Source organism: Oncorhynchus tshawytscha, unplaced genomic scaffold (genome assembly GCF_018296145.1).
Source record: "Oncorhynchus tshawytscha isolate Ot180627B unplaced genomic scaffold, Otsh_v2.0 Un_contig_6723_pilon_pilon, whole genome shotgun sequence".
Taxonomy (NCBI): Eukaryota; Metazoa; Chordata; class Actinopteri; order Salmoniformes; family Salmonidae; genus Oncorhynchus; species Oncorhynchus tshawytscha.
This window is the reverse complement of record NW_024608816.1, coordinates 1-72,089: the sequence shown is the minus strand read 5'-3', so window position 1 is coordinate 72,089 and position 72,089 is coordinate 1. Positions and strand designations below refer to the sequence as shown.

At 49.0% G+C, this 72,089-nt stretch overlaps 1 protein-coding gene and 1 pseudogene across 1 annotated transcript; one reads left to right on the top strand and one right to left on the bottom strand.

The window, feature by feature from the left end:
* Nucleotides 1–29,775, top strand: part of LOC121843858 — a 38,367-nt pseudogene extending 8,592 nt beyond the window's left edge.
* Nucleotides 29,776–41,013: 11,238 nt separating this feature from the next.
* Nucleotides 41,014–71,356, bottom strand: LOC121843857 (LARGE xylosyl- and glucuronyltransferase 1; the record flags this gene model as incomplete). Its single annotated transcript, XM_042313726.1, is given in 6 exon segments — nt 41,014–41,441; nt 44,300–44,495; nt 47,743–47,889; nt 52,650–52,928; nt 62,356–62,519; nt 71,201–71,356. Coding segments are annotated over 6 exon segments (1,140 nt in total), but the record flags the coding sequence as incomplete, so codon positions are not given.
* Nucleotides 71,357–72,089: the final 733 nt, after the last annotated feature.

The window sequence follows — 72,089 nt, the reverse complement described above, 5'->3', positions numbered from 1 at the left end:
CAGGGGTTTGATCCAGGAACCTTTCAGTTACTGGCCCAACGCTCTAACCACTAGGCTACCTGCCACCCCATACTAACCACTAGGCTACCTGCCTCTAACCACTAGGCTACCTACTAACCACTGCCACCTGCCACCCCATAATAACCACTAGGCTACCTGCCTCTAACCACTAGGCTACCTGCCACCCCATAATAACCACTAGGCTACCTGCCACCCCATAATAACCACTAGGCTACCTGCCACCCCATAATAACCACTAGGCTACCTGCTACCACTAGGCTACCTGCCTCTAACCACTAGGCTACCTGCCTCTAACCACTAGGCTACCTGCCTCTAACCACTAGGCTACCTGCCACCCCATAATAACCACTAGGCTACCTGCCTCTAACCACTAGGCTACCTGCCACCCCATAATAACCACTAGGCTACCTGCCTCTAACCACTAGGCTACCTGCCTCTAACCACTAGGCTACCTGCCTCCCCATAATAACCACTAGGCTACCTGCCTCTAACCACTAGGCTACCTGCCACCCCATAATAACCACTAGACTACCTGCCTCTAACCACTAGGCTACCTGCCTCTAACCACTAGGCTACCTGCCACCCCATAATAACCACTAGGCTACCTGCCTCTAACCACTAGGCTACCTGCCACCCCATAATAACCACTAGACTACCTGCCTCTAACCACTAGGCTACCTGCCACCCCATAATAACCACTAGGCTACCTGCCACCCCATAATAACCACTAGACTACCTGCCTCTAACCACTAGGCTACCTGCCACCCCATAATAACCACTAGGCTACCTGCCTCCCCATAATAACCACTAGGCTACCTGCCTCTAACCACTGGGCTACCTGCCACCCCATAATAACCACTAGACTACCTGCCTCTAACCACTAGGCTACCTGCCACCCCATAATAACCACTAGGCTACCTGCCACCCCATAATAACCACTAGACAACCTGCCTCTAACCACTAGGCTACCTGCCACCCCATAATAACCACTAGGCTACCTGCCTCTAACCACTAGGCTACCTGCCACCCCATAATAACCACTAGACTACCTGCCTCTAACCACTAGGCTACCTGCCACCCCATAATAACCACTAGGCTACCTGCCTCTAACCACTAGGCTACCTGCCACCCCATAATAACCACCAGGCTACCTGCCTCTAAGCACTAGGCTACCTGCCACCCCATAATAACCACTAGACTACCTGCCTCTAACCACTAGGCTACCTGCCACCCCATAATAACCACTAGGCTACCTGCCTCTAACCACTAGGCTACCTGCCACCCCATAATAACCACTAGACTACCTGCCACCCCATAATAACCACTAGACTACCTGCCTCTAACCACTAGGCTACCTGCCACCCCATAATAACCACTAGGCTACCTGCCTCCCCATAATAACCACTAGGCTACCTGCCTCTAACCACTGGGCTACCTGCCACCCCATAATAACCACTAGACTACCTGCCTCTAACCACTAGGCTACCTGCCACCCCATAATAACCACTAGGCTACCTGCCACCCCATAATAACCACTAGACAACCTGCCTCTAACCACTAGGCTACCTGCCACCCCATAATAACCACTAGGCTACCTGCCTCTAACCACTAGGCTACCTGCCACCCCATAATAACCACTAGACTACCTGCCTCTAACCACTAGGCTACCTGCCACCCCATAATAACCACTAGGCTACCTGCCTCTAACCACTAGGCTACCTGCCACCCCATAATAACCACTAGACTACCTGCCTCTAACCACTAGGCTACCTGCCACCCCATAATAACCACTAGACTACCTGCCTCTAACCACTAGGCTACCTGCCACCCCATAATAACCACTAGGCTACCTGCCACCCCATAATAACCACTAGGCTACCTGCCTCTAACCACTAGGCTACCTGCCACCCCATAATAACCACTAGGCTACCTGCCTCTAACCTCTAGGCTACCTGCCTCTAACCACTAGGCTACCTGCCTCTAACCACTAGGCTACCTGCCTCTAACCACTAGGCTACCTGCCTCTAACCACTAGGCTACCTGCCTCTAACCACTAGGCTACCTGCCTCTAACCACTAGGCTACCTGCCTCTAACCACTAGGCTACCTGCCTCTAACCACTAGGCTACCTGCCACCCCATAATAACCACTAGACTACCTGCCTCTAACCACTAGGCTACCTGCCACCCCATAATAACCACTAGACTACCTGCCTCTAACCACTAGGCTACCTGCCACCCCATGATAACCACTAGGCTACCTGCCTCTAACCACTAGGCTACCTGCCACCCCATAATAACCACTAGACTACCTGCCTCTAACCACTAGGCTACCTGCCACCCCATAATAACCACTAGGCTACCTGCCACCCCATAATAACCACTAGGCTACCTGCCTCTAACCACTAGGCTACCTGCCACCCCATGATAACCACTAGGCTACCTGCCTCTAACCACTAGGCTACCTGCCACCCCATAATAACCACTAGACTACCTGCCTCTAACCACTAGGCTACCTGCCACCCCATAATAACCACTAGACTACCTGCCTCTAACCACTAGGCTACCTGCCACCCCATAATAACCACTAGGCTACCTGCCTCTAACCACTAGGCTACCTGCCACCCCATAATAACCACTAGACTACCTGCCTCTAACCACTAGGCTACCTGCCTCTAACCACTAGGCTACCTGCCACCCCATAATAACCACTAGGCTACCTGCCTCTAACCACTAGGCTACCTGCCACCCCATAATAACCACTAGACTACCTGCCTCTAACCACTAGGCTACCTGCCACCCCATAATAACCACTAGGCTACCTGCCACCCCATAATAACCACTAGACTACCTGCCTCTAACCACTAGGCTACCTGCCACCCCATAATAACCACTAGGCTACCTGCCTCCCCATAATAACCACTAGGCTACCTGCCTCTAACCACTGGGCTACCTGCCACCCCATAATAACCACTAGACTACCTGCCTCTAACCACTAGGCTACCTGCCACCCCATAATAACCACTAGGCTACCTGCCACCCCATAATAACCACTAGACAACCTGCCTCTAACCACTAGGCTACCTGCCACCCCATAATAACCACTAGGCTACCTGCCTCTAACCACTAGGCTACCTGCCACCCCATAATAACCACTAGACTACCTGCCTCTAACCACTAGGCTACCTGCCACCCCATAATAACCACTAGGCTACCTGCCTCTAACCACTAGGCTACCTGCCACCCCATAATAACCACCAGGCTACCTGCCTCTAAGCACTAGGCTACCTGCCACCCCATAATAACCACTAGACTACCTGCCTCTAACCACTAGGCTACCTGCCACCCCATAATAACCACTAGACTACCTGCCTCTAACCACTAGGCTACCTGCCACCCCATAATAACCACTAGGCTACCTGCCACCCCATAATAACCACTAGGCTACCTGCCTCTAACCACTAGGCTACCTGCCACCCCATAATAACCACTAGGCTACCTGCCTCTAACCACTAGGCTACCTGCCACCCCATAATAACCACTAGACTACCTGCCTCTAACCACTAGGCTACCTGCCACCCCATAATAACCACTAGACTACCTGCCTCTAACCACTAGGCTACCTGCCACCCCATGATAACCACTAGGCTACCTGCCTCTAACCACTAGGCTACCTGCCACCCCATAATAACCACTAGACTACCTGCCTCTAACCACTAGGCTACCTGCCACCCCATAATAACCACTAGGCTACCTGCCTCCCCATAATAACCACTAGGCTACCTGCCTCTAACCACTAGGCTACCTGCCACCCCATAATAACCACTAGGCTACCTGCCTCTAACCACTAGGCTACCTGCCACCCCATAATAACCACTAGACTACCTGCCTCTAACCACTAGGCTACCTGCCACCCCATAATAACCACTAGGCTACCTGCCTCTAACCACTAGGCTACCTGCCACCCCATAATAACCACTAGACTACCTGCCTCTAACCACTAGGCTACCTGCCACCCCATAATAACCACTAGACTACCTGCCTCTAACCACTAGGCTACCTGCCACCCCATAATAACCACTAGGCTACCTGCCACCCCATAATAACCACTAGGCTACCTGCCTCTAACCACTAGGCTACCTGCCACCCCATAATAACCACTAGGCTACCTGCCTCTAACCACTAGGCTACCTGCCTCTAACCACTAGGCTACCTGCCTCTAACCACTAGGCTACCTGCCTCTAACCACTAGGCTACCTGCCTCTAACCACTAGGCTACCTGCCTCTAACCACTAGGCTACCTGCCTCTAACCACTAGGCTACCTGCCTCTAACCACTAGGCTACCTGCCTCTAACCACTAGGCTACCTGCCTCTAACCACTAGGCTACCTGCCACCCCATAATAACCACTAGACTACCTGCCTCTAACCACTAGGCTACCTGCCACCCCATAATAACCACTAGACTACCTGCCTCTAACCACTAGGCTACCTGCCACCCCATGATAACCACTAGGCTACCTGCCTCTAACCACTAGGCTACCTGCCACCCCATAATAACCACTAGACTACCTGCCTCTAACCACTAGGCTACCTGCCACCCCATAATAACCACTAGGCTACCTGCCACCCCATAATAACCACTAGGCTACCTGCCTCTAACCACTAGGCTACCTGCCACCCCATGATAACCACTAGGCTACCTGCCTCTAACCACTAGGCTACCTGCCACCCCATAATAACCACTAGACTACCTGCCTCTAACCACTAGGCTACCTGCCACCACCACATAATAACCACTAGACTACCTGCCTCTAACCACTAGGCTACCTGCCACCCCATAATAACCACTAGGCTACCTGCCTCTAACCACTAGGCTACCTGCCACCCCATAATAACCACTAGACTACCTGCCTCTAACCACTAGGCTACCTGCAGTTAACAGCTCCCAGGGCCCCGATGACGTGGGTTAAGGCAGCCCACTGCCCCTCTCTGAGTCAGAGGGGTTTGTGGGTAAAAAGCTGAAGACACATTTCAGTGACGAGGTGTCCCCTTTCCTAAGTACAGCGTGCCACCTGCAGTTAGTAGAGATTACCACTGGGGGCAGCATCTACCCATGTTATTGATCAACTACAGTTGGTTATACACATCTACCCATGTTATTGATCATCTACCCATGTTATTGATCAACTATAGTTGTTTATACACATCTTCCCATGTTATTGATCATCTACCCATGTTATTGATCATCTACCCATGTTATTGATCATCTACCCATGTTATTGATCCTCTACAGTTGTTTATACACATCTTCCCATGTTATTGATAATCTACCCATGTTATTGATCATCTACCCATGTTATTGATCAACAACAGTTGTTTACACACATCTACCCATGTTATTGATCCTCTACAGTTGTTTATATACATCTACCCATGTTATTGATCATCTACCCATGTTATTGATCATCTACCCATGTTATTGATCCTCTACAGTTGTTTATACACATCTTCCCATGTTATTGATAATCTACCCATGTTATTGATCATCTACCCATGTTATTGATCAACAACAGTTGTTTATATACACTACATCTACCCATGTTATTGATCCTCTACAGTTGTTTATATACATCTACCCATGTTATTGATCATCTACCCATGTTATTGATCATCTACCCATGTTATTGATCATCTACCCATGTTATTGATCATCTACCCATGTTATTGATCATCTACCCATGTTATTGATCCTCTACCCATGTTATTGATCAAGTACAGTTGTTTATACACAACACTTATATGTAAAATCAATTTCTATTGTTATTGTAGTTGTCAATTAGCTTCTTTTTTTCAGTCTTACACTAAAAACGTGTTCCCTCCCTCCCCTCCCCTCCCCTCCTCCTCCTCCTCCTCCCCTCCCCTCAGCTCCCTGCGCTCCAGAAGACCTGGTGGCCACAGACGTCATGGCGGGGCTGACGGAGAGGACCTGACTGAGACCAGTGAGGAAGACTCTGAGGAGGAGACTCTGGAGGACTCCGCCCCTCTCAGACCTCCATCAACTCTCTAACCAACATCCTGGAGTTTGAAGGGTGGGGGCTCGTGCCAGGGTTAACGAGTAGCGAACAGCAACATCGCTAGCCTATGTCAATCTACTATAGGAGAAAAGTTTAGGCCACCTATTCTATTGGTCAGCTTGTCGAGAAAGAAATTGCCTGTTACAAACAGACTCTGGGACAGTTTTGGGACGATAGATCCCAGATTCATACAAACCAATAGGCCTAAGAGATATATATATACAGTTGAAATCTGAAGTTTACATACACCTTAGCAAAAATACATTTAAACTCAGTCTTTCACTAATCCTGACATTTAATCCGAGTAACAATTCCCTGATTTATGTCAGTTAGGATCACCACTTTATTTTAAGAATGTGAAATGTCAGAATTATAGTAGAGAGAATGATTTATTTCAGCTTTTATTTCTTTCATCACATTCCCAGTGGGTCAGAAGTTTACATACACTCAATTAGTATTTGGTAGCATTGCCTTTAAATAGTTTAACTTGGGTCAAACATTTTGGGTAGCCTTCCACAAGCTTCCCACAATAATTTGGGTGAATTTTGGCCCATTCCTCCTGACAGAGCTGGAGTAACTGAGTCAGGTTTGAAGGCCTCCCTGCTCGCACACGCTTTTTCAGTTCTGCCCACAAATGTTCTATGGGATTGAGATCAGGGCTTTGTGATGGCCACTCCAATACCTTGACTTTGTTGTCCTTAAGGCATTTTGCCACAACTTATGCTTGGGGTCGTTGTCCATTTGGAAGACTCATTTGCGACCAAGCTTTAACTTCTGTCAACTGGTATTTCCATCAGTGTCGAGGCTATACAGTCAACTGGTATTTCCATCAGTGTAGAGGCTATACAGCTGACCAGTCAACTGGTATTTCCATCAGTGTCGAGGCTATACAGCCGACCAGTCAACTGGTATTTCCATCAGTGTAGAGGCTATACAGCTGACCAGTCAACTGGTATTTCCATCAGTGTAGAGGCTATACAGTCAACTGGTATTTCCATCAGTGTAGAGGCTATACAGTCAACTGGTATTTCCATCAGTGTAGAGGCTATACAGTCAACTGGTATTTCCATCAGTGTAGAGGCTATACAGTCAACTGGTATTTCCATCAGTGTAGAGGCTATACAGTCAACTGGTATTTCCATCAGTGTAGAGGCTATAAAACATATAGACCAACCTATAGACAGTCAGATCCAACGTATGGACAGTCTTTATAGACAGTGTAGAGGTCTGATTATAGACCAACCAGGACAGTCTGATTTCCATCAGTGTTATAGACTATGGACAGTCAGATTATAGACCAATTTACTGACAGTCTGTTATAGACCAACCTATGGACAGTCAGATTATAGACCAACCTATAGACAGTCAGATTATAGACCAACGTATGGACAGTCAGATTATAGACCAACGTATGGACAGTCAGATTATAGACCAACGTATGGACAGTCAGATTATAGACCAATTTATTGACAGTCTGATTATAGACCAACCTATGGACAGTCAGATTATAGACCAACCTATGGACAGTCTGATTATAGACCAATTTACTGACAGTCTGATTATAGACCAACCTATGGACAGTCAGATTATAGACCAACCTATAGACAGTCAGATTATAGACCAACGTATGGACAGTCAGATTATAGACCAATTTACTGACAGTCTGATTATAGACCAACCTATGGACAGTCAGATTATAGACCAACCTATAGACAGTCAGATTATAGACCAACGTATGGACAGTCAGATTATAGACCAACGTATGGACAGTCAGATTATAGACCAATTTACTGACAGTCTGATTATAGACCAACCTATGGACAGTCAGATTATAGACCAACCTATGGACAGTCAGATTATAGACCAACCTACAGTCTGATTATAGACCAATTTACTGACAGTCTGATTATAGACCAACCTATGGACAGTCAGATTATAGACCAACCTATAGACAGTCAGATTATAGACCAATGTATGGACAGTCAGATTATAGACCAATTTACTGACAGTCTGATTATAGACCAACCTATGGACAGTCAGATTATAGACCAACCTATGACAGTCAGATTATAGACCAACGTATGGACAGTCAGATTATAGACCAATTTACTGACAGTCAGATTATAGAACAACAGGACAGTCAGATTATAGACCAACCTATGGACAATCTGATTATAGACCAATTTACTGACAATCTGATTATAGACCAATTTACTGACAGAATGAGTGACAACAGAAGATACTTCTCAAGGGACAATTCTGTCCCCGCCTTAAGTCTCAGTTGAAGCTACTCCCCAAAATCCAAATGAAACTGAAGTCATATTTTTGAATGAACAATCTGTCAGAATTTCAGCCTTGGCTGGTTGCTTCGATTAGATGTCCCGTCTCCGTTGAGATGTTTTAACTGTCCGTAGTGCGTTGAGTTAGTGTTCTCCTGGCCTGTGACTGGGGATCAAGGATTCAGCACGAGGGGATTTATAGCTGGGGGCACTGAGGTGCACCTCTGACCATGGAGAGGGGTTTAAAAAAGGGACTCATTTCAACAAATTAATGTATAACCTCCAAAAACAGCAATGATCTCTTTCTCTCTCCCCATAACCCTCTCTCTCTCTCCCCCTATCTCTCTCGCCCCCTCCCTCTCCCCATCCCTCTCTCTCCCCCTTCACCCTCTCTCTCCCATCCCTCTCTCTCCATCCCTCTCTCTCTCCCCCCATCATCACTCTCTCTCCCCCACTCTCTCCCCCCATCTCTCCCTCATCCTCTCTCCCCTTCATCCTTCACCCTCTCTCTCATCCCTCTCTCTCCCCCTTCACCCTCATCCCTCTCTCTCTCTCCCCATCCCCATCTCTCTCTCCCATCCATCCTCTCTCTCCCCATCATCCTCTCGCTCCCCTTCACCCTCTCTCTCCCCCTTCCCCTATCTCTCCCCCCTCTTCTCCATCCCTCTCTCTCTCCCCATCCCTCTCTCTCTCCCATCCCCTTCACCCTCTCTCTCCCATCCCTCTCTCTCCCCCTTCACCCTCTCTCTCCCATCCCTCTCTCCCATCATCTCTCTCTCTCTCTCTCCCATCTCTCTCTCTCTCCCATCCATATCTCTCTCTCCCCATCATCCTCTCGCTCCCCTTCACCCTCTCTCTCTCCCCATCCCTATCTCTCCCCCTTCACCCTCTCTCTCCCATCCCTCTCTCTCCATCCCTCTCTCTCTCCCATCCCTCTCTCTCCCCATCCCTCTCTCCCATCCCTATCTCTCTCCCCATCCCTATCTCTCTCTCCCAATCACCTTCTCTCCCCCATCCCTCTCTCTCCCAATCACCCTCTCTCCCCCCATCCCTCTCTCTCCCCATCCCTCTCTCTCAACCCATCACCCTCTCTCTCCCATCCCTATCTATCTCTCTCCCCAATCCCCTCTCCCCCATCCCGATCTCTCTCCCCCCATCACCCTCTCTCTCCCCATCCCTCTCTCTCTCCCATCCATATCTCTCTCCCCCATCATCCTCTCGCTCCCCTTCACCCTCTCTCTCCCCCATCCCTATCTCTCCCCCTTCACCCTCTCTCTCTCCCCATCCCGATCTCTCTCCCCCCAATCACCCTCTCTCTCCCCATCCCTCTCTCTCTCCCATCCATATCTCTCTCTCCCCATCATCCTCTCGCTCCCCTTCACCCTCTCTCTCCCCATCCCTATCTCTCCCCCTTCACCCTCTCTCTCCCATCCCTCTCTCTCCATCCCTCTCTCTCTCCCATCCCTCTCCCATCCCTCTCTCCCCATCCCTATCTCTCTCCCTATCTCTCTCTCCCAATCACCTTCTCTCTCCCCCATCCCTCTCTCTCCCAATCACCCTCTCTCCCCATCCCTCTCTCTCCCCCATCCCTCTCTCTCAACCCATCACCCTCTCTCTCCCATCCCTATCTATCTCTCTCCCCAATCACCCTCTCCCCATCCCGATCTCTCTCCCCAATCACCCTCTCTCTCCCCATCCCTCTCTCTCTCCCATCCTATCTATCTCTCTCCCCAATCACCCTCTCTCTTTCCCTATCCCTCTCCCCCCATCCCTCTCTCTCCCCATCCCACTCCCCCATCTCTCTATTTCTCCCCAGGTACTTGTTGTTCTACAGACAGACACTGGAGAAGTTGGTTTGTAGTGGTGTGCTGAGCCCGGGACAGACTGGTCTGGCTGTAGTATCTGAAGCTATCTCAGGCCTGTGGGATAGCTTCTCTCCAGAGCGCCGGGCAGCCTACCAGACCTGTCCCCCAGCAGAGCACCCTGGGCTGGGAAGGGCCGCCAGAGACACCCCCTACTCCTGTTCCAGACACCCACCTCCACCTCACGCTCCAGCCCTCCACTCAGGCAAACAGCCAGGGAGCCTCTTCTCCTTCTAGCTATGAAGAGGCGAGTACAGCTTTCCTTAATCAATTATTTAATCAATTATAATGAATTATTTAATTGATTACTGGATTTTAATTGATTTGGCCAATTGGCGCGGCGGTCTAAGGCATTGTATCTCCGTGCTAGAGGCGTCACTACAGACCCTGGTTTGATCCCCAGCCCGTTTTCTTGAAGATCACTCCGAGACCCATCCGCTGCAGCTCTGTCGGCCATTGACTTGTCGTTCCCACCAGCCATCCACACACCGCTGTCATCAAATGGACTCATGGTAGCTACTAGTTCTGACTGAGCTCAATCGTCATGAAACGCAAATACAGTGATGAGTTTCTCTCACAAACGTTGAGGAATAAACGGGAGCGCCCACAAGGGGAAGTGCTGAGTAATGAGTCTCTGAAAACCAACGAATTAATAGGAGGACACGTCCTGATCAAACACAGCGTGACGGTAAACCCAGGGAGGTCTTTCAGAGCAGGATGCTTCTGGGAAACGGTCCTTCTGGGAAACGGTCCTTCTGGGAAACGGTCCTTCTGGGAAACGGTCCTTCTGGGAAACGGTCCTTCTGGGAAACGGTCCTTCTGGGAAAACCAGAAGGACTGGGAAGGATCTACCCCTGGAGAAATGGGACAGAGACCCCATAGTGATGGAAGACAGTCAGTCATACCCCTGGAGAAATGGGACAGAGACCCCATAGTGATGGAAGACAGACAGTCAGTCATACCCCTGGAGAAATGGGACAGAGACCCCATAGTGATGGAAGACAGACAGTCATACCCCCTGGAGAAATGGGACAGAGACCCCATAGTGATGGAAGACAGACAGTCATACCCCTGGAGAAATGGGACAGAGACCCCATAGTGATGGAAGACAGACAGTCAGTCATACCCCTGGAGAAATGGGACAGAGACCCCATAGTGATGGAAGACAGACAGTCATACCCCTGGAGAAATGGGACAGAGACCCCATAGTGATGGAAGACAGACAGTCATACCCCTGGAGAAATGGGACAGAGACCCCATAGTGATGGAAGACAGACAGTCAGTCATACCCCTGGAGAAATGGGACAGAGACCCCATAGTGATGGAAGACAGACAGTCATACCCCTGGAGAAATGGGACAGAGACCCCATAGTGATGGAAGACAGACAGTCATACCCCTGGAGAAATGGGACAGAGACCCCATAGTGATGGAAGACAGACAGTCAGTCACCCCTGGAGAAATGGGACAGAGACCCCATAGTGATGGAAGACAGACAGTCATACCCCTGGAGAAATGGGACAGAGACCCCATAGTGATGGAAGACAGTCATACCCCTGGAGAAATGGGACAGAGACCCCATAGTGATGGAAGACAGTCATACCCCTGGAGAAATGGGACAGAGACCCCATAGTGATGGAAGACAGTCATACCCCTGGAGAAATGGGACAGAGACCCCATAGTGATGGAAGACAGTCATACCCCTGGAGAAATGGGACAGAGACCCCATAGTGATGGAAGACAGTCAGTCATACCCCTGGAGAAATGGGACAGAGACCCCATAGTGATGGAAGACAGTCATACCCCTGGAGAAATGGGACAGAGACCCCATAGTGATGGAAGACAGTCATACCCCTGGAGAAATGGGACAGAGACCCCATAGTGATGGAAGACAGTCATACCCCTGGAGAAATGGGACAGAGACCCCATAGTGATGGAAGACAGTCATCACCCCTGGAGAAATGGGACAGAGACCCCATAGTGATGGAAGACAGTCATACCCTGGAGAAATGGGACAGAGACCCCATAGTGATGGAAGACAGTCATACCCCTGGAGAAATGGGACAGAGACCCCATAGTGATGGAAGACAGTCATACCCCTGGAGAAATGGGACAGAGACCCCATAGTGATGGAAGACAGACAGTCATACCCCTGGAGAAATGGGACAGAGACCCCATAGTGATGGAAGACAGTCATACCCCTGGAGAAATGGGACAGAGACCCCATAGTGATGGAAGACAGTCATACCCCTGGAGAAATGGGACAGAGACCCCATAGTGATGGAAGACAGTCATACCCCTGGAGAAATGGGACAGAGACCCCATAGTGATGGAAGACAGACAGTCATACCCCTGGAGAAATGGGACAGAGACCCCATAGTGATGGAAGACAGTCATACCCCTGGAGAAATGGGACAGAGACCCCATAGTGATGGAAGACAGTCAGATCTACAGCTTGTTGTTTCCTCTTGTTTCAGCCATGTTGTTACAACCGTTCCAGAATGTTGTTTGTTTGTTTGTTTGTTGTCAGGACCTGCTTCAGGATGCCTATGATGTGGTGAAGAAAGAGATGGACTCCACTTCAGACCACAGGTAGATTCACATATTACATTACGCTGATTTAATTACACAGCTGTCAATACAGTAAGCAGTAAGATGCCATCTGGAATCACCTGGAATGGTGTCCTTCAGAGTCATCCAATATCAATCAATCAATCAAATGTATTTATAAAGCCCTTGTTACATCAGCTGATATCTCAAAGTGCTGTACAGAAACCCAGCCTAAAACCCCAAACAGCAAGCAATGTAGGTGTAGAAGCACGGTGGCTAGGAAAAACTCCCTAGAAAGGCCAAAACCTAGGAAGGAAACCTAGAGAGGAACCAGGCTATGAGGGGTGGCCAGTCCTCTTCTGCTGTGCCGGGTGGAGATTATAAACCTAGAGAGGAACCAGGCTATGTGGGGTGGCCAGTCCTCTTCTGGCTGTGCCGGGTGGAGATTATAACAGAACATGGCCAAGATGTGGATGGAAAAAGCTGTCCTTGAAACGGTCTTGATATGTTCGTCAAAAGAGAGATCAGGGTCCAGAATAACGCCGAGGTCCTTCACAGTTTTATTTGAGACGACTGTACAACCATCAAGATTAATTGCCAGATTCAACAGAAGATCTCTTTGTTTCTTGGGACATAGAACAAGCATCTCTGTTTTGTCCGAGTTTAAAAGTAGAAAGTTTGCAGCCATCCACTTCCTTATGTCTGAAACACAGGCTTCTAGCAAGGGCAATTTTGGGGCTTCACCATGTTTCATTGAAATGTACAGCTGTGTGTCATCCGCATAGCAGTGAAAGTTAACATTATGTTTTCGAACGACATCCCCAAGAGGTAAAATATATAGTGAAAACAATAGTGGTCCTAAATCGGAACCTTGAGGAACACCGAAATTTACAGTTGATTTGTCAGAGGACAAACCATTCACAAACTGATATCTTTCCGACAGATAAGATCTAAACCAGGCCAGAACTTGTCCGTGTAGACCTATTTGGGTTTCCAATCTCTCCAAAAGAATGTGGTGATCGATGGTATCAAAAGCAGCACTAAGGTCTAGGAGCACGAGGACCGATGCCATTAAAATGTCATTTACCACCTTCACAAGTGCCGTCTCAGTGCTATGATGGGGTCTACAACCAGACTGAAGCATTTCGTATATACATTGTTTGTCTTCAGGAAAACAGTGAGTTGCTGCGCAACAGTCTTTTCTAAATGCTTTGAGAGGAGATTCGAGACAGACCTCCACCAGAAAACACATATATATACATTAGTAGAATCATATGGTAATCGATGAAGTCACATTCACATAATCCTGCCAACCAGCCTTAGGGACACTGTCCTGCTATCTATCACAGTATGACAGTGGTGTTACCAGTCTATCACAGTATGACAGTGGTGTTACCAGTCCTGCTATCTATCACAGTATGACCGTGGTCCTGCTTCTATCACAGTATGACCTGGTATCTATCACAGTATGACAGTGGTGTTACCAGTCCTGCTATCTATCACAGTATGACAGTGGTGTTACCAGTCCTGCCCTACTATCACAGTATGACAGCGGTGTTACCAGTCTATCACAGTATGACAGTGGTGTTACCAGTCCTGCGATCTATCACAGTATGACCGTGGTGTTACCAGTCCTGCCCTACTATCACAGTATGACAGTGGTGTTACCAGTCTATCACAGTATGACAGTGGTGTTACCAGTCCTGCGATCTATCACAGTATGACCGTGGTGTTACCAGTCCTGCTATCTATCACAGTATGACAGCGGTGTTACCAGTCTATCACAGTATGACCGTGGTGTTACCAGTCTATCACAGTATGACAGTGGTGTTACCAGTCCTGCTATCTATCACAGTATGACAGTGGTGTTACCAGTCCTGCTATCTATCACAGTATGACAGTGGTGTTACCAGTCCTGCTATCTATCACAGTATGACCGTGGTGTTACCAGTCTTGCTATCTATCACAGTATGACAGTGGTGTTACCAGTCCTGCTATCTATCACAGTATGACAGTGGTGTTACCAGTCTTGCTATCTATCACAGTATGACAGTGGTGTTACCAGTCCTGCTATCTATCACAGTATGACAGTGGTGTTACCAGTCCTGCTATCTATCACAGTATGACAGTGGTGTTACCAGTCCTGCCCTACTATCACAGTATGACAGTGGTGTTACCAGTCCTGTCTATCACAGTATGACAGTGGTGTTACCAGTCTATCACAGTATGACAGTGGTGTTACCAGTCCTGCTATCTATCACAGTATGACCGTGGTGTTACCAGTCCTGCTATCTATCACAGTATGACAGTGGTGTTACCAGTCTATCACAGTATGACAGTGGTGTTACCAGTCCTGCTATCACAGTATGACAGTGGTGTTACCAGTCCTGCTATCTATCACAGTATGACAGTGGTGTTACCAGTCCTGCCCTACTATCACAGTATGACAGTGGTGTTACCAGTCTATCACAGTATGACTGTGGTGTTACCAGTCCTGCCCTACTATCACAATATGACAGTGGTGTTACCAGTCTATCACAGTATGACAGTGGTGTTACCAGTCCTGCGATCTATCACAGTATGACCGTGGTGTTACCAGTCCTGCTATCTATCACAGTATGACAGCGGTGTTACCAGTCTATCACAGTATGACCGTGGTGTTACCAGTCTATCACAGTATGACAGTGGTGTTACCAGTCCTGCTATCTATCACAGTATGACAGTGGTGTTACCAGTCCTGCTATCTATCACAGTATGACAGTGGTGTTACCAGTCCTGCCCTACTATCACAGTATGACAGTGGTGTTACCAGTCTATCACAGTATGACTGTGGTGTTACCAGTCCTGCCCTACTATCACAATATGACAGTGGTGTTACCAGTCTATCACAGTATGACAGTGGTGTTACCAGTCCTGCTATCTATCACAGTATGACAGTGGTGTTACCAGTCTATCACAGTATGACAGTGGTGTTACCAGTCCTGCGATCTATCACAGTATGACAGTGGTGTTACAGTCTATCACAGTATGACAGTGGTGTTACCAGTCCTGCTATCTATCACAGTATGACAGCGGTGTTACCAGTCCTGCTATCTATCACAGTATGACAGCGGTGTTACCAGTCCTGCTATCTATCACAGTATGACAGTGGTGTTACCAGTCCTGCTATCTATCACAGTATGACAGTGGTGTTACCAGTCCTGCTATCTATCACAGTATGACTGTGGTGTTACCAGTCTATCACAGTATGACAGTGGTGTTACCAGTCCTGCTATCTATCACAGTATGACAGTGGTGTTACCAGTCCTGCTATTTATCACAGTATGACAGTGGTGTTACCAGTCTATCACAGTATGACAGTGGTGTTACCAGTCCTGCTATCTATCACAGTATGACAGCGGTGTTACCAGTCTATCACAGTATGACTGTGGTGTTACCAGTCCTGCTATCTATCACAGTATGACAGTGGTGTTACCAGTCCTGCTATCTATCACAGTATGACAGTGGTGTTACCAGTCTTGCTATCTATCACAGTATGACAGTGGTGTTACCAGTCCTGCTATCTATCACAGTATGACATCACAGTGGTGTTACCAGTCCTGCTATCTATCACAGTATGACAGTGGTGTTACCAGTCCTGCCCTACTATCACAGTATGACAGTGGTGTTACCAGTCCTGCTATCTATCACAGTATGACAGTGGTGTTACCAGTCCTGCCCTACTATCACAGTATGACAGTGGTGTTACCAGTCTATCACAGTATGACAGTGGTGTTACCAGTCCTGCGATCTATCACAGTATGACCGTGGTGTTACCAGTCCTGCTATCTATCACAGTATGACAGCGGTGTTACCAGTCTATCACAGTATGACCGTGGTGTTACCAGTCTATCACAGTATGACAGTGGTGTTACCAGTCCTGCTATCTATCACAGTATGACAGTGGTGTTACCAGTCCTGCTATCTATCACAGTATGACAGTGGTGTTACCAGTCCTGCCCTACTATCACAGTATGACAGTGGTGTTACCAGTCTATCACAGTATGACTGTGGTGTTACCAGTCCTGCCCTACTATCACAATATGACAGTGGTGTTACCAGTCTATCACAGTATGACAGTGGTGTTACCAGTCCTGCTATCTATCACAGTATGACAGTGGTGTTACCAGTCTATCACAGTATGACAGTGGTGTTACCAGTCCTGCGATCTATCACAGTATGACAGTGGTGTTACCAGTCTATCACAGTATGACAGTGGTGTTACCAGTCCTGCTATCTATCACAGTATGACAGTGGTGTTACCAGTCCTGCTATCTATCACAGTATGACAGTGGTGTTACCAGTCCTGCTATCTATCACAGTATGACAGTGTATGACAGTGGTGTTACCAGTCCTGCTATCTATCACAGTATGACAGTGGTGTTACCAGTCCTGCTATCTATCACAGTATGACTGTGGTGTTACCAGTCTATCACAGTATGACAGTGGTGTTACCAGTCCTGCTATCTATCACAGTATGACAGTGGTGTTACCAGTCCTGCTATCTATCACAGTATGACAGTGGTGTTACCAGTCTATCATCAGTATGACAGTGGTGTTACCAGTCCTGCTATCTATCACAGTATGACAGTGGTGTTACCAGTCCTGCTATCTATCACAGTATGACAGTGGTGTTACCAGTCCTGCTATCTATCACAGTATGACAGTGGTGTTACCAGTCCTGCTATCTATCACAGTATGACAGTGGTGTTACCAGTCCATATCTATCACAGTATGACAGTGGTGTTACCAGTCCTGCTATCTATCACAGTATGACAGTGGTGTTACCAGTCCTGCTATCTATCACAGTATGACAGTGGTGTTACCAGTCCTGCTATCTATCACAGTATGTATGACAGTGGTGTTACCAGTCCTGCTATCTATCACAGTATGACAGTGGTGTTACCAGTCTATCTATGACTATCTATCACAGTATGACAGTGGTGTTACCAGTCCTGCTATCTATCACAGTATGACAGTGGTGTTACCAGTCCTGCTATCTATCACAGTATGACAGTGGTGTTACCAGTCCTGCTATCTATCACAGTATGACTGTGGTGTTACCAGTCCTGCTATCTATCACAGTATGACAGTGGTGTTACCAGTCTATCACAGTATGACAGTGGTGTTACCAGTCCTGCTATCTATCACAGTGACTGTGGTGTTACCAGTCCTATGACCGTGGTGTTACCATCTATCACAGTATGACAGTGGTGTTACCAGTCCTGCTATCTATCACAGTATGACCGTGGTGTTTCCAGTCTATCACAGTATGACTGTGGTGTTACCAGTCCTGCTATCTATCACAGTATGACAGTGGTGTTACCAGTCTTGCTATCTATCACAGTATGACAGTGGTGTTACCAGTCCTGCTATCTATCACAGTATGACAGCGGTGTTACCAGTCCATCTATCTATCACAGTATGACAGTGGTGTTACCAGTCCTGCTATCTATCACAGTATGACAGTGGTGTTACCAGTCCTGCTATCTATCACAGTATGACAGTCCTGCTATCTATCACAGTATGACCGTGGTGTTACCAGTCTATCATTTATTCAACAACACCAAATGATTTGGCCTGTATCAAACATTCAGTAAAGCAGGCCCCCATACAGACAGAATATTCTGCCATCGGTGACAACTGATGAGTCACTGTAATGAGACCTTATTCAGAGTGAAAATCTGGGAGGAGACAACCATCACTATACTGCTACTCAGCCCAGGAAGGAGAGAGAGAGAGAGAGACTGGGGGAGTCTGGGCTGAGTAACAGTAGGACTGGGAGTCTGGGCTGAGTAACAGTAGGACTGGGAGTCTGGGCTGAGTAACAGTAGGACTGGGAGTCTGGGCTGAGTAACAGTAGGACTGGGAGTCTGGGCTGAGTAACAGTAGGACTGGGAGGGGAGTCTGGGGAGTCTGAGTAACAGTAGGACTGGAGTCTGGGCTGAGTAACAGTCTGGGCTGAGTAACAGTAGGACTGGGAGTCTGGGCTGAGTAACAGTAGGACTGGGAGTCTGGGCTGAGTAACAGTAGGACTGGGAGTCTGGGCTGAGTAACAGTAGGACTGGGAGTCTGGGCTGAGTAACAGTAGGACTGGGAGTCTGGGCTGACTGGGGGAGTCTGGGCTGAGGACTAACAGTAGGACTGGGAGTCTGGGCTGAGTAACAGTAGGACTGGGAGTCTGGGCTGAGTAACAGATGGACTGGGAGTCTGGGCTGAGTAACAGTAGGACTGGGAGTCTGGGCTGAGTAACAGTATGGACTGGGAGTCTGGGCTGAGTAACAGTAGGACTGGGAGTCTGGGCTGAGTAACAGTAGGACTGGGAGTCTGGGCTGAGTAACAGTAGGACTGGGAGTCTGGGCTGAGTAACAGTAGGACTGGGAGTCTGGGCTGAGTAACAGTAGGACTGGGAGTCTGGGCTGAGTAACAGTAGGACTGGGAGTCTGGGCTGAGTAACAGATGGACTGGGAGTCTGGGCTGAGTAACAGATGGACTGGGAGTCTGGGCTGAGTAACAGTAGGACTGGGAGTCTGGGCTGAGTAACAGTAGGACTGGGAGTCTGGGCTGAGTAACAGTAGGACTGGGAGTCTGGGCTGAGTAACAGTAGGACTGGGAGTCTGGGCTGAGTAACAGTAGGACTGGGAGTCTGGGCTGAGTAACAGAGTAGGACTGGGAGTCTGGGCTGAGTAACTGATGGACTGGGAGTCTGGGCTGAGTAACAGTAGGACTGGGAGTCTGGGCTGAGTAACAGTAGGACTGGGAGTCTGGGCTGAGTAACAGTAGGACTGGGAGTCTGGGCTGAGTAACAGTAGGACTGGGAGTCTGGGCTGAGTAACAGTAGGACTGGGAGTCTGGTAACAGTAGGACTGGGAGTAACAGTATGGACTGGGAGTCTGGGCTGAGTAACAGTAGGACTGGGAGTCTGGGCTGAGTAACAGTAACAGTAGGACTGGGAGTCTGGGCTGAGTAACAGTAGGACTGGGAGTCTGGGCTGAGTAACAGTAGGACTGGGAGTCTGGGCTGAGTAACAGTAGGACTGGGAGTCTGGGCTGGGCTGAGTAACAGTAGGACTGGGAGTCTGGGCTGAGTAACAGTAGGACTGGGAGTCTGGGCTGAGTAACAGTAGGACTGGGAGTCTGGGCTGAGTAACAGTAGGACTGGGAGTCTGGGCTGAGTAACAGTAGGACTGGGAGTCTGGGCTGAGTAACAGTAGGACTGGGAGTCTGGGCTGAGTAACAGTAGGACTGGGAGTCTGGGCTGAGTAACAGTAGGACTGGGAGTCTGGGCTGAGTAACAGTAGGACTGGGAGTCTGGGCTGAGTAACAGTAGGACTGGGAGTCTGGGCTGAGTAACAGTAGGACTGGGAGTCTGGGCTGAGTAACAGTAGGACTGGGAGTCTGGGCTGAGTAACAGTAGGACTGGGAGTCTGGGCTGAGTAACAGTAGGACTGGGAGTCTGGGCTGAGTAACAGTAGGACTGGGAGTCTGGGCTGAGTAACAGTAGGACTGGGAGTCTGGGCTGAGTAACAGTAGGACTGGGAGTCTGGGCTGAGTAACAGTAGGACTGGGAGTCTGGGCTGAGTAACAGTAGGACTGGGAGTCTGGGCTGAGTAACAGTAGGACTGGGAGTCTGGGCTGAGTAACAGTAGGACTGGGAGTCTGGGCTGAGTAACAGTAGGACTGGGAGTCTGGGCTGAGTAACAGTAGGACTGGGAGTCTGGGCTGAGTAACAGTAGGACTGGGAGTCTGGGCTGAGTAACAGTAGGACTGGGAGTCTGGGCTGAGTAACAGTAGGACTGGGAGTCTGGGCTGAGTAACAGTAGGACTGGGAGTCTGGGCTGAGTAACAGTAGGACTGGGAGTCTGGGCTGAGTAACAGTAGGACTGGGAGTCTGGGCTGTAGGACTGGGAGTCTGGGCTGAGTAACAGTCTGGGCTGAACAGTAGGACTGGGAGTCTGGGCTGAGTAACAGTAGGACTGGGAGTCTGGGCTGAGTAACAGTAGGACTGGGAGTCTGGGCTGAGTAACAGTAGGACTGGGAGTCTGGGCTGAGTAACAGTAGGACTGGGAGTCTGGGCTGAGTAACAGTAGGACTGGGAGTCTGGGCTGAGTAACAGTAGGACTGGGAGTCTGGGCTGAGTAACAGTAGGACTGGGAGTCTGGGCTGAGTAACAGTAGGACTGGGAGTCTGGGCTGAGTAACAGTAGGACTGGGAGTCTGGGCTGAGTAACAGTAGGACTGGGAGTCTGGGCTGAGTAACAGTAGGACTGGGAGTCTGGGCTGAGTAACAGTAGGACTGGGAGTCTGGGCTGAGTAACAGTAGGACTGGGAGTCTGGGCTGAGTAACAGTAGGACTGGGAGTCTGGGCTGGGCTGGGAGTCTGGGCTGAGTAACAGTAGGACTGGGAGTCTGGGCTGAGTAACAGTAGGACTGGGAGTCTGGGCTGAGTAACAGTAGGACTGGGAGTCTGGGCTGAGTAACAGTAGGACTGGGAGTCTGGGCTGAGTAACAGTAGGACTGGGAGTCTGGGCTGAGTAACAGTAGGACTGGGAGTCTGGGCTGAGTAACAGTAGGACTGGGAGTCTGGGCTGAGTAACAGTAGGACTGAGGAGTCTGGGCTGAGTAACAGTAGGACTGGGAGTCTGGGCTGAGTAACAGTAGGACTGGGAGTCTGGGCTGAGTAACAGTAGGACTGGGAGTCTGGGCTGAGTAACAGTAGGACTGGGAGTCTGGGCTGAGTAACAGTAGGACTGGGAGTCTGGGCTGAGTAACAGTAGGACTGGGAGTCTGGGCTGAGTAACAGTAGGACTGGGAGTCTGGGCTGAGTAACAGTAGGACTGGGAGTCTGGGCTGAGTAACAGTAGGACTGGGAGTCTGGGCTGAGTAACAGTAGGACTGGGAGTCTGGGCTGAGTAACAGTAGGACTGGGAGTCTGGGCTGAGTAACAGTAGGACTGGGAGTCTGGGCTGAGTAACAGTAGGACTGGGAGTCTGGGCTGAGTAACAGTAGGACTGGGAGTCTGGGCTGAGTAACAGTAGGACTGGGAGTCTGGGCTGAGTAACAGTAGGACTGGGAGTCTGGGCTGAGTAACAGTAGGACTGGGAGTCTGGGCTGAGTAACAGTAGGACTGGGAGTCTGGGCTGAGTAACAGTAGGACTGGGAGTCTGGGCTGAGTAACAGTAGGACTGGGAGTCTGGGCTGAGTAACAGTAGGACTGGGAGTCTGGGCTGAGTAACAGTAGGACTGGGAGTCTGGGCTGAGTAACAGTAGGACTGGGAGTCTGGGCTGAGTAACAGTAGGACTGGGAGTCTGGGCTGAGTAACAGTAGGACTGGGAGTCTGGGCTGAGTAACAGTAGGACTGGGAGTCTGGGCTGAGTAACAGTAGGACTGGGAGTCTGGGCTGAGTAACAGTAGGACTGGGAGTCTGGGCTGAGTAACAGTAGGACTGGGAGTCTGGGCTGAGTAACAGTAGGACTGGGAGTCTGGGCTGAGTAACAGTAGGACTGGGAGTCTGGGCTGAGTAACAGTAGGACTGGGAGTCTGGGCTGAGTAACAGTAGGACTGGGAGTCTGGGCTGAGTAACAGTAGGACTGGGAGTCTGGGCTGGGAGTCTGGGCTGAAACAGTAGGACTGGGAGTCTGGGCTGAGTAACAGTAGGACTGGGAGTCTGGGCTGAGTAACAGTAGGACTGGGAGTCTGGGCTGAGTAACAGTAGGACTGGGAGTCTGGGCTGATAACAGTTGGGAGTCTCTCTACAGTATGTCTTCTCTAATATCACATATCTGCTCTTTCTCATATCTCTCTCTTCTATTGCTACATATCTCAACATATCTCTTTGGTCTACATACACTCTCTGCTCTCTCTTCTCCATATCTCTCTTCTCTCTACATATCATCTCTCTTCTCTACATATCTCTCTTCTCTACATATCTCTCTCTTCTCTCTACATATCTCTCTTCTCTACATATCTCTCTTCTCTACATATCTCTCTCTTCTTCTCTCCTCTCTACATCTCGATCTCTCTTCTCTCTTCATCTCTCTCTTCTCTCTACATATCTCTCTCTTCTCTCTACATATCTCTCTTCTCTATCTCTCTCTACATACAGTGGGGCAAAAAAGTATTTAGTCAGCCACCAATTGTGCAAGTTCTCCCACTTAAAAAGATGAGAGAGGCCTGTAATTTTAGTCATAGGTACACTTCTACAGTACTACTGCCAAGAGATGAGCTGTAGGTGTACCTACCATAGGAGTCTCCTCGAAGCCTACCATTGACTATGTACATACCAGCATGCAACAGAGCTATGAGCTCTCTCTCTCTCCTCTCTCCCCCTCCCCTGGTGACCAGCTTAGACAGTCTATATTTAATTGGGTCCTACCTCTGTTCTCCTCTTATGGCTTCACAGCTTTAACAGTTACTATATTCAGGTGGCTGAACAGAGCAGGTCTCAGAACAGATCTCAGAACAGGGCAGGTCTCAGAACAGAGCAGGTCTCAGAACAGAGCAGGTCTCAGGGCAGATCTCAGAACAGGGCAGGTCCCAGAACAGGGCAGGTCTCAGAACAGGGCAGGTCTCAGGGGCAGGTCTCAGAACAGGGCAGGTCTCAGAGGAACAGGGCAGGTCTCAGGGCAGGTCTCAGAACGGAACAGGGCAGGTCCCAGAACAGGGCAGATCTCAGAACAGGGCAGGTCCCAGAACAGGGCAGGTCTCAGAACAGACCAGGTCCCAGAACAGGGCAGGTCTCAGAACAGACCAGGTCTCAGAACAGACCAGGTCTCGGAACAGGGCAGGTCTCAGAACAGGTCTCAGAACAGGGCAGGTCTCAGAACAGGGCAACAGAGGGCAGGTCTCAGAACAGAGCAGGTCTCAGAGGGCAGGTCTCAGAACAGGGCAGGTCTCAGAACAGGGCAGGTCTCAGAACGGAACAGACCAGGTCTCAGAAAAGAGCAGGTCTCAGAAAAGAGCAGGTCTCAGAATAGAGCAGGTCTCAGAACATGTTAGTGGTAAGGCAGAGGAGAGCGGGAGGGATGAGGAAAGAGAGAAGAGATAGTAGTGAGAAGAGAGAGCATCTAGGGAGAGGAGGGAGAGAGAAAGAGACAGGGTAGAGGAGAGAGGGGGGGAGAAGAGAGAGAGAGAGACAGGGTAGAGGAGAGAGAGAGACAGGGTAGAGGAGAGAGGGAGGAGAGAGAGAGACAGGGTAGAGGAGAGAGGGAGGAGAGAGAGACAGGGTAGAGGAGAGAGGGGGGGAAAGAAAGAGAGGGTAGAGGAGAGAGAGAGAGAGAGACACAGAGAGAGACCGGGAGGAGAGGAGAGAGAGAGAGAGAGAGACAGAGAGGAGAGAGAGAGAGAGAGAGAGACAGGGTAGAGGAGAGAGAGAGAGAGAGAGAGAGAGGGTAGAGGAGAGAGAGAGAGAGAGAGACAGGGTAGAGGAGAGAGAGAGAGAGAGAGAGAGAGACAGGGTAGAGGAGAGAGAGATGATAAAGGTGGTGGCTTTGGACCAGCTCTCACTTTTAATTAGGTCTCCCTCAACAAAGGACTGGGCCCTGACGAGCCCTGGATAACACACACAGATATACACACCCCCTGATTACACACACACTCCCTGTTCACAGAAACCGATGTACTGGCAGGGAACGTGGTTCACATGAAGTCCCTCTGCCTCCATCTTCCCATTGGAGGAGAAGGTCAGAGGGGAGGGACCTCCTGGCTTTCTCATCCAATGGGATTTAATAAGGCGAGGAGAAAGGACTCAAGGAGTATGTTCTTTGAGATTGTCCCAATGCTCTCTCTCTTAATAATTACCTTCTCTACTCAGTCTCTTTTCCCTGCTCCTCTGTCCTCTGATGGACTGGTGTTGACTCATTACCAACCACTTCTCTCTGTGTGTCTCCAGTCCTGTCTGCTCCTCTGTCCTCTGATGGACTGGAGGACTGGTGTTGACTCATTACCAACCACTTGTCTCTCTCTGTCTCCAGTCCTGTCTGCTCCTCTGTCCTCTGATGGACTGGAGGACTGGTGTTGACTCATTACCAACCACTTCTCTGTGTGTCTCCAGTCCTGTCTGCTCCTCTGTCCTCTGATGGACTGGAGGACTGGTGTTGACTCATTACCAACCACTTGTCTCTCTCTGTCTCCAGTCCTGTCTGCTCCTCTGTCCTCTGATGGACTGGAGGACTGGTGTTGACTCATTACCAACCACTTCTCTCTGTGTGTCTCCAGTCCTGTCTGCTCCTCTGTCCTCTGATGGACTGTAGGACTGGTGTTGACTCATTACCAACCACTTCTCTCTGTGTGTCTCCAGTCCTGTCTGCTCCTCTGTCCTCTGATGGACTGGAGGACTGGTGTTGACTCATTACCAACCACTTCTCTCTGTGTGTCTCCAGTCCTGTCTGCTCCTCTGTCCTCTGATGGACTGGAGGACTGGTGTTGACTCATTACCAACCACTTCTCTCTGTGTGTCTCCAGTCCTGTCTGCTCCTCTGTCCTCTGATGGACTGTAGGACTGGTGTTGACTCATTACCAACCACTTGTCTCTCTCTGTCTCCAGTCCTGTCTGCTCCTCTGTCCTCTGATGGACTGGTGTTGACTCATTACCAACCACTTGTCTCTCTCTGTCTCCAGTCCTGTCCTGGCCTCTCCTCAGTGTGGGGACTTTGACAAGCTCCAGGAGATCTATAAGGACATCATGTGTTTCGTCAAGACTCAGATGGTGGAGAAACCAGAATATAACCAGGTATGGTAGGAACCAGAACATAACCAGAACATAACCAGGTATGGTAGGAACCAGATCCTAACCAGGTATGGTAGGAACCAGAATATAACCAGGTATGATAGGAACCAGAACATAACCAGGTATGGTAGGAACCAGAACACAACCAGAACATAACCAGGTATGGTAGGAACCAGAACATAACCAGGTATGATAGGAACCAGAACATAACCAGGTATGGTAGGAACGAGAACATAACCAGGTATGGTAGGAACCAGAACATAACCAGAACATAACCAGGTATGGTAGGAACCAGAACATAACCAGAACATAACCAGGTATGGTAGGAACCAGAACATAACCAGAACATAACCAGGTATGGTAGGAACCAGAACATAACCAGGTATGATAGGAACCAGAACATAACCAGGTATGGTTGGAACCAGAACATAACCAGGTATGATAGGAACCAGAACATAACCAGGTATGATAGGAACCAGAACATAACCAGAACATAACCAGGTATGGTAGGAACCAGAACATAACCAGGTATGATAGGAACCAGAACATAACCAGAACATAACCAGGTATGATAGGAACCAGAACATAACCAGGTATGGTAGGAACCAGAACATAACCAGGTATGGTAGGAACCAGAACATAACCAGAACATAACCAGGTATGGTAGGAACCAGAACATAACCAGAACATAACCAGGTATGGTAGGAACCAGAACATAACCAGAACATAACCAGGTATGGTAGGAACCAGAACATAACCAGGTATGATAGGAACCAGAACATAACCAGGTATGGTTGGAACCAGAACATAACCAGGTATGATAGGAACCAGAACATAACCAGGTATGATAGGAACCAGAACATAACCAGGTATGATAGGAACCAGAACATAACCAGGTATGATAGAAACCAGAACATAACCAGAACATAACCAGGTATGATAGAAACCAGAACATAACCAGGTATGATAGGAACCAGAACATAACCAGAACATAACCAGGTATCGTAGAAACCAGACATAACCAGGATATAACCAGGTATGACAGACATAGTATAGGACCTGTCTATCTGTCTGTCCTCCGGGTAACAGGTTCTCTCTCCGTATAGGACCTGTCTATCTGTCTGTCCTCCGGGTAACAGGTTCTCTCTCTCCGTATAGGACCTGTCTGTCTGTCCTCCAGGTAACAGGTTCTCTCTCTCCGTATAGGACCTGTCTGTCTGTCCTCCAGGTAACAGGTTCTCTCTCCGTATAGGACCTGTCTGTCTGTCTGTCCTCCGGGTAACAGGTTCTCTCTCTCCGTATAGGACCTGTCTGTCTGTCCTCCAGGTAACAGGTTCTCTCTCTCCGTATAGGACCTGTCTGTCTGTCCTCCAGGTAACAGGTTCTCTCTCTCCGTATAGGACCTGTCTGTCTGTCCTCCAGGTAACAGGTTCTCTCTCCGTATAGGACCTGTCTGTCTATCCTCCAGGTAACAGGTTCTCTCTCTCCGTATAGGACCTGTCTGTCTGTCCTCCAGGTAACAGGTTCCCTCTCCGTATAGGACCTGTCTGTCTGTCCTCCAGGTAACAGGTTCTCTCTCCGTATAGGACCTGTCTGTCTGTCCTCCAGGTAACAGGTTCTCTCTCTCCGTATAGGACCAGTCTGTCTGTCCTCCAGGTAACAGGTTCTCCAGGTAACCGTAGGACCTGTCTGTCTGTCCTCCAGGTAACAGGTTCTCTCTCTCCGTATAGGACCTGTCTGTCCTCCAGATAACCTCTCTCTCCGTATAGGACCTGTCTGTCTGTCCTCCAGGTAACAGGTTCTCTCTCTCCGTATAGGACCTGTCTGTCTGTCCTCCAGGTAACAGGTTCTCTCTCTCCGTCCTGTCTGTCTGTCCTCCAGGTACAGGTTCTCTCTCTCCGTCCTGTCTGTCTGTCCTCCAGGTAACAGGTTCTCTCTCTCCGTATAGGACCTGTCTGTCTGTCCTCCAGGTAACAGGTTCTCTCTCCGTATAGGACCAGTCTGTCTGTCCTCCAGGTAACAGGTTCTCTCTCTCCGTATAGGACCTGTCTGTCCTCCAGGTAACAGGTTCTCTCTCCGTATAGGACCTGTCTGTCTGTCCTCCAGGTAACAGGTTCTCTCTCTCCGTATAGGACCTGTCTGTCTGTCCTCCAGGTAACAGGTTCTCTCTCTCCGTATCCTGTCTGTCTGTCCTCCAGGTAACAGGTTCTCTCTCCCGTATAGGACCTGTCTGTCTGTCCTCCAGGTAACAGGTTCTCTCTCTCCGTATAGGACCTGTCTGTCTGTCCTCCAGGTAACAGGTTCTCTCTCTGTATAGGACCTGTCTGTCTGTCCTCCAGGTAACAGGTTCTCTCTCCGTATAGGACCTGTCTGTCTGTCCTCCAGATAACAGGTTCTCTCTCCCTGTCTGTCTGTCCTCCAGGTAACAGGTTCTCTCTCCGTATAGGACCTGTCTGTCTGTCCTCCAGGTAACAGGTTCTCTCTCCGTATAGGACCTGTCTGTCTGTCCTCCAGGTAACAGGTTCTCTCTCTGTATAGGACCTGTCTGTCTGTCCTCCAGGTAACAGGTTCTCTCTCCGTATAGGACCTGTCTGTCTGTCCTCCAGGTAACAGGTTCTCTCTCCGTATAGGACCTGTCTGTCTGTCCTCCAGGTAACAGGTTCTCTCTCCGTATAGGACCTGTAGGTAACCGGTTCTCTCTCCGTACCTGTCTGTCTGTCCTCCAGGTAACAGGTTCTCTCTCCGTGTAGGACCTGTCTGTCTGTCCTCCAGGTAACAGGTTCTCTCTCCGCATAGGACCTGTCTGTCTGTCCTCCAGGTAACAGGTTCTCTCTCTCCGTATAGGACCTGTCTGTCTGTCTGTCCTCCAGGTAACAGGTTCTCTCTCTCCGTATAGGACCTGTCTGTCTGTCCTATAGGTAACAGGTTCTCTCTCTCCGTATAGGACCTGTCTGTCTGTCCTATAGGTAACAGGTTCTCTCTCTCTGTATAGGACCTGTCTGTCCTCCAGGTAACAGGTTCTCTCTCTCCGTATAGGACCTGTCTGTCTGTCCTCCAGGTAACAGGTTCTCTCTCTCCTGTCTGTCCTCCAGGTAACAGGTTCTCTCTCTCCGTATAGGACCTGTCTGTCTGTCCTCCAGGTAACAGGTTCTCTCTCCGTATAGGACCTGTCTGTCTGTCCTCCAGGTAACAGGTTCTCTCTCTCCGTATAGGACCTGTCTGTCTGTCCTCCAGGTAACAGGTTCTCTCTCTCCGTATAGGACCTGTCTGTCTGTCCTCCAGGTAACAGGTTCTCTCTCTCCGTATAGGACCTGTCTGTCCTCCAGGTAACAGGTTCTCTCTCCGTATAGGACCTGTCTGTCCTCCAGGTAACAGGTTCCCTCTCCGTATAGGACCTGTCTGTCTGTCCTCCAGGTAACAGGTTCTCTCTCCGTATAGGACCTGTCTGTCTGTCCTCCAGGTAACAGGTTCTCTCTCCGTATAGGACCTGTCTGTCTGTCCTCCAGGTAACTCTCTCCGTATAGGACCTGTCTGTCTGTCCTCCAGGTAACAGGTTCTCTCTCCGTATAGGACCTGTCTGTCTGTCCTCCAGGTAACAGGTTCTCTCTCCGTATAGGACCTGTCTGTCTGTCCTCCAGGTAACAGGTTCTCTCTCCGTATAGGACCTGTCTGTCTGTCCTCCAGGTAACAGGTTCTCTCTCCGTATAGGACCTGTCTGTCTGTCCTCCAGGTAACAGGTTCTCTCTCTCCGTATAGGACCTGTCTGTCTGTCCTCCAGGTAACAGGTTCTCTCTCCGTATAGGACCTGTCTGTCTGTCCTCCAGGTAACAGGTTCTCTCTCCGTATAGGACCTGTCTGTCTGTCCTCCAGGTAACAGGTTCTCTCTCCGTATAGGACCTGTCTGTCTGTCCTCCAGGTAACAGGTTCTCTCTCTCCGTATAGGACCTGTCTGTCTGTCCTCCAGGTAACAGGTTCTCTCTCCGTATAGGACCTGTCTGTCTGTCCTCCAGGTAACAGGTTCTCTCTCCGTATAGGACGTGTGTCTGTCTGCTATGAGGACCGTGAGGAGATCTTTCTCCAGTGCTCCGAGTCCTTCGACAGTGAGGACATGTGAATCACAGGAGGCTGCTGACGGGAGGACGGCTCATAGAAATGTCCGGAAACGAAGCAAACTGAATCACATCAAACACCCGGAATCCATGGAAACCATGTGTGATGTATTTAATGCCGATTCCGCTCCTGGCATTACCCACAAGCCTGTTCACCAACTTCCTGTTTCTGGGACCAATCAGAACAGTTAGAATGTGTTTGATTTAATGCCGTTCCACCGATTCCGCTCCTGGCATTACCCACAAGCCTGTTAACCAACTTCCTGTTTCTGGGACCAATCAGAACAGTTAGAATGTGTTTGATATATTTAATACCGTTCTCCCCAATTAACCTGTTAACCAACTTCCTGTTTCTGGGACCAATCAGAACAGTTAGAATGTGTTTGATATATTTAATACTGTTCCACTGATTCAGCTCCTGGCATTACCCACAAGCCTGTTCACCAACTTCCTGTTTCTGGGACCAATCAGAACAGTTAGAATGTGTTTGATATATTTAATACCGTTCCCCTGATTCAGCTCCAGTCATTACCCACAAGCCTGTTCTCCTCAATTAACCTGTTCACCAACTTCCTGTCATGTGAACACCTATTAGTGTTTGTTCCTGGTGACATGAAAGACACATTGTGTTGCTTTGTTGATAAATGATCACGTTTTGGGATTTGTTTTTATAAATGTTCAGCTTTTCCACACGTTTATTGTTCCAGACATGTTTTATAATCTGGTTCAAATCATTCATCTGTTTGTATTTGATGATCATTGTTCTTTTTTAGTCCATTAAGAATCAGCATTTTGTCCAGCCAGTCTTTCTCTGTGTATTAAGCCTCAGAGAGGGATGGTGGTCTCACAGTGTCCAGCAGCGGTGCCCAAACTAAGGGTCGCGACCCCCATGTGGGGACGCCTGATGTGAAAACGAGGTTGCGGAAGAATTTCCAAAAATCCTGAAAATAAAATTTTTAAAAAAATAAAACACATTTTTTTTTAAATATCGCCTTTTGTATCTTTGTAATGTGGTTAACCTTAAAAATGGAAATGAACATGTTTACAATCTAAAAGATAAAATTCAAACAGTGGCCCTGTCTGTCGTCTGGAAAAGGCTGATCTGAATGACTCTAGTGTGGCCTGTCTGCCTGTATGTCAATGCCTAAAACCTGCTGTCTGTCTGTCTGTCTGTCTGTCTGTCTGTCTGTCTGCCTGTCTGTCTGCCTGCCCCTGGTCTGTCTGTCTGTCTGCCTGCTTCTGTCTGTCTGCCTTCTGTCTGTCTGTCTGCCCTGTCTGTCTGTCTGTCTGTCTGTCTGTCTCCAGCCCCAGGCTTGTTCTCTCTCTTCTGCCTTAAGTGAGCAGACCAGTCTCCAGCCCCAGTCTCCACCTCACACTGCCTGAGGATGCCCATGGCTGTCCGCCTGTCTGTCTCTTCCCCCAGCCCCAGGCCAGTCCTCTTTCTGCCTTAGTGAGCAATCATTTCCAGCCCCAACCCCCATCCTAATACAGCCTGAGGATCCATGGCTGTCTGTCTGCCTGCCTCTCTCCCCAGCCCGGTACCCTCTGCCTTAGTGAGCTACAGTCCCCGGCGTCATCCCAACAGTCCCCGGCGTCATCCCAACAGTCCCCGGCGTCATCCCAACAGTCCCCGGCGTCATCCCAACAGTCCCGGCGTCATCCCAACAGTCCCCGGCGTCATCCCAACAGTCCCCGGCGTCATCCCAACAGTCCCCGGCGTCATCCCAACAGTCCCCAGCGTCATCCCAACAGTCCCCAGCGTCATCCCAACAGTCCCCAGCGTCATCCCAACAGTCCCCAGCGTCATCCCAAGAGTCCCCCCCCATCCTAACATCAATCTAGAGCCCCCCTGCCTGCACCAGCCACCAGGGCCACACTACCTCAACACTAGGCTAACACTTCTCTGATGTGCCCTCTCTAATCATTCATTACTGGAAGCTCATTACTGGAAGCTTGGCCCAGGACAAATTCATTACTGGAAGCTTGGCCCAGGACAAATTCATTACTGGAAGCTTGGCCCAGGACAAATTCATTACTGGAAGCCTGGCCCAGGACAAATTCATTACTGGAAGCCTGGCCCAGGACAAATTCATTACTGGAAGCTTGGCCCAGGACAAATTCATTACTGGAAGCCTGGCCCAGGACAAATTCATTACTGGAAGCTTGGCCCAGGACAAATTCATTACTGGAAGCTTGGCCCAGGACAAATTCATTACTGGAAGCTTGGCCCAGGACAAATTCATTACTGGAAGCTTGGCCCAGGACAAATTCATTACTGGAAGCTTGGCCCAGGACAAATTCATTACTGGAAGCTTGGCCCAGGACAAATTCATTACTGGAAGCTTGGCCCAGGACAAATTCATTACTGGAAGCCTGGCCCAGGACAAATTCATTACTGGAAGCTTGGCCCAGGACAAATTCATTACTGGAAGCTTGGCCCAGGACAAATTCATTACTGGAAGCTTGGCCCAGGACAAATTCATTACTGGAAGCTTGGCCCAGGACAAATTCATTACTGGAAGCTTGGCCCAGGACAAATTCATTACTGGAAGCTTGGCCCAGGACAAATTCATTACTGGAAGCTTGGCCCAGGACAAATTCATTACTGGAAGCTTGGCCCAGGACAAATTCATTACTGGAAGCTTGGCCCAGGACAAATTCATTACTGGAAGCTTGGCCCAGGACAAATTCATTACTGGAAGCTTGGCCCAGGACAAATTCATTACTGGAAGCTTGGCCCAGGACAAATTCATTACTGGAAGCTTGGCCCAGGACAAATTCATTACTGGAAGTTTGGCCCAGGACAAATTCATTACTGGAAGCTTTGGCCCAGGACAAATTCATTACTGGAAGTTTGGCCCAGGACAAATTCATTACACTTTAAATGAATGAGCTGCTCCTTTAAACGTTTTAATAACCACTCAGATTAGATAAATGGTGTACAGGGATGGATGGATGGATGGATGGGTGGATGTGGATGGATGGATGTGGGTGGATGGATGGATGGGTGGGGATGGATGGATGGGTGGATGGGTGGATGAATGGGTGGATGGATGGGTGGATGGATGGGTGGATGGATGGGTGGATGGATGGGTGGATGGATGGATGGATGGGTGGGATGGATGGATGGATGGATGGATGGGTGGATGGATGGGTGGGTGGATGGATGGATGGATGGAGTGGGTGGATGGATGGGTGGATGGATGGATGGGTGGATGGATGGATGGATGGGTGGATGGATGGGTGGATGGATGGATGGGTGGATGGATGGATGGATGGATGGATGGGTGGATGGATGGATGAGTGGGTGGATGGATGGGTGGATGGATGGATGGGTGGATGGATGGATGGATGGGTGGATGGATGGATGGGTGGATGAATGGGTGGATGGATGGATGGGTGGATGGATGGGTGGGTGGATGGATGGGTGGATGGGTGGGTGGATGGGTGGGTGGAGGTGGATGGATGGGTGGGTGAATGGGTGGATGGATGGGTGGATGGGTGGGTGGATGGATGGATGGATGGATGGATGAGTGGGTGGATGGATGGGTGGATGGATGGATGGGTGGATGGATGGGTGGATGGATGGGTGGATGGATGGATGGGTGGATGGATGGGTGGGTGGATGGATGGATGGGTGGATGGGTGGGTGGATGGGTGGGTGGATGGATGGGGATGGGGGGATGGGTGGATGGATGGGTAGGTGGATGGATGGATGGATGGATGGGTGGATGGATGGATGGGTGGATGGATGGATGGGTGGATGGATGGATGGATGGATGAGTGGGTGGATGGATGGGTGGGTGAATGGGTGGATGGATGGGTGGGTGGATGGATGGATGGATGGATGGATGGATGGGTGGATGGGTGGATGGATGGATGTGGGTGGATGGGTGGATGGATGGGTGGATGGGTGGATGGATGAGGGTGGGTGGATGGGTGGATGGATGGATGAGTGGGTGGATGGATGAGTGGGTGGATGGATGAGTGGGGATGGATGGATGGGTGGATGGACGGGAGGGTGGATGGATGGATGGATGGATGGATGAGTGGATGGATGGATGGATGAGGATGGGTGGGTGAATGGGTGGATGGATGGGTGGGTGGATGGATGGATGGATGGATGGATGGGTGGATGGGTGGATGGATGGGTGGATGGATGGGTGGATGGATGAGTGGGTGGATGGGTGGATGGATGGATGGGTGGGTGGATGGGTGGATGGATGGATGGATGGGTGGATGGATGGATGGATGAGGGGTGGATGGGTGGATGGACAGGAGGGTGGGTGGATGGGTGGATGGACAGGAGGGTGGGTGGATGGGTGGATGGACGGGAGGGTGGGTGTGTGTGGCATTCGGGACAGTAGTTAAGGAATGGCTTGATGCTGGAGGGAGCAGAGCTGATTAACAAGGTGCTGCCTCGAGTCAAATTTCATTTAGAGGTCACACATTTCATATAGAGGTCACATGTCATTTAGAGGTCACACATTATGTCCTGCTACTTTCAGATATTCTCAGAGGGACCAGGGATGCCTGTGGGAAAGAGAACAGGAAGGTTTCAGAGATTGTTCTCGGAGAGACTTCCCTGGGGGAGGATGCTTCCCTGGGGCTTCCCTGAAAGAGAACAGGAAGGTTTCAGAGATTGTTCTCGGAGAGACCAGGATGCTTCCCTGGGGGACATTTATTTTTCCACAAAATAAAGTTGAGCTTGATCTTTCATTGATGGCACAGAGTTAGCATCTTTTACAAACTATACAAAAGTATGTGGACACCCCTTCAAATTAGTGGATTTGGCTATTTCAGCCACACCCGTTGCTGATAGGTGTATAAAATCGACCACACAGCCATGCATTCTCCATAGACAAACAATGGCAGTAGAATGGCCTTACTGAAGAGCTCAGTGACTTTCAACATGTCATCGCCATAGGATGCCAGGAGAACGCTACCTGTCCCAATGCATAGGGCCAACTGTAAAGTTTGGTGGATGCCAGGAGAAAGCTACCTGTCCCAATGCATAGGGCCAACTGTAAAGTTTGGTGGAGGAGGAATAATGGCCCTCTGGGGCTGTTTTTTCATGGTTCAGGCCCCTAAGTTCCAGTGAAGGGAAATCTTAACGCTACAGCGTACAATGACATTCTAGAAGATTCTGTGCTTCCAACTTTATGGCAACAGTTTGGGGAAGGCCCTTTCCTGTTTCAGCATGACAATGCCCCCAGTGCACAAAGCGAGGTCCATACAGAAATGGTTTGTCGAGATCAGTGTGGAAGAACTTGACTGGCCTGTGTTAGAAGTTCACCTAGGGGTCATGATTGGGGCTGTACAAATGTTTGATGTATTAGAATAATTGATTATGCTTATGTTGTATTAATAAAAGGGGAGGGGTTATAAGACCCAGGAAGTGTAAGAGATAAGAGACTAGTATCTACTAGACTAGACTCCCTCTTTATAGGGTCCTAGACTACAGATTAACAATAGATACATTAGGTTTTATTCTCCCTCTCTCTCTCTCTCTCTCTCTCTGTGTCTCTCTCTCCCTGTGTGTCTCTCTCTCTCCTCTCTCTCTCTCTCACACACACACTGTGTCTCTCTCTCTGTGTCTCTCTCTCACACTGTCTCTCTCACACACACTCTTCGTCTCTCTCTCTCTCTCTCACTCTCTCTCTCCGTTTGTGTGTCTCTCACTCTCTCTCTCACACTGTGTGTCTCTCCCTGTCTCTCTCTGTCTCTCTCCCTCCCTGTCTCTCTCCCTGTGTCTCTCTCTCTCTCCCTGTCTCTCTCTCCCTGTGTGTCTCTCTCTCCCTGTCTCTCTGTGTGTCTCCCTCTCTCTCTCAAAAGACTCCTCTGAGAAATGTGTGACTGAGACAGACCTCTGCAGGGGAGTGTAGGAGATAAGACTACTCAGACATTCCACTATAAATCAACGTGGACATTTACTGCTAAGCTTTTAGATAACACACTAAAGGCCTTGTTTATATAGCTTTGTATGCATGGTTCTGGTCTCGGGAGTTAAAAGGTAATGACGTAGGTAGTGACATTACCAGGGCTAGACTGAGGGTTTAACAAAACCACTTGAGACCTTTTCTTTGATGCAGAACTTACTGGGAAACATGCGTGACATGTTCCTGATTGTCAACTTCTGTCTGCAATTGCATATTTTTTTTTTTTTTTAATGATTTAATTAAAGATATTATCATAATGCTAATTTCACCAATGAGACAAGGATGAAAGGAACGAACCCTAACAACTGCACAGAGCCCTGACCTCTAACCCCACCGAACACCTTTGGGATCAATTTGAACGGCGACTACGAGCCAGGCCTAATCGCCCAACATCAGTGCCCGACCTCACTAATGCTCTTGTGGCAAGTCCCCCTGCAGCAATGTTCCAACATCTAGTGGAAAGCCTTCCCAGAAGAATGGAGGCTGTTATAGCAGCAATGTTCCAACATCTAGTGGAAAGCCTTCCCAGAAGAATGGAGGCTGTTATAGCAGCAATGTTCCAACATCTAGTGGAAAGCCTTCCCAGAAGAGTGGAGGCTGTTATAGCAGCAATGTTCCTACATCTAGTGGAAAGTGTCCTCATACTGTTGATGTTGGTGATGTTGTGTCTTTCTACACCAGGGATGGGCCACTTTGATTGGATGGGGGCCACAAAAAATCTGAATGGCCACAGTTGTGACAGACTGAAGAAAACAACACTGATCCACTCATTAGTTTTCATTCAGGAAGCAGCAGCATCGTGTCTGTCTGGCAGTCTGTCTGGCAGCTCCCCACCTAGATACACATCTATAGTTCTGACTGGCTTCCCAAGGGGACGGAGCTCCATCTGGCTTCCCAAGGGGACGGAGCTCCAACTGCCAAGCCACACACATTCCTCATATACACACACACAGTCACTCATATACACACACACAGTCACTCCTCATACACACACACAGTCACTCCTCATACACACACAGTCACTCCTCATACACACACACAGTCACTCCTCATACACACACACAGTCACTCCTCATACACACACACAGTCACTCCTCATATACACACACACAGTCACTCCTCATATACACACACACAGTCACTCCTCATACACACAGTCACACCTCATAAACACAGTCACTCCTCATACACACACACACAGTCACTCATATACACACACACAGTCACACCTCATAAACACACACAGTCACTCCTCATATACACACAGTCACTCCTCATACACACACACAGTCACTCCTCATACACACACACAGTCACTCCTCATACACACACACAGTCACTCCTCATATACACACACACAGTCACTCCTCATATACACACACACAGTCACTCCTCATACACACAGTCACACCTCATAAACACAGTCACTCCTCATACACACACACACAGTCACTCATATACACACACACAGTCACACCTCATAAACACACACAGTCACTCCTCATATACACACAGTCACACCTCACACACACACACACAGTCACTCCTCATATACAAACAGTCACTCCTCATAAACACACACAGTCACACCTCATATACAACCACACAGTCACACCTCATACACACACAGTCACTCCTCAAACACACAGTCAATCCTCAGAAACACATGCAGTCACTCCTCATAAACACACACAATCACTCCTCATAAACACACAGTCACTCCTCATAAACACACAGTCACTCCTCATATACACACACACAGTCACTCCTCATATACACACACCCAGTCACTCCTCATAAACACCCAGTCACTCCTCATAAACACCCAGTCACTCCTCATATAAACACACAGTCACTCCTCATAAAACACACAGTCACTCCTCATAAACACACAGTCATATACACACAGTCACTCCTCATATACACAGTCACTCCTCATATACACACACCCAGACACTCCTCATAAACACCCAGTCACTCCTCATATAAACACACAGTCAATCCTCATAAACACACAGTCACTCCTCATAAACACACGCACTCACTCCTCATAAACACACACAGTCACTCCTCATAAACACACAGTCACTCCTCATAAACACAGTCACTCCTCATATACACACACCCAGTCACTCCTCATAAACACCCAGTCACTCCTCATATACACACAGTCACTCCTCATATAAACACAGTCACTCCTCATAAACACACAGTCACTCCTCATATACACAGTCACTCCTCATATAAACACACAGTCACTCCTCATAAACACACAGTCACTCCTCATAAACACACAGTCACTCCTCATAAACACACAGTCACTCCTCATAAACACACACACAGTCACTCCTCATAAACACACACAGTCACTCCTCATAAACACACAATCACTCCTCATAAACACACAGTCACTCCTCAAACACACACAGTCACTCCTCATAAACACACAGTCACTCCTCATAAACACACAGTTACTCCTCATAAACACACAGTCACTCCTCATAAACACACACAGTCACTCCTCAAACACACACAGTCACTCCTCATAAACACACACAGTCACTCCTCATATACACACACAGTCACTCCTCATAAACACCCAGTCACTCCTCATAAACACCCAGTCACTCCTCATAAACACCCAGTCACTCCTCATAAACACCCAGTCACTCCTCATAAACACCCAGTCACTCCTCATAAACACCCAGTCACTCCTCATAAACACCCAGTCACTCCTCATAAACACCCAGTCACTCCTCATAAACACCCAGTCACTCCTCATATACACACAGTCACACCTCATACACACACAGTCACACATCATACACACACACAGTCACTCCTCAAACACACACACAGTCACTCCTCATAAACACACACAGTCACTCCTCATAAACACACACAGTCACTCCTCAAACACACACACAGTCACCGCTGCTCCTGTTGTTGTCACACACTGGGGGGCTAGTCAGCATGGTGGGGGCCATCCAGGCTATGGTTGTCCCTAGTTACCGCAGCCACAAAGTCGAAATTGGATGTGCTTTTTGGTCTTAATGTAAGATTAAGCATAAGATCAGCAGTGTGGTTAAAGTTAGGATTAGGTTTTCAATCAGGCAGAGTTTAGCCATAATGACTTTGTGGCAACTAGTAACGACCCCACCCAGGCTATTAGCCTGACGTCCAGGACGGTCTGAGTGACGTCATCACCACCGCCTGTACTGTACTGTCATCTGACCCAGAAGGCTGGTTCTGATCCATATCAACCATGTACTGTCATCTGACCCGGGAGGTTGATTCTGATCCATATCAACCCTGTACTGTCATCTGACCCGGGAGACTGGTTCTGATCCATATCAGACTGGAACTAAACCTAGCAGACGGGGAAGCTCACTATGGTACACTATTCCCTATGTAGTGCACTAATAGGGCTCTGGTCTAAAGTAGTGCACTATATAGGGAATAGGGCTCTGGTCTAAAGTAGTGTACAATATAGGGAATAGGGCCCTGGTCTAAAGTAGTGCACTATATAGGGAACAGGGAGCCATTTGGGACACAGGATGTGTCATCCAGACTCTCCGACGTTTCTGATTCTGTTGAGGCTCTGATGTTTTTGTCTCTTATCCCTGAGCAACATCATTTGCATTTTTATGAGAGTGAATCTTGGATACGTTGTCTGTCAGTTAAATTGTTTTATTTTTTACGGCACATGGAGAGAAAAAATAATATTTCTGATTTGCAGTGTACAGACATAATGTAAAGCACACAATGGGAGGGAGGGAGGGAGGGAGACAGGGAGGGAGACAGACAGACAGGGAGGGAGACAGGGAGACAGACAGACAGGGAGGAGACAGGGAGACAGACAGACAGGGAGGGAGACAGGGAGACAGACAGACAGGGAGGGAGACAGGGAGGGAGGGAGGGAGGGAGGGAGGGAGGGAGGGAGACAGACAGACAGACAGACAGGGAGGGAGGGAGACAGGGAGACAGACAGACAGGGAGGGGAGACAGGGAGGGAGCGAGGGAGACAGGGAGGGAGACAGACAGACAGACAGGGAGGGAGACAGGGAGGGAGGGAGGGAGGGAGACAGACAGGGAGGGAGGCAGGGAGGGAGACAGACAGACAGACAGGGAGACAGACAGACAGACAGGGAGGGAGACAGGGAGGGAGGGAGGGAGGGAGGGAGACAGGGAGGGAGACAGACAGACAGACAGACAGACAGACAGACAGGGAGGGAGGGAGGCAGGGAGACAGACAGACAGACAGGGAGACCAGGGAGACAGACAGACAGGGAGGGAGGGAGACAGGGAGGGAGACAGGGAGGCAGACAGGCAGACAGGGAGGGAGACAGGAGGCAGGGAGGGAGACAGGAGGCAGGGAGGGAGACAGACAGACAGGGAGGGAGACAGGAGGCAGGGAGGGAGACAGACAGACAGGGAGACAGGAGGCAGGGAGGGAGACAGGAGGCAGGGAGGGAGACAGGAGGCAGGGAGGGAGACAGGAGGCAGGGAGGGAGACAGGGAGGCAGGGAGGGAGACAGGGAGGCAGGGAGGGAGACAGGGAGGGAGGGAGACAGACACACACATACCATATTACATTTAGCACAACAAGCAGCAGCTGGGAATGAGCAGCTGGTCTTCCAGATATGGCCCAGAGACAGAACAAATGTCTTGTCTGCTTTCCAAGTCCAGGGCTACAGTCAGTCTCTCTCCCCCGCTCTCCCTCCCTCCCTCCCTCCCTCCCTCCCATAGTGATGCCCAGTTCTATTGTTAGAGAAGAACAGAGAGTTGAATGAGTCCAAACCAGCCCTGTACTGACTCAACATTCACAGCAACAGCTTCCTTGCCCAGCCAGAAACCAGATAGAAACCAGGTCTGCAACTTCTGGACAGACTGCTCCATCCGTCCTCGGGAAGGGGTAAAAAAACAATGTTTGGGACACAACGACCTTACGGTTACCCCGGTTACCCTTCAGTTGGTTAACGCTGTCTCAAACCAGGTCATAACCCCAAACTAAAAGGTGAGAGTTCACAAGAAGCAGAGCTCACCAATTTAAAACCTCATGATTGGTTGGCACAGAGGTGTAGTCCTAGACAGCCTTAGAGAAGGGTGTTATGGGTAGTGTAGTCAATAACGGGTCAGAGTTCGTAGTAAGAGTCTTTAGTAACCGTTCTGTCCACTCCCGACTCCCCTACATCGACTGTCCTTAGAATCCACCGCCCTTTCCCTCTCCTCTGTAGAAGTGTAGTCCTAGACAGCCTTAGAGAAGGGTGTTATGGGAAGTGTAGTCAATAACGGGTCAGAGTTCGTAGTAAGAGTCTTTAGTAACCGTTCTGTCCACTCCCGACTCCCCTACATCGACTGTCCTTAGAATCCACCGCCCTTTCCCTCTCCTCTGTAGAAGTGTAGTCCTAGACAGCCTTAGAGAAGGGTGTTATGGGAAGTGTAGTCAATAACGGGTCAGAGTTCGTAGTAAGAGTCTCTAGTAACCGTTCTGTCCACTCCCGACTCCCCTACATCGACTGTCCTTAGAATCCACCGCCCTTTCCCTCTCCTCTGTAGAAGTGTAGTCCTAGACAGCCTTAGAGAAGGGTGTTATGGGTAGTGTAGTCAATAACGGGTCAGAGTGTCCTGGCTCATCGGTGTTGGCTAGCTGTTGTTCTCTGCAGTCATGTATTTGAGGGCAGCGAAGCCATATCGTCTAGACATGTTCTGTTGAAACTCCTCTTTCAGGGTCTTCAGGCAGACGCGGTACTGCTTGTTGGACCGGAACTTGGTGATGTCGAAACTGGGAGCATGAGGCATGTGGATCATATAGGCGTTGGGCAGAACCACAAACTCATACTCCTGGAAGAGAGGACAGAGGACAGAGTTAGAAACACTATGACAGCATCACTAACTCATACTGCTGGAAGAGAGGACAGAGGACAGAGTTAGAAACACTATGACAGCATCACTAACTCATACTGCTGGTAGAGAGGACAGAGTTAGAAACACTATGACAGCATCACTAACTCATACTGCTGGAAGAGAGGACAGAGTTAGAAACACTATGACAGCATCACTAACTCATACTGCTGGTAGAGAGGACAGAGTTAGAAACACTATGACAGCATCACTAACTCATACTGCTGGAAGAGAGGACAGAGGACAGAGTTAGAAACTCTAAGACAGCATCACTAACTCATACTGCTGGTAGAGAGGACAGAGTTATAAACACTATGACAGCATCACTAACTCATACTGCTGGAAGAGAGGACAGAGGACAGAGTTAGAAACTCTATGACAGCATCACTAACTCATACTGCTGGTAGAGAGGACAGAGTTAGAAACACTATGACAGCATCACTAACTCATACTGCTGGAAGAGAGGACAGAGGACAGAGTTAGAAACACTATGACAGCATCACTAACTCATACTGCTGGAAGAGAGGACAGAGGACAGAGTTAGAAACACTATGACAGCATCACTAACTCATACTGCTGGAAGAGAGGACAGAGGACAGAGTTAGAAACACTATGACAGCATCACTAACTCATACTGCTGGAAGAGAGGACAGAGTTAGAAACACTATGACAGCATCACTAACTCATACTGCTGGAAGAGAGGACAGAGGACAGAGTTAGAAACACTATGACAGCATCACTAACTCATACTGCTGGTAGAGAGGACAGAGTTATAAACACTATGACAGCATCACTAACTCATACTGCTGGAAGAGAGGACAGAGGACAGAGTTAGAAACTCTAAGACAGCATCACTAACTCATACTCCTGGTAGAGAGGACAGAGTTAGAAACTCTAAGACAGCATCACTAACTCATACTGCTGGTAGAGAGGACAGAGTTAGAAACTCTAAGACAGCATCATTAACTCATACTCCTGGTAGAGAGGACAGAGTTAGAAACTCTAAGACAGCATCACTAACTCATACTCCTGGTAGAGAGGACAGAGTTAGAAACTCTAAGACAGCATCACTAACTCATACTCCTGGTAGAGAGGACAGAGGACAGAGTTAGAAACACTATGACAGCATCACTAACTCATACTGCTGGTAGAGAGGACAGAGGACAGAGTTAGAAACACTATGACAGCATCACTAACTCATACTGCTGGAAGAGAGGACAGAGTTAGAAACACTATGACAGCATCACTAACTCATACTGCTGGTAGAGAGGACAGAGTTAGAAACACTAAGACAGCATCACTAACTCATACTGCTGGTAGAGAGGACAGAGTTAGAAACACTAAGACAGCATCACTAACTCATACTGCTGGAAGAGAGGACAGAGGACAGAGTTAGAAACACTAAGACAGCATCACTAACTCTTACTGCTGGTAGAGAGGACAGAGTTAGAAACACTAAGACAGCATCACTAACTCATACTGCTGGAAGAGAGGACAGAGGACAGAGTTAGAAACACTAAGACAGCATCACTAACTCTTACTGCTGGAAGAGAGGACAGAGTTAGAAACACTAAGACAGCATCACTAACTCATACTGAGTGACAGAGTGATGGTAAAGGTGTATCCAGTACCTGTGAGTGACAGAGTGATGGGTAAAGTGTGTCCAGAACCTGTGAGTGACAGAGTGATGGGTAAAGAGGTGTGGCCAGTACCTGTGAGTGACAGAGTGATGGGTAAAGGTGTGTCCAGTACCTGTGAGTGACAGAGTGATGGGTAACTGTGTCCAGTACCTGTGAGTGACAGAGTGATGGGTAAAGGTGTATCCAGTACCTGTGAGTGACAGAGTGATGGGTAAAGTGTGTCCAGAACCTGTGAGTGACAGAGTGATGGGTAAAGAGGTGTGGCCAGTACCTGTGAGTGACAGAGTGATGGGTAAAGTGTGTCCAGAACCTGTGAGTGACAGAGTGATGGGTAAAGAGGTGTGGCCAGTACTTGTGAGTGACAGAGTGATGGGTAAAGAGGTGTGTGGCCAGTACCTGTGAGTGACAGAGTGATGGGTAAAGGTGTGTGCAGTACCTGTGAGTGACAGAGTGATGGGTAAAGAGGTGTGTGGCCAGTACCTGTGAGTGACAGAGTGATGGGTAAAGGTGTGTGCAGTACCTGTGAGTGACAGAGTGATGGGTAAAGAGGTGTGTGGCCAGTACCTGTGAGTGACAGAGTGATGGGTAAAGTGTGTCCAGAACCTGTGAGTGACAGAGTGATGGGTAAAGAGGTGTGGCCAGTACCTGTGAGTGACAGAGTGATGGGTAAAGGTGTATCCAGTACCTGTGAGTGACAGAGTGATGGGTAAAGGTGTATCCAGTACCTGTGAGTGACAGAGTGATGGGTAAAGGTGTATCCAGTACCTGTGAGTGACAGAGTGATGGGTAAAGTGTGTCCAGTACCTGTGAGTGACAGAGTGATGGTAAAGGTGTATCCAGTACCTGTGAGTGACAGAGTGATGGTAAAGGTGTGTCCAGTACCTGTGAGTGACAGAGTGATGGTAAAGGTGTGTCCAGTACCTGTGAGTGACAGAGTGATGGTAAAGGTGTGTCCAGTACCTGTGAGTGACAGAGTGATGGTAAAGGTGTGTCCAGTACCTGTGAGTGACAGAGTGATGGGTAAAGGTGTGTCCAGTACCTGTGAGTGACAGAGTGATGGGTAAAGGTGTGTCCAGTACCTGTGAGTGACAGAGTGATGGGTAAAGGTGTGTCCAGTACCTGTGAGTGACAGAGTGATGGTAAAGTTGTGTCCAGTACCTGTGCATCCAGCTCCATAATATGAGCCACTTTATTCCACCCGAAGCCAACGAAGCGCCTGTCGTACTCTGGACTGTCCCGTCTCACCATCACGTAGGGTTCAAAGTCCGCTTCCCACTGGACTCTGTACGGCGTGGTGGCAGTCCTCCACTTAGCAAAGTTAGTGGGAGCATGACCCTTCGTCCAGACATGGTATCTAGCAGGGAGAACAGGAAGTAGGATTCAACATTCAATACTTTATAGCCAAGGAGGGAGAGGAGGGATTGTGGGGCGGCAGGGTAGCCTAGTGGTTAGAGAGTAGAGGGGGCAGGGTAGCCTAGTGGTTAGAGTGTAGAGGTGGCAGGGTAGTCTAGTGGTTAGAGAGTAGAGGGGGCAGGGTAGCCTAGTGGTTAGAGTGTAGAGGGGGCAGGGTAGCCTAGTGGTTAGTGTAGAGGAGGCAGGGTAGTCTAGTGGTTAGAGTGTAGAGGTGGCAGGGTAGTCTAGTGGTTAGAGTGTAGAGGAGGCAGGGTAGTCTAGTGGTTAGAGTGTAGAGGGAGGCAGGTAGCCTAGTGGTTAGAGTGTAGAGGAGGCAGGGTAGCCTAGTGGTTAGAGTGTAGAGGAGGTAGGGTAGCCTAGTGGTTAGAGTGTAGAGGCGGCAGGGTAGCCTAGTGGTTAGAGTGTAGAGGTGGCAGGGTAGTCTAGTGGTTAGAGTGTAGAGGAGGCAGGGTAGCCTAGTGGTTAGAGTGTAGAGGAGGCAGGGTAGCCTAGTGGTTAGAGTGTAGAGGGGGCAGGTAAACTAGTGGTTAGAGTGTAGAGGCGGCAGGGTAGCCTAGTGGTTAGGAGGGGGCAGGGTGGCCTAGTGGTTAGAGTGTAGAGGCGGCAGGGTAGCCTAGTGGTTAGAGTGTAGAGGCGGCAGGGTAGCCTAGTGGTTAGAGTGTAGAGGCGGCAGGGTAGCCTAGTGGTTAGAGTGTAGAGGCGGCAGGGTAGCCTAGTGGTTAGAGTGTAGAGGCGGCAGGGTAGCCTAGTGGTTAGAGTGTAGAGGTGGCAGGGTAGCCTAGTGGTTAGAGAGTAGAGGCGGCAGGGTAGCCTAGTGGTTAGAGTGTAGAGGGGGCAGGGTAGCCTAGTGGTTAGAGTGTAGAGGTGGCAGGGTAGTCTAGTGGTTAGAGTGTAGAGGAGGCAGGGTAGTCTAGTGGTTAGAGTGTAGAGGAGGCAGGTAGCCTAGTGGTTAGAGTGTAGAGGAGGCAGGGTAGCCTAGTGGTTAGAGTGTAGAGGCGGCAGGGTAGCCTAGTGGTTAGAGTGTAGAGGTGGCAGGGTAGTCTAGTGGTTAGAGTGTAGAGGAGGCAGGGTAGCCTAGTGGTTAGAGTGTAGAGGAGGCAGGGTAGCCTAGTGGTTAGAGTGTAGAGGGGGCAGGTAAACTAGTGGTTAGAGTGTAGAGGCGGCAGGGTAGCCTAGTGGTTAGAGTGTAGAGGAGGCAGGGTAGTCTAGTGGTTAGAGTGTAGAGGAGGCAGGTAGCCTAGTGGTTAGAGTGTAGAGGCGGCAGGGTAGCCTAGTGGTTAGGAGGGGGCAGGGTGGCCTAGTGGTTAGAGTGTAGAGGCGGCAGGGTAGCCTAGTGGTTAGAGTGTAGAGGCGGCAGGGTAGCCTAGTGGTTAGAGTGTAGAGGCGGCAGGGTAGCCTAGTGGTTAGAGTGTAGAGGCGGCAGGGTAGCCTAGTGGTTAGAGTGTAGAGGCGGCAGGGTAGCCTAGTGGTTAGAGTGTAGAGGTGGCAGGGTAGCCTAGTGGTTAGAGAGTAGAGGCGGCAGGGTAGCCTAGTGGTTAGAGTGTAGAGGGGGCAGGGTAGCCTAGTGGTTAGAGTGTAGAGGGGGCAGGTAAACTAGTGGTTAGAGTGTAGAGGGGGCAGGTAAACTAGTGGTTAGAGTGTAGAGGGGGCAGGTAAACTAGTGGTTAGAGTGTAGAGGCGGCAGGGTAGCCTCGTGGTTAGAGTGTAGAGGGGGCATGTAAACTAGTGGTTAGAGTGTAGAGGCGGCAGGGTAGCCTCGTGGTTAGAGTGTAGAGGTGGCAGGGTAGCCTAGTGGTTAGAGAGTAGAGGGGGCAGGTAACCTAGTGGTTAGAGTGTAGAGGTGGCAGGGTAGCCTAGTGGTTAGAGTGTAGAGGGGGCAGGTAAACTAGTGGTTAGAGTGTAGAGGTGGCAGGGTAGCCTAGTGGTTAGAGAGTAGAGGGGGCAGGTAACCTAGTGGTTAGAGTGTAGAGGTGGCAGGTAGCTGAAGAGTGATTGAACCCATCTGGGAGTCTTCTAGCTGAGTAGTGATTGAACCCATCTGGGTGTCTTCTAGCTGAGTAGTGATTGAACCCATCTGGGTGTCTTCTAGCTGAGTAGTGATTGAACCCATCTGGGAGTCTTCTAGCTGAGTAGTGATTGAACCCATCTGGGAGTCTTCTAGCTGAGTAGTGATTGAACCCATCTGGGAGTCTTCTAGCTGAGTAGTGATTGAACCCATCTGGGAGTCTGCCGCCTCTACACTGAGTTGTGATTGAACCCAACTATCTGGGCTCTGTGGCTCAATCTGTCATGTTAATGATCAAAAACGATCTCTGTGTTGAAGGACAAACACCTACGCTGCTGCTTGTATTTAGACACCAGGAGGCAGTCTTTATTCATTTAACTAGGCATCCCTTTATCCCTTAGAGCCAGAGTAAGATTGATGTTGTACCTTAAATGATCGTTTCAGTCGTTGGCAGGCGAATGGTACAGTAACATCTGTGCTGCTGCTAACTAATGAGAATGTGTCCCATCCCTTTAAGTTCAGAACACTGGCCCAGTGGGCCATCCCTTTAAGTTCAGAACACTGGCCCAGTGTCCCATCCCTTTAAGTTCAGAACACTGGCCCAGTGGGCCATCCCTTTAAGTTTAGAACACTGGCCCAGTGGGCCATCCCTTTAAGTTCAGAACACTGGCCCAGTGGGCCATCCCTTTAAGTTCAGAACACTGGCCCAGTGGGCCATCCCTTTAAGTTCAGATCACTGGCCCAGTGTCCCATCCCTTTAAGTTCAGATCACTGGCCCAGTGGGCCATCCTTTTAAGTTCAGATCACTGGCCCAGTGTCCCATCCCTTTAAGTTCAGAACACTGGCCCAGTGGGCCATCCCTTTAAGTTCAGAACACTGGCCCAGTGTCCCATCCCTTTAAGTTCAGAACACTGGCCCAGTGTCCAGTTGGGACAGCAGCTACATGTGGTTTTACCTGAAGGTGAATAGAGTCCCCGTGTCCAGTTGGGACAGCAGCTACATGTGGTTTTACCTGAAGGTGAATAGAGTCCCCATGTCCAGTTGGGACAGCAGCTACATGTGTTTCTACCTGAAGGTGAATAGAGTCCCCATGTCCAGTTGGGACAGCAGCTACATGTGGTTTTACCTGAAGGTGAATAGAGTCCCCATGTCCAGTTGGGACAGCAGCTACATGTGGTTTTACCTGAAGGTGAATAGAGTCCCCATGTCCAGTTGGGACAGCAGCTCGGCCTTGGACTTGGGGTAAGACAGACGGTAACGGAGCGTCTCGAAGGCCGGCACCACCAACGCTTTCTTGCTGTTAGCCATGTCCAGCTGTACCACTGACTTCCTGCAGGGACGTTGCAGGGACGTTACAGAGACGTTGCAGAGACATTACAGGGAGGTTACAGACAGAGACGCTCAGGGTTAGAAAGTCACTCTCCACACACCCCTCTGAGATCTAGAAGTTTCCCCAGCAATGTGACCCCAGAGTTAGAAGAGAATATTATACGCTACAGTCTCCTCTACGGCTGAGTCGTTCTCGCTCACTTGAGGTACTCGTAGAGGCCGTACATTACAGTATCTCTACAGCTGAGTCGTTCTCCCTCACCTGAGGTACTCGTAGAGGCCGTACATTACAGTATACTCTACGTCTGTGACGGTCTCCCACACCTGAGGTACTCGTAGAGGACATTATACATTACAGTATCCTCTACGTCTGTGACGGTCTCCCTCACCTGAGGTACTCGTAGAGGCCGTACATTACAGTCTCCTCTACGTCTGCGACGTTCTCCCTCACCTGAGGTACTCGTAGAGGACATTATACATTACAGTATCCTCTACGTCTGTGACGGTCTCCCTCACCTGAGGTACTCGTAGAGGCCGTACATTACAGTCTCCTCTACGTCTGCGACGTTCTCCCTCACCTGAGGTACTCGTAGAGGACATTATACATTACAGTATCCTCTACGTCTGTGACGGTCTCCCTCACCTGAGGTACTCGTAGAGGCCGTACATTACAGTCTCCTCTACGTCTGTGACGTTCTCCCTCACCTGAGGTACTCGTAGAGGACATTATACATTACAGTATCCTCTACGTCTGTGAGTTCTCCCTCACCTGAGGTACTCGTAGAGGACATTATACATTACAGTATCCTCTACGTCTGTGACGGTCTCCCTCACCTGAGGTACTCGTAGATGACATTATACATTACAGTATCCTCTACGTCTGTGACGTTCTCCCTCACCTGAGGTACTCGTAGAGGACATTATACATTACAGTATCCTCTCGTCTGTGACGGTCTCCCTCACCTGAGGTACTCGTAGATGACATTATACATTACAGTATCCTCTACGTCTGTGACGGTCTCCCTCACCTGAGGTACTCGTAGAGGACATTATACATTACAGTATCCTCTACGTCTGTGACGTCTCCCTCACCTGAGGTACTGTAGAGGCCGTACATTACAGTCTCCTCTACGTCTGTGACGTTCTCCCTCACCTGAGGTACTCGTAGAGGACATTATACATTACAGTATCCTCTACGTCTGTGACGTTCTCCCTCACCTGAGGTACTCGTAGAGGACATTATACATTACAGTATCCTCTACGTCTGTGACGGTCTCCCTCACCTGAGGTACTGTAGATGACATTATACATTACAGTATCCTCTACGTCTGTGACGGTCTCCCTCACCTGAGGTACTCGTAGAGGACATTATACATTACAGTATCCTCTACGTCTGTGACGTTCTCCCTCACCTGAGGTACTCGTAGAGGACATTATACATTACAGTAATCTCTACGTCTGTGACGGTCTCCCTCACCTGAGGTACTCGTAGAGGACATTATACATTACAGTATCCTCTATGTCTGTGATGGTCTCCTCTACAGCTGAGTCGTTCTCCCTCACCTGAGGTACTCGTAGAGGCCATTATACATTACAGTATCTCTACAGCTGAGTCGTTCTCCCTCACCTGAGGTACTCGTAGAGGACATTATACATTACAGTATCCTCTACGTCTGTGACGGTCTCCCTCACCTGAGGTACTCGTAGAGGACATTATACATTACAGTATCCTCTACGTCTGTGATGGTCACCTCTACAGCTGAGTCGTTCTCCCTCACCTGAGGTACTCGTAGAGGACATTATACATTACAGTATCTCTACAGCTGAGTCGTTCTCCCTCACCTGAGGTACTCGTAGAGGCCGTACATTACAGTATCTCTACAGCTGAGTCGTTCTCCCTCACCTGAGGTACTCGTAGAGGCCGTACATTACAGTATCTCTACAGCTGAGTCGTTCTCCCTCACCTGAGGTACTCGTAGAGGACATTATACATTACAGTATCTCTACAGCTGAGTCGTTCTCCCTCACCTGAGGTACTCGTAGAGGACATTATACATTACAGTATCTCTACAGCTGAGTCGTTCTCCCTCACCTGAGGTACTCGTAGAGGCCGTACATTACAGTATCTCTACAGCTGAGTCGTTCTCCCTCACCTGAGGTACTCGTAGAGGACATTATACATTACAGTATCTCTACAGCTGAGTCGTTCTCCCTCACCTGAGGTACTCGTAGAGGACATTATACATTACAGTATCTCTACAGCTGAGTCGTTCTCCCTCACCTGAGGTACTCGTAGAGGCCGTACATTACAGTATCTCTACAGCTGAGTCGTTCTCCCTCACCTGAGGTACTCGTAGAGGCCGTACATTACAGTATCTCTACAGCTGAGTCGTTCTCCCTCACCTGAGGTACTCGTAGAGGACATTATACATTACAGTATCTCTACAGCTGTGACGTTCTCCCTCACCTGAGGTACTCGTAGAGGACATTATACATTACAGTATCTCTACAGCTGTGACGTTCTCCCTCACCTGAGGTACTCGTAGAGGCCGTACATTACAGTATCTCTACAGCTGAGTCGTTCTCCCTCACCTGAGGTACTCGTAGAGGACATTATACATTACAGTATCCTCTACGTGTGACCTCCCTCACCTGAGGTACTCGTAGAGGACATTATACATTACAGTATCCTCTACGTCTGTGACGTCTCCCTCACCTGAGGTACTCGTAGAGGACATTATACATTACAGTATCCTCTACGTCTGTGATGGTCTCCTCTACAGCTGAGTCGTTCTCCCTCACCTGAGGTACTCGTAGAGGCCATTATACATTACAGTATCTCTACAGCTGAGTCGTTCTCCCTCACCTGAGGTACTCGTAGAGGACATTATACATTACAGTATCTCTACAGCTGAGTCGTTCTCCCTCACCTGAGGTACTCATAGAGGACATTATACATTACAGTATCCTCTACGTCTGTGACGGTCTCCCTCACCTGAGGTACTCGTAGAGGCCATTATACATTACAGTATCCTCTGGTCTGTGACGGTCTCCCTCACCTGAGGTACTCGTGGTTTTAGAGGACATTATACATTACAGTATCTCTACAGCTGAGTCGTTCTCCCTCACCTGAGGTACTCGTAGAGGACATTATACATTACAGTATCCTCTACGTCTGTGACGGTCTCCTCACCTGAGGTACTCAGAGGCCATTATACATTACAGTATCCTCTACACACCTGAGGTACTCGTAGAGGACATTATACATTACAGTATCCTCTACGTCTGTGATGGTCACCTCTACAGCTGAGTCGTTCTCCCTCACCTGAGGTACTCGTAGAGGACATTATACATTACAGTATCTCTACAGCTGAGTCGTTCTCCCTCACCTGAGGTACTCGTAGAGGCCGTACATTACAGTATCTCTACAGCTGAGTCGTTCTCCCTCACCTGAGGTACTCGTAGAGGCCGTACATTACAGTATCTCTACAGCTGAGTCGTTCTCCTCACCTGAGGTACTCGTAGAGGACATTATACATTACAGTATCTCTACAGCTGTGACGTTCTCCCTCACCTGAGGTACTCGTGAGGACATTATACATTACAGTATCTCTACAGCTGTGACGTTCTCCCTCACCTGAGGTACTCGTAGAGGACATTATACATTACAGTATCTCTACAGCTGTGACGTTCTCCCTCACCTGAGGTACTCGTAGAGGCCGTACATTACAGTATCTCTACAGCTGAGTCGTTCTCCCTCACCTGAGGTACTCGTAGAGGACATTATACATTACAGTATCCTCTACGTCTGTGACGTTCTCCCTCACCTGAGGTACTCGTAGAGGACATTATACATTACAGTATCCTCTACGTCTGTGACGGTCTCCCTCACCTGAGGTACTCGTAGAGGACATTATACATTACAGTATCCTCTACGTCTGTGATGGTCTCCTCTACAGCTGAGTCGTTCTCCCTCACCTGAGGTACTCGTAGAGGACATTATACATTACAGTATCTCTACAGCTGAGTCGTTCTCCCTCACCTGAGGTACTCGTAGAGGACATTATACATTACAGTATCTCTACAGCTGAGTCGTTCTCCCTCACCTGAGGTACTCGTAGAGGACATTATACATTACAGTATCCTCTACGTCTGTGACGGTCTCCCTCACCTGAGGTACTCGTAGAGGCCATTATACATTACAGTATCCTCTACGTCTGTGACGGTCTCCCTCACCTGAGGTACTCGTAGAGGACATTATACATTACAGTATCCTCTACGTCTGTGATGGTCACCTCTACAGCTGAGTCGTTCTCCCTCACCTGAGGTACTCGTAGAGGACATTATACATTACAGTATCTCTACAGCTGAGTCGTTCTCCCTCACCTGAGGTACTCGTAGAGGGCATTATACATTACAGTATCTCTACAGCTGAGTCGTTCTCCCTCACCTGAGGTACTCGTAGAGGACATTATACATTACAGTATCTCTACAGCTGTGAGTCGTTCTCCCTCACCTGAGGTACTCGTAGAGGCCGTACATTACAGTATCTCTACAGCTGAGTCGTTCTCCCTCACCTGAGGTACTCGTAGAGGCCGTACATTACAGTATCTCTACAGCTGAGTCGTTCTCCCTCACCTGAGGTACTCGTAGAGGGCCGTACATTACAGTATCTCTACAGCTGTGACGTTCTCCCTCACCTGAGGTACTCGTAGAGGCCGTACATTACAGTATCTCTACAGCTGTGACGTTCTCCCTCACCTGAGGTACTCGTAGAGGCCGTACATGGGCAGGAAGTCAATATCTGACAGGAACATGTAGGGCGTGTTGACCTGCCGCATGGCTACGTTCCTGAGCAGGTTGACCGGATAGAACTGACCCTCCTTGTAGACGATGTGGTAGCCCACGTTCCCCCTGGACATCAGGACCTCTGACCCCTGGGTGTAGCGCAGGAACTGTTGAGCCTCAGCGTCAGAGAGATACAGGGCCAGGCTGATAGGACCTTCCCAGTGTTTACAGATAGCCTCTAACATCTGGAGTCTGGAGAGGAGAGAGAGAGGAGAGAGAGACCACCGTTAGAGGAGGAGGAAGAGACAGAGGAGATGGCGATAGAGAAAGGGAGAGAGGAGATGGAGATAGATAGGGGGAGAGAGAGAGGAGATAGTGAGAGGGGGAGAGAGAGAGGAGATAGGGAGTGAGAGGCGGAGAGAGAGAGAGAGAGAGAGAGGGTGAGAGAGGGAGTGAGAGGGGGAGGAGAGGAGATGGAGATAGAGAGAGGGGGAAGAGGGGAAGAGAGAGAGAGTGTCCAGGCCAGGTTAGAACAGCTGACAATAGTAACCTAAATAACCTTGGTGCTGTCGGTTCCTTCCTGGCTAAGAGGAGATAGGGGGAGAAAGAGAGAGAAAGAGAAAGAGAGAGAGAGAGAGGTAGAGGATAGAGAAGAGAGAAAGAGAGGAGAGGAGAGAGAGAGAGAAAAGAGAGAGAGGAGATATATCAATATAATATATCAGACCTATAGTATTGAATTATTCAGTACAGAGATATTTAATGTCCGGTATTCAACATATAGATCTTAATCTCTGTAGCTGTGATCTCAATCTGTGTTCATCCAACCGCCATATCGTCCAATCATCCAATCCCCTTCACACTGATCCACTGTTATTGGCTAGGTTTTACAGATGAAATGAGGTGCCAATAGGCAGAGGTGCAGCTGACATTTACCAATGTTAAATCAATTAAACCTCTGCTGTGGTTTCCACCTGTCCACTGACATTACAGAAACCCTGAACAACTTCACTCATTACAATGGAGAGGTGTTCTGAAAGAGATGTGGAGGCTGTGAGAGACTACTGTATTAACGTGTGTGTGTGTGATGATGCCACTGATCTTTACCTAACCCTCTCTCCTGTGTTCCTCTGGGACTGGGCCACAACAGCATGCAAAGGATCTAGAATGGGTCCATATGGACCTCAGTGTTCCCTGTGTTCTAGAATGGGTCTATATGGACCTCAGTGTTCCCTGTGTTCTAGAATGGGTCTATATGGACCTCAGTGTTCCCTGTGTTCTAGAATGGGTCTATATGGGCATCAGTGTTCCCTGTGTTCTAGAATGGGTCTATATGGACCTCAATGTTCCCTGTGTTCTAGAATGGGTCTATATGGACCTCAGTGTTCCCTGTGTTCTAGAATGGGTCCATATGGACCTGTGTTCCCTGTGTTCTAGAATGGGTCCATATGGACCTCAGTGTTCCCTATGTTCTAGAATGGGTTCATATGGACCTCAGTGTTCCCTGTGTTCTAGAATGGGTCTATATGGACCTCAGTGTTCCCTGTGTTCTAGAATGGGTCTATATGGGCATCAGTGTTCCCTGTGTTCTAGAATGGGTCTATATGGACCTCAGTGTTCCCTGTGTTCTAGAATGGGTCTATATGGGCATCAGTGTTCCCTGTGTTCTAGAATGGGTCTATATGGGCCTCAGTGTTCCCTGTGTTCTAGAATGGGTCTATATGGGCATCAGTGTTCCCTGTGTTCTAGAATGGGTCTATATGGACCTCATGTTCCCTGTGTTCTAGAATGGGTCTATATGGGCCTCAGTGTTCCCTGTGTTCTAGAATGGGTCTATATGGGCATCAGTGTTCCCTGTGTTCTAGAATGGGTCCATATGGACCTGTGTTCCCTGTGTTCTAGAATGGGTCCATAGGACCTCAGTGTTCCCTATGTTCTAGAAGGGCTCACAGGGTAAACATGTTCCCTGTGTTCTAGAATGGGTCTAAAAGGACCCAGTGTTCCCAGAGTTCTAGAATGGGCTATAGGGCAAACATGTTCCCTGTGTTCTAAAATGGGTCAGGACACAGAGCTCCCTGTGTTCTAGGGCTATAGGGCAAACAGTGTTCCCTGTGTTCTAGAATGGGTCTATATGGGCCTCAGTGTTCCCTGTGTTCTAGAATGGGTCTATATGGCATCAGTGTTCCCTGTGTTCTAGAATGGGTCTATATGGGCACAGAGTTCCCTGTGTTCTAGAATGGGTCTATAGGGCATCATGCCTCCTGTGAGTCTAAAAGCCCAGACACAGAGCTAACTGGGGCTACAGGGTAAACATGCCTTCTGAATGGGTCCTAAAAGCCCAGACCCAGAGCTAACTGAAGGGCTATAGGGCATCATGCCCCTGTGTTCTAGAAAAGCCCAGACACAGAGCTAACTGGGGCTCAGTGTTCTCTGTGTTCTAGAATGGGTCTATATGGGCCTCAGTGTTCCATGTGTTCTAGGAAGTCAATAGCCCAGATGGAGCTGACTGACAGGGCTAAGGGTAAACATGCTTTCCTGTGAGTCCTAAAAGCTTCAGACACAGAGCTAACTGACAGGGCTACAGGGTAAACATGCCTCCTGTGAGTCCTCAAAGCCCAGACACAGAGCTAACTGACAGGGCTACAGGGTAAACATGCCTCCTGTGAGTCCTAAAAGCCCAGACACAGAGCTAACTGACAGGGCTACAGGGTAAACATGCCTCCTGTGAGTCCTAAAAGCCCAGACACAGAGCTAACTGACAGGGCTACAGGGTAAACATGCCTCCTGTGAGTCCTAAAAGCCCAGACACAGAGCTAACTGACAGGGCTACAGGGTAAACATGCCTCCTGTGAGTCCTAAAAGCCCAGACACAGAGCTAACTGACAGGGCTACAGGGTAAACATGCCTCCTGTGAGTCCTAAAAGCCCAGACACAGAGCTAACTGACAGGGCTACAGGGTAAACATGCCTCCTGTGAGTCCTAAAAGCCCAGACACAGAGCTAACTGACAGGGCTACAGGGTAAACATGCCTCCTGTGAGTCCTAAAAGCCCAGACACAGAGCTAACTGACAGGGCTACAGGGTAAACATGCCTCCTGTGAGTCCTAAAAGCCCAGACACAGAGAAAACAGAAGAACACAGCGCTCCCTTAAAGTGTTCTTAAACATTGTCCAATGGGGAGAAGTCCCAACCCACTTGCTTGACTTAATTTAATTTACTCTGTGATGTGTTCCAACTCAAACATGCTGCTATAATAACCTTCAGTCACTCAAACTAGAGACAGAGAGAGGAGAGAGAGAGGGAGAGAGAGAGAGAGAGAGAGAGGGGGAGAGAGAAGAGAGAGAGACAGAGACGGGAGAGAGAGAGAGAGAAGAGAGGAGACAGAGAGAGAGATGGGGAAGATAGAAGAGAGAGAAAGAGAGACAGAGAGAGAGAGAGAGAGAGACAGAGAGAGAGACAGAGAGAGAGAGAGAGAGAGAGAGAGAAAGACAGAGAGAGAGAGAGAGAGACAGAGACAGAGAGAGAGAGAGAGAGAGAGAGAGAGAGAGAGAGAGAGATGGGGAAGAGAGACCAGCTTAGAACAGAAGAGAAGACTAGAGAGAAAGAGAGACCTTGAGACAGAGAGACAGAGACAGAGAGAGAGATGGGGAAGAGAGACAGAGAGACAGAGAGAGAGAGATGGGGAAGAGAGAGAAGAGAGAAAGAGAGAGAGAGAGACAGAGAGACAGAGAGAGAGAGATGGGGAAGAGAGAGAAGAGAGAAAGAGAGAGACAGAGAGACAGAGACAGAGAGAGAGAGAGTAGAGAGAGACAGAGACAGAGAGAGAGAGAGTAGTGCCAGGCCAGCTTAGAACAGCTGACAATACTAAACTAAATAACCTTGGTGCTGTCAATTCCTTCCATTCTCCCCAAATTGGATATTCACATACTCCATATTCATTTCATTGTAAACTTAGGTCATGTCCCAAATGGCACCATATCCCCTATATACTGTAGTGCACTACTTTAGACCAGGGCCCATACTGTAGGAATAGGGTGCCATTTGTTTCCAATGACTTCACTCAGTGCTCAGTAATGAGAGGACTGTAGAGGAAAACTAGACAGATGAATTAGCAGAGAAATGGACGAGTGAAGAGTTCTGTGGTAAAACTCTGGGTTTCTACTTCTGTTCCTTGCTGAGAGGACTGATCTTTATTAAATCTGCCTGGCAACAGTAGATGAGTTAACATCCTCTATAATGTAATGATCTTTATTAAATCTGCCTGGCAACAGTAGATGAGTTAACATCCTCTGTAATGTAATGATCTTTATTAAATCTGCCTGGCAACAGTAGCGGAGTTAACATCCTCTATAATCTTTATTAAATCTGCCTGGCAACAGTAGAGGAGTTAACATCCTCTATAATGTAATGATCTTTATTAAATCTGCCTGGCAACAGTAGAGGAGTTAACATCCTCTATAATCTTTATTAAATCTGCCTGGCAACAGTAGATGAGTTAACATCCTCTGTAATGTAATGATCTTTATTAAATCTGCCTGGCAACAGTAGCGGAGTTAACATCCTCTATAATCTTTATTAAATCTGCCTGGCAACAGTAGAGGAGTTAACCACCTCTATAATCTTTATTAAATCTGCCTGGCAACAGTAGAGGAGTTAAATTCCCCTAAGAAGCTTGGTTTCATCAGGATATTCTGATTGGTATCTTCTGCATGTTTCTCTGTAGGCTCCGATGTCTCACAGCTTGTATCCCAAAATGGGACCCTATTCCCTAGATAGTGCACTACTTTAGACCAGGACCCATAATACCCTATTCCCTAGATAGTGCACTACTTTAAATCCAGGCCCATAGCACCCTATTCCTCTAGATAGTGCACTACTTCTGACCAGGACCCAGAGGGCTCTATTCCCTAGATAGTCTTTATTTTGACCAGGCAACCATAGCACCCTATTCCCTAGATAGTGCACTACTTTGACCAGGACCCAGAGGGCTCTATTCCCTAGATAGTGCGTTTCATTAGATATTCCCATAGTACCTTCTGCATTCCCTCTGATAGGCGCTACTTTCACCAGCTTGTACCCAGAATGGGACCCTATTCCCTAGATAGTGCGCTACTTTAGACCAGGGCCCATAATACCCTATTCCCTAGATAGTGCACTACTTTAGACCAGGACCCATAGGCTCTATTCCCTAGATAGTGCACTACTTTAGACCAGGACCCAGAGGGCTCTATTCCCTAGATAGTGCGCTACTTTAGACCAGGACCCAGAGGGCTCTATTCCCTAGATAGTGCACTACTTTAGACCAGGACCCAGAGGGCTCTATTCCCTAGATAGTGCGCTACTTTAGACCAGGGCCCATAGTACCCTATTCCCTAGATAGTGCGCTACTTTAGACCAGGACCCAGAGGGCTCTATAGGGAATAGGGTTCTATTTGAGATGCAGAAACACTGTTGTGTTTGGACCGGAAACTAAGCTGCCTCAAGTGTACAATTATATTTCCTATAAAACCCTGAAGATTATAAAGCTAACTTTAGTTGTTGACACATGTTGTGTTTGGAAAGGAGCCTGAAGTGTACAATGATCGTTCCTTCATAAAAATCCCCAAATTCATAGCAGAATCATTTTGTATATGCTGTTTCATAGGTCAGTCAACAACCCACGGGGGGGTTATGATGCTGTTTCATAGTTCAGTCAACAACCCACGGGGAAGTGATGATGCTGTTTCATAGGTCAGTTGATAATGCAGTGATGATGCTGTAATGGAGTCAACAACCCAGGGGGTTATGATGCTGTTTCATAGGTCAGTTTATAATGCAGTGATGGCTGTAATGATGCTGTTTAATGCAGTGATGGCAACCCACGGGGGTAATGCATGATGCTGTTTCATAGGTCAGTCAATAATGCAGTGATGGCTGTAATGGAGTTTACAATGCAGTGATGATGCTGTAATGGAGTTTATAATGCAGTGATGGCTGTAATGGAGTTTATAATGAGTGATGGCTGTAATGGAGTTTATAATGCAGTGATGGCTGTAATGGAGTTGATGATGATGGCTGTTTCATGGAGTCAACAACCCACGGGTAATGGAGTTATGATGCTGTGGCTGTAATGGAGTTGTAATGCAGTGATGGCTGTACCCACGGAGTTGGTAATGGTTATGATGCTGTAATGAATCTGTTCATGGGACTTATACTAGAGCAGTGATGGCTGTAATGGAGTTGATAATGCAGTGATGGCTGTAATGGAGTTTATAATGCAGTGATGGCTGTAATGGAGATGAGTTTATAGTGCAGTGATGGCTGTAATGGAGATGAGTTTATAGTGCAGTGATGGCTGTAATGGAGTTTATAATGCAGTGATGGCTGTAATGGAGATGAGTTTATAGTGCAGTGATGGCTGTAATGGAGATGAGTTTATAGTGCAGTGATGGCTGTAATGGATGAGTTTATAGTGCAGTGATGGCTGTAATGGAGTTGATAATGCAGTGATGGCTGTAATGGAGATGAGTTTATAGTGCAGTGATGGCTGTAATGGAGTTTATAGTGCAGTGATGGCTGTAATGGAGTTTATAATGCAGTGATGGCTGTAATGGAGTTTATAATGCAGTGATGGCTGTAATGGAGTTTATAATGCAGTGATGGCTGTAATGGAGTTTATAATGCAGTGATGGCTGTAATGGAGTTTATAAGGCAGTGATGGCTGTAATGGAGATGAGTTTATAATGCAGTGATGGCTGTAATGGAGATGAGTTTATAATGCAGTGATGGCTGTAATGGAGTTTATAATGCAGTGATGGCTGTAATGGAGTTTATAATGCAGTGATGGCTGTAATGGAGATGAGTTTATAATGCAGTGATGGCTGTAATGGAGTTTATAATGCAGTGATGGCTGTAATGGAGTTTATAATGCAGTGATGTCTGTAATGGAGTTGAGTTTATAATGTAGTGATGGCTATAATGGAGTTGAGTTTATAATGCAGTGATGGCTGTAATGGAGTTTATAATGCAGTGATGGCTGTAATGGAGATGAGTTTATAATGCAGTGATGGCTGTAATGGAGATGAGTTTATAATGCAGTGATGGCTGTAATGGAGTTGAGTTTATAAGGCAGTGATGTCTGTAATGGAGATGAGTTTATAAGGCAGTGATGGCTGTAATGGAGATGAGTTTATAATGCAGTGATGGCTGTAATGGAGTTTATAATGTAGTGATGGCTATAATGGAGTTGAGTTTATAATGCAGTGATGGCTGTAATGGAGTTTATAATGCAGTGATGGCTGCAATGGAGTTTATAATGCAGTGATGGCTGTAATGGAGTTTATAATGCAGTGATGGCTGTAATGGAGTTTCAATGGAAAGTGACATCACTCCATATGATGTCACTGCTGTGGTTAAATCAGTCTCTATCAGAGTATGATGTCACTGATGTTGTTAAATCAGTCTATATCAGAGTATGATGTCACTGATGTTGTTAAATCAGTCTCTATCAGAGTATGATGTCACTGATGTTGTTAAATCAGTCTCTATCAGAGTATGATGTCATTGTTGTTGTTGTAAACATCAGTCTATATCAGAGTATGATGAGAGTCCTGTACTTCCATGAGGGTCAGAGGTTACAGCTCTAGCAGTTTCAAACAACAGCCTTTGATTCTGTTTTAGAAGATCTATGTTTTGTTTACAGAAATACTGCCTGAACAAACATCTCTCCCTCTCCCCCTCCCTCTTCCTTCCTCCCTCCCTCCCTCTTCCTCCCTCCCTCCCTCCCTCCCTCTCCCTCTCTCGTAAAACCAGCTGTGGACGTGTCCCTTGTCGTAATGGTCCGGAGTCATGTTTAATTCAAAGTGATACAGAGACTTGTCCTACTGTTGTCTTCTGTCCCCTACTGTCCCCAGAGTAGACTTGTCCTACTGTTGTCTTCTGTCCCCTACTGTCCCCAGAGCTACAGACACATGACTGACTGGACCTGTCCATGGAGAGCTGTGTGTAAGGTCTGTCTTCCTACCTGTCCATAGAGAGCTGTGTGTAAGGTCTGTCTTCCTACCTGTCAATTGAGAGCTGTGTAAGGTCTGTCTTCCTACCTGTCTGTGGAGAGTTGTGTGTAAGGTCTGTCTTCTGTCCCCTACTGTACCCAGAGCTACAGACACATGACTGCCTGAACCTGTCCATTGAGAGCTGTGTGTAAGGTCTGTCTTCTGTCCCCTACTGTCCCCAGAGCTACAGACACATGAATGACTGGACCTGTCCATAGAGAGCTGTGTGTAAGGTCTGTCTTCTGTACCCTACTGTCCCCAGAGCTACAGACACATGACTGACTGGACCTGTCCACGGAGAGCTGTGTGTAAGGTCTGTCTTCTGTCCCCTACTGTCCCCAGAGTAGACTTGTGCTACTGTTGTCTTCTGTCCCCTACTGTCCCCAGAGCTACAAACACATGACTGACTGGACCTGTCCATGGAGAGCTGTGTGTAAGGTCTGTCTTCTGTCCCCTACTGTCCCCAGAGCTACAGACACATGACTGACTGGACCTGTCCATGGAGAGCTGTGTGTAAGGTCTGTCTTCCCCTACTGTCCCCAGAGCTTGTGCTACTGTTGTCTTCTGTCCCCTACTGAGAGCTACAAACACATGACTGTCTTCCTACCTGTCCATGGAGAGCTGTGTGTAAGGTCTGTCTTCCCCCTACTGTCCCCAGACCTACAAACACATGACTGACTACCTGTCCATGAGAGCTGTGTGTAAGGTCTGTCTTCCTACCTGTCCAGAGCTACAGGTCTGACTCTGGACCTGTCCACGGAGAGCTGTGTGTAAGGTCTGTCTTCCTACCTGTCCATAGAGAGCTGTGTGTAAGGTCTGTCTTCCTACCTGTCCATAGAGAGATGTGTGAAGGTCTGTCTTCCTACCTGTCCATAGAGAGCTGTGTAAGGTCTGTCTTCCTACCTGTCCATAGAGAGCTGTGTAAGGTCTGTCTTCCTACCTGTCCATAGAGAGATGTGTAAGGTCTGTCTTCCTACCTGTCCATAGAGAGCTGTGTGTAAGGTCTGTCTTCCTACCTGTCCATAGAGAGATGTGTGTAAGGTCTGTCTTCCTACCTGTCCATAGAGAGATGTGTAAGGTCTGTCTTCCTACCTGTCCATAGAGAGATGTGTAAGGTCTGTCTTCCTACCTGTCCATAGAGAGATGTGTAAGGTCTGTCTTCCTACCTGTCCATAGAGAGCTGTGTAAGGTCTGTCTTCCTACCTGTCCATAGAGAGCTGTGTAAGGTCTGTCTTCCTACCTGTCCATGGAGAGATGTGTAAGGTCTGTCTTCCTACCTGTCCATAGAGAGATGTGTAAGGTCTGTCTTCCTACCTGTCCACAGAGAGCTGTGTATAAGGTCTGTCTTCCTACCTGTCCATAGAGAGATGTGTAAGGTCTGTCTTCCTACCTGTCCACAGAGAGCTGTGTGTAAGGTCTGTCTTCCTACCTGTCCATAGAGAGATGTGTAAGGTCTGTCTTCCTACCTGTCCATGGAGAGATGTGTAAGGTCTGTCTTCCTACCTGTCCATGGAGAGATGTGTAAGGTCTGTCTTCCTACCTGTCCATGGAGAGATGTGTAAGGTCTGTCTTCCTACCTGTCCATAGAGAGATGTGTAAGGTCTGTCTTCCTACCTGTCCACAGAGAGCTGTGTGTAAGGTCTGTCTTCCTACCTGTCCATGGAGAGCTGTGCCACCAGTGTAACGTCTGTGTGGTCCGTGCTGGGTTCATATTCGTAGTGAAGGAAATAGAGGTGAGTCCTGTGAACCGTGAAACGCTCCCGGCGGAACTCATAACACGGATCATCTTCATCCAGCTCTGACAGAGTCTTCTGGAGCTGGAGACGGAGAAGAGAGGAGAGCAGGGGAGAGGAGAGGAGAGGAGGGGAGCAGGGGAGGGGAGAGAGGAGAGCAGGGGAGAGGAGAGAGGAGAGGGGAGGGGAGAGAGGGGGAGGGGAGCAGGGGAGGGAGAGGAGGGGAGCAGGGGAGAGAGAGGAGAGGAGGGGAGAGGAGGGGAGAGAGCAGGGGAGAGGAGGGGAGAGAGGAGGGAGGAGAGCAGGGGAGAGGAGATAGGAAGGGGGAGAAGAGAGGAGAGCAAGGGAGAGGAGAGAGGAAGGGGGGGGAGAAAAGAGGAGAGCAAGGGAGAGGGGAGAGGAGAGCAGGGAGGAGAGAGGAGAGAGGGAGAAGAGATGAGAGCAGGGGAGAGGAGAGGAGAGCAGGGAAGAGGAGAGGAGAGAGGAGAGCAGGGGAGAGGAGAGAGGAGAGCAGGGGAGAGGAGAGAGGAGGGGAGCAGGGGAGGGGAGAGAGGAGAGCAGGGGAGAGGAGAGAGGAGAGGAGGAGAGCAGGGGAGGGGAGAGAGAAGAGAGGAGAGAGGAAGGGGGAGAGAAGAGAAGAGGAGAGAAGAGAGAGTAAGGGGAGGGAAGAAAGGAGAGCAGAGAGCAGAGGAGAGAGGGGAGAGGTGGGGTGAGGAGAGAGGAAAGGAGGGAAGAGAGAGGAGAGGAGAGATAAGAGAGGAGGGGAGAGAGGGGAGAGGAAGGAGAGAAAGGAGAGGATGGAGAGAGGAGAGCAGGGGAGAGGAGAGGAGAGAGGAGGGGTAAGGGGAGAGGAGAGAAGAGAAGAGAGGAAGGGGGAGAGAAGAGAGGAGAGGAGGGGGAGGGAGGAAAGGAGGGGAGAGAGGAAAGGAGGGGAGAGAGAGAGAGGAGAGGAGGGGAGGGAGGAAAGGAGGGGAGAGAGAGGAGAGAGGAGGGGAGAGGAGAGGGGAAGGGGGAGAGAAGAGAGGAGAGGAGGGGGAGGGAGGAAAGGAGGGGAGAGAGAGGAGAGGAGAGGAGGGGAGGGGAGGAAAGGAGGGAGAGAGAGAGAGAGGAGGGGAGAGGAGAGGGGAAGGGGGAGAGAAAATAATAGAGGAGAGTGTAGAGGAGGGGAGAGAGGAGGAGGATAAGAACTGTTCTTTAATAGTGTCAGACTTGTTAATAAGAGACCTCTCTCAGGGACGACAACAACAGTGAGACTAATGGTTGTGATGGTCAGTATTCAGCTTCAGCTGTGTGTCTGACACACTGGGATATAACCTGTGTGTTTGGACACTTAGGAGTCCGTTTCAATACAAACGGACTATATTAGCAAAGAGATGAGGATCAAACACCAACTCTATTACCACTGGGTCTGGAGAGACACAGCAGATAGTTCCCTCTGTCTTCTCATAGTTAATACCACATCTGATCCTTCTGTCTTCTCATTGTTAATACCATTTCTGTCTTCTCATAGTTAATACCACATCTGATCCTTCTGTCTTCTCATAGTTAATACCACATCTGATCCCTCTGTCTTCTCATAGTTAATACCACATCTGTCTTCTCATAGTTAATACCACATCTGTCTTCTCATAGTTAATACCACATCTGTCTTCTCATAGTTAATACCACATCTGTCTTCTCATAGTTAATACCACATCTGTCTTCCAATAGTTAATACCATATCTGATCCTTCTGTCTTCTCATAGTTAATACCACATCTGTCTTCTCATAGTTAATACCACATCTGACCCTTCGGTCTTCTCATAATTAATACCATATCTGATCCTTCTGTCTTCTCATAGTTAATACCACATCTGTCTTCTCATAGTTAATACCACATCTGACCCTTCGGTCTTCTCATAATTAATACCATATCTGATCCTTCTGTCTTCTCATAGTTAATACCACATCTGATCCTTCTGTCTTCTCATAGTTAATACCACATATGTCTTCTCATAGTTAGAAAATCTTTGGAGGAAGTTGAAAGTCTGTGTTGCCCAGCAACAGCCCCAAAACATCACTGCTCTAGAGGAGATCTGCATGCAGGAATGGGCCAAAATACCAGCAACAGTGTGTGAAAACCTTGTGGAGACTTACAGAAAACGTTTGACCTCTGTCATTGCCAACAAAGGGTATATAACAAAGTATTGAGATAAACTTTTGTTATTGACCAAATACTTATTTTCCACCATAATTTGCAAATAAATTAATTAAAAATCCTACAATGTGATTTTCTGGATTTTTTTTCTCATTTTGTCTGTCATAGTTGAAGTGTACCTATGATGAAAATTACAGGCCTCTCTCATCTTTTTAAGTGGGAGAACTTGCACAATTGGTGGCTGACTAAATACTTTTTTGCCCCACTGTATACAGTTTTCCCTTCCTATTGTCGTATGTATTTACTGTAGGGTGTTGCCATGGCAATTATTAAACCCTTATGTCTACCCTCCTCAACAGTGATACCACGGTCCCAGAGGTTACCTCAATGTCTACCTCCCTCAACAGTGATACCACGGTCCCAGAGGTTACTGACTGTGATGTCTACCTCTACTCAACAGTGATACCACGGTCCCAGAGGTTACCTCAATGTCTACCTCCTCAACAGTGATACCACGGTCCCAGAGGTTACCGTAACATTGGAATCTGACTGTATGTCTACCTCACTCAACAGTGATACCACGGTCCCAGAGGTTCCCTCAATGTCTACCTCACTCAACAGTGATACCACGGTCCCAGAGGTTACCTCAATGTCTACCTCACTCAACAGTGATACCACGGTCCCAGAGGTTACCTCAATGTCTACCTCACTCAACAGTGATACCACGGTCCCAGAGGTTACCTCAATGTCTACCTCCCTCAACAGTGATACCACGGTCTCAGAAGTTACCTCAATGTCTACCTCACTCAGTGACACCACGGTCCCAGAGGTTACCTCAATGTCTACCTCCCTCAACAGTGATACCACGGTCCCAGAGGTTACCTCAATGTCTACCTCCCTCAACAGTGATACCACGGTCCCAGAGGTTACCTCAATGTCTACCTCACTCAACAGTGATACCACGGTCCCAGAGGTTACCTCAATGTCTACCTCCCTCAACAGTGATACCACGGTCCCAGAGGTTACCTCAATGTCTACCTCACTCAACAGTGATACCACGGTCCCAGAGGTTACCTCAATGTCTACCTCCTCAACAGTGATACCACGGTCCCAGAGGTTACCTCAATGTGATACTCCCAGAGGTTACCTCAATGTCTACAACAGTGATACCACGGTCCCAGAGGTTACCTCAATGTCTACCTCACTCAACAGTGATACCACGGTCCCAGAGGTTACCTCAATGTCTACCTCACTCAACAGTGATACCACGGTCCCAGAGGTTACCTCAATGTCTACCTCACTCAACAGTGATACCACGGTCCCAGAGGTTACCTCAATGTCTACCTCACTCAACAGTGATACCACGGTCCCAGAGGTTACCTCAATGTCTACCTCACTCAACAGTGATACCACGGTCCCAGAGGTTACCGTAACGTTGGAATCTGCCTGTATGTCTACCTCACTCAACAGTGATACCACGGTCCCAGAGGTTACCTCAATGTCTACCTCACTCAACAGTGATACCACGGTCCCAGAGGTTACCGTAACATTGGAATCTGACTGTATGTCTACCTCCCTCAACAGTGATACCACGGTCCCAGAGGTTACCGTAATGTTGGAATCTGCCTGTATGTCTACCTCACTCAACAGTGATATCACGGTCCCAGAGGTTACCTCAATGTCTACCTCACTCAACAGTGATACCACGGTCCCAGAGGTTACCTCAATGTCTACCTCACTCAACAGTGATACCACGGTCCCAGAGGTTACCGTAACATTGGAATCTGACTGTATGTCTACCTCACTCAACAGTGATATCACGGTCCCAGAGGTTACCTCAATGTCTACCTCACTCAACAGTGATATCACGGTCCCAGAGGTTACCTCAATGTCTACCTCACTCAACAGTGATACCACGGTCCCAGAGGTTACCTCAATGTCTACCTCACTCAACAGTGATACCACGGTCCCAGAGGTTACCTCAATGTCTACCTCACTCAACAGTGATACCACGGTCCCAGAGGTTACCTCAATGTCTACCTCACTCAACAGTGATACCACGGTCCCAGAGGTTACCGTAACATTGGAATCTGACTGTATGTCTACCTCCCTCAACAGTGATACCACGGTCCCAGAGGTTACCGTAATGTTGGAATCTGCCTGTATGTCTACCTCACTCAACAGTGATATCACGGTCCCAGAGGTTACCTCAATGTCTACCTCACTCAACAGTGATACCACGGTCCCAGAGGTTACCTCAATGTCTACCTCACTCAACAGTGATACCACGGTCCCAGAGGTTACCGTAACATTGGAATCTGACTGTATGTCTACCTCACTCAACAGTGATATCACGGTCCCAGAGGTTACCTCAATGTCTACCTCACTCAACAGTGATACCACGGTCCCAGAGGTTACCTCAATGTCTACCTCACTCAACAGTGATACCACGGTCCCAGAGGTTACCTCAATGTCTACCTCACTCAACAGTGATACCACGGTCCCAGAGGTTACCTCAATGTCTACCTCACTCAACAGTGATACCACGGTCCCAGAGGTTACCTCAATGTCTACCTCACTCAACAGTGATACAACGGTCCCAGAGGTTACCACAATGTCATATTCAACTGTCGACGTGACGTTGGAATCTGACTGTATGTCTACCTCCCTCAACAGTGATATCACGGTCCCAGAGGTTACCGTGACGTTGTAATCTGCCCAAGGCTTTATAGCTTTGGGACTTTAAAAAGGCTGTGAGAGTCCCTGCTGTCTCAACCTGGCCAGACCTCCTGTGTATTCCGCTACTGTGAACTGTGAAGTAAGTGTGTGTGTGTGTGTGTGTGGTGTGTGTGTGTGTGTGGTGTGTGTGTGTGTGGTGTGTGTGCGCGGTGTGTGTGCGTGTGTGTGTGTGTGTGTGTATGGCGTGTGTGTGTGTGTGTGTATGGCGTGTGTGTGTGTGTGTGACTGAGCAGCAGAGACACCAGACCTCCTGGAGGGTCTTAGCTCCAGCCAACCCCTGATGACTTCATTATCCTAATCATCACATTAATGGGCTATGAATCATCACTTTTCAAACTCTGAAACATGGGTGGGGGAGGGGAAAGACAGAGAGAGAGAGAGAGAGAGAGACAGAGAGACAGAAAGAGAGACAGAAAGAGAGAGAGAGAGAGACAGAGACAGAGAGAGAGAGAGAGAGACAGAGAGAGAGACAGAGAGAGACAGAGAGAGAGACAGAGAGAGAGACAGAGAGAGAGAGAGAGAGAGAAAGAGACAGAGACAGAGAGAGAGAGAGAGAGACAGAGAGAGAGACAGAGACAGAGACAGAGAGAGAGAGAGAGAGACTCTGTTCACATACACACCCTACAGAGCCCCAGGACAACAGCACAATTAAACCCAACCAAATCATGAGAAAACAAAAAGATAATTACTTGACACATTGGAAAGAATTAACAAAAAAACAGAGCAAACTAGAATGCTATTTGGCCCTACACAGAGAGTACATACTGACAGAATACCTGTCCACTGTGACTGACCCAAACTTAAGGAAAGCTTTGACTATGTACAGACTCAGTGAGCATAGCCTTGCTATTGAGAAAGGCCGCCGTAGGCAGACATGGCTCTCAAGAGAAGACAGGCTATGTGCTCACTGCCCACAAAATGAGGTGGAAACTGAGCTGCACTTCCTAACCTCCTGCCCAATGTAAGACCATATTAGAGAGACATATTTCCCTCAGATTACACAGATCCAAGAATTCAAAAACAAATCAATTTTGAAAAACTCCCATATCTACTGGGTGAAATACCACAGTGTGCCATCACAGCAGTAAGATTTGTGACCTGTTGCCACGAGAAAAGGGCAACCAGTGAAGAACAAACACCATTGTAAATACAACCCATATTTATGTTTATTTATTTTATCTTGTGTCCTTTAACCATTTGTACATCGTTAAAACACTGTATATATATATATATATAATATGACATTTGTAATGTCTTTATTGTTTTGAAACTTCTGTATGTGTGATGTTTACTGTTCATTTTTTTGTTTTTCACTTTATATATATTCACTTTATATATTATCTACCTCACTTGCATTGGCAATGTTAACACATGTTTCCCATGTCAATAAAGCCCCTTGAATTGAATTGAATTGAGAGAGAGAGACATGGAGCTGGGAGGGATACAGGGAACTAGACATGGAGCTGGACTGGGAGGGATACAGGGAACTAGACATGGAGCTGGACTGGGAGGGATACAGGGAACTAGACATGGAGCTGGGAGGGATACAGGGGACTAGACATGGAGCTGGACTGGGAGGGATACAGGGAACTAGACATGGAGCTGGACTGGGAGGGATACAGGGAACTAGACATGGAGCTGGGAGGGATACAGGGAACTAGACATGGAGCTGGACTGGGAGGGATACAGGGGACTAGACATGGAGCTGGGAGGGATACAGGGGACTAGACATGGAGCTGGGAGGGATACAGGGACTAGACATGGAGCTGGACTGGGAGGGATACAGGGAACTAGACATGGAGCTGGGAGGGATACAGGGAACTAGACATGGAGCTGGACTGGGAGGGATACAGGGGACTAGACATGGAGCTGGACTGGGAGGGATACAGGGAACTAGACATGGAGCTGGGAGGGATACAGGGGACTAGACATGGAGCTGGACTGGGAGGGATACAGGGGACTAGACATGGAGCTGGACTGGGAGGGATACAGGGAACTAGACATGGAGCTGGGAGGGATACAGGGATACTAGACATGGAGCTGGACTGGGAGGGATACAGGGAACTAGACATAGAGCTGGGAGGGATACAGGGGACTAGACATGGAGCTGGACTGGGAGGGATACAGGGAACTAGACATGGAGCTGGACTGGGAGGATACAGGGAACTAGACATGGAGCTGGACTGGGAGGGATACAGGGGACTAGACATGGAGCTGGGAGGGATACAGGGGACTAGACATGGAGCTGGACTGGGAGGGATACAGGGACTAGACATGGAGCTGGGAGGGATACAGGGAACTAGACATGGAGCTGGACTGGGAGGGATACAGGGAACTAGACATGGAGCTGGACTGGGAGGGATACAGGGGACTAGACATGGAGCTGGGAGGGATACAGGGGACTAGACATGGAGCTGGGAGGGATACAGGGGACTAGACATGGAGCTGGGAGGGATACAGGGAACTAGACATGGAGCTGGGAGGGATACAGGGGACTAGACATGGAGCTGGGAGGGATACAGGGGACTAGACATGGAGCTGGACTGGGAGGGATACAGGGAACTAGACATGGAGCTGGGAGGGATACAGGGAACTAGACATGGATCTGGACTGGGAGGATACAGGGAACTAGACATGGAGCTGGACTGGGAGGGATACAGGGAACTAGACATGGAGCTGGGAGGGATACAGGGGACTAGACATGGAGCTGGACTGGGAGGGATACAGGGGACTAGACATGGAGCTGGACTGGGAGGGATACAGGGAACTAGACATGGAGCTGGGAGGGATACAGGGAACTAGACATGGAGCTGGACTGGGAGGGATACAGGGGACTAGACATGGAGCTGGACTGGGAGGGATACAGGGAACTAGACATGGAGCTGGACTGGGAGGGATACAGGGAACTAGACATGGAGCTGGGAGGGATACAGGGAACTAGACATGGAGCTGGGAGGATACAGGGAACTAGACATGGAGCTGGAGGATACAGGGAACTAGACATGGAGCTGGACTGGGAGGGATACAGGAAACTAGACATGGAGCTGGACTGGGAGGGATACAGGGAACTAGACATGGAGCTGGACTGGGAGGGATACAGGGAACTAGACATGGAGCTGGACTGGGAGGGATACAGGGAACTAGACATGGAGCTGGACTGGGAGGGATACAGGGAACTAGACATGGAGCTGGACTGGGAGGGATACAGGGAACTAGACATGGAGCTGGACTGGGAGGGATACAGGGAACTAGACATGGAGCTGGACTGGGAGGGATACAGGGGACTAGACATGGAGCTGGACTGGGAGGGATACAGGGAACTAGACATGGAGCTGGACTGGGAGGGATACAGGGAACTAGACATGGAGCTGGACTGGGAGGGATACAGGGAACTAGACATGGAGCTGGGAGGGATACAGGGAACTAGACATGGAGCTGGACTGGGAGGGATACAGGGGACTAGACATGGAGCTGGACTGGGAGGGATACAGGGAACTAGACATGGAGCTGGGAGGGATACAGGGAACTAGACATGGAGCTGGGAGGGATACAGGGAACTAGACATGGAGCTGGACTGGGAGGGATACAGGGGACTAGACATGGAGCTGGACTGGGAGGATACAGGGAACTAGACATGGAGCTGGACTGGGAGGGATACAGGGAACTAGACATGGAGCTGGACTGGGAGGGATACAGGGGACTAGACATGGCCCTGCCTATACCTAACAACTTGTTTTTTTTAATTATATGAGCAAAAATGGCAAGCCAGACAAAGTTAAACTGACATATCTATATAGATCAGTATATAAACTGACTCTATCAGTATTGGTGAACCTACTTTCTCAGTGCTGTATTTAAACTGACACTAGATCAGTATAGTTCCACATACGTTTTCGCTGTTGTGGTCTGTCTCGCTGGGGCAGCCGAAGAGTTCTCGTCTCAGGAGGTTTCCGTCGTACTCCAGGAAGGTGAGGTACAGGTTCCTGAAGAATTCTACATGCTTGTTCTTCACTCTCAGCTTCTTAGGAGAGTTCCAATGGATGACCTGTAGGGGAGGAAGGGGGAGAGAGGGAGGGAGGGAGTGTGAGGGAGGGAGGGAGTGTGAGGGAGAGAGAGAGTGAGAGGGAGAGAGAGGAGGGGAGGGAGAGAGAGGGAGAGAGGAGAGAGGGGAGAGGGGAGGAGGGAGGGGAGGGAGGGAGGGGGAGAGGAGGGAGGGAGGGGAGGGAGGGAGGGAGGGAGGGAGGGGGAGAGGAGGGAGGGAGGGAGGGAGGGAGGGAGGGGGAGGGAGGGAGGAGAGGGAGGGGAGGGAGGGGGAGGGAGGGAGGGAGAGAGGGAGGAAGGGGAGAGGAGAGGGAGGGAGGAAGGAAGGGGGAGAGGGAGGGAGGGAGGGAGGAAGGGGGAGAGAGGGAGGGAGGAAGGAGGGAGGGAGGGAGGGGAGAGGGGGGGGAGGGAGAGGGAGGGAGGGAGGGAGGGAGGGAGGGAGGGAGGGAGAGAGGAGGGAGGGAGGAAGGGAGGAGAGGGGGAGGGAGGGGGAAGGGGAGGGAGGGAGGGAGGAGGGAGGGAAGGGGGAGAGGAGGGGGAGGGGAGGAAGGGGGGAGAGGGGAGGGAAGAAGGGGAGGGAGGGAGGGAGGGAGGGAGGGAGGGAGGGAGGGAGGGAGGAAGGGGAGGGAGGGGGGAGGGAGGGAGGAAGGGGAGAGAGAGGGAGGGAGGGAGGGAGGAAGGGGAGAGGGAGGGAGGGGAGGAAGGAGGGAGAGGGGGAGGGGAGGAAGGGGGAGAGA